The sequence below is a fragment of the Chinchilla lanigera genome, unplaced genomic scaffold, assembly GCF_000276665.1.
Source record: "Chinchilla lanigera isolate Chin_1 unplaced genomic scaffold, ChiLan1.0 scaffold00063, whole genome shotgun sequence".
Classification (NCBI taxonomy): domain Eukaryota; kingdom Metazoa; phylum Chordata; class Mammalia; order Rodentia; family Chinchillidae; genus Chinchilla; species Chinchilla lanigera.
Window position 1 is genome coordinate 6023725 of NW_004955464.1, and position 66456 is coordinate 6090180.

Sequence of the window (66456 nt, forward strand, 5' to 3'; positions counted from 1 at the left end):
TGGTTCATCATACACAAACCAATAAATGCAACTCATCACATAAACAGAAGCATGGACAAAAATCACATGATTATCTCAGTAGAAGCAGAAAAGCTTCTGACAAAATCCATCATTCATTTATGATAAAATGCCGGAGACCATCCAATGCCAGTTCCTTGACAAAGTCAGGACTAGCAGTGGGTACCTACAAAGCAGGGGCTGCATAGGATGGGTGTGCAGTCTCTCTCTACTCTCCGTTAATCATAGCTTTCCAGATATTCATTATGCTATTGATAAAGGATAGTTGAGAACCTGAAGGATTAGAACTGAAAGCAGTTAAAGGATCAGAGCCCAGGATAAAAGGCACCCTTTCAGGGTTGAAAGAGGGAGTAAAAGCCACCGCAGAGATCTGCGTCGGTCGCCTACCCCCTGTGTGGCAATGTTCACCCACCAGAACAGGAGGGGAGTGCTATGCAAACCTCAGTGCGTGGGAAAACATTAGGCAAATGCCCTGTGTGTGCTGGACTGGCTCTAGATGGAGATACTGTAAATGTGGATCCTGTTGTCCAGTAGACTAGTGGACAATTCTGTGAAAAATTATACCTAATCAAGAACACCTAGTGACTGATCTTTTTACTTCCTTTTTTATGTGCTTGAGAAAGGTTGATTCCCTGCTAGGATTGGATCGGAGGGTCAGTCAACCATGTCTGAATCTGTAACCAAAATAGAAACCTCATTGTATCTAAGCAAAAACTGTTTAACCTGCCAAGTTTCATATGTAATTGCAAAAGTATATAATAAAGCAAAAAACATTTCTCTGTGTCAGAGGAGCCTTGCTGCCCTGTCCCACCAGAAGGATCTCTGCTGTCTGTGTTGTTTGTCTCTTCGCCCACATCATTCCCTCCCCTAGGAATCACCTGGACCTGCTGCGGCTGCACCACAGCAATAAAAGTAGATACAGACCTTATTTCAATCTGATAAAGGTCATTTGTGACAAACGTACCGCCATACACTGTAGATCCAGCCACCTCTGAAAAAGCCCCACCTGTAACCACATGAGGCTTTGGGAGGACATCTAGACACAAGCCATAATGCCCAGAATAGCAAAAGCAATCCTGGATAAAAAGAGCAAAGCAGAAGACATCAGAATCCTGGACTTGACGTTACATTACAAAGTTACTGTGATAAAAACAGCACGGTAGTGGCACAAAAACAAACACATAAATCAATGGAACAGAACTGAGGATGCAGAAACAACTCCAAGCACAGTCAACTATTTGATCTTTGACAAAGGAGCCAAAAAATGCACTGGAGGAAAGATTCCCTTTTTAGCAAACAGTGTTGGGAAAACTGGCTATCCACAGGCAGAAGATTAAGTCTAGACCCATATCTCTCACCAAGTACTAAAGTAAAATCAAAATAGATGAAAGATTGAAATGTTAGAATGGAAACGCTTAACTTCTGGGAAGACAAAATAGGTAAAACTCTTGAAATCATACATGTAGGTAAAGACTTTCTGAGCTGAACTCTGTCTGCACAGAAAATAGTACAGAGAATCAATAAATGGGATCATATCAAATTTAAAAGCTTCTGCGGAGCAAAAGAAACAACCAGCAGAGTGAAAAGACAACCTACAAAGTGGGAAAAAAAACTTGCCAGTCCTCAGAGGACTAATATCTAGAATTATAAAGAACTCCAAAGAAAAAAAAATTAGATCACCCCAAAATAAAAGCCCCAATCGAAAAGTGGGCAAGTGAAATGAATAGATATTTCATAGAAGTGTAAATGGCCAATAAATACATAAGAAATGTTCAACATCACTGGTCTTTAGAGAAGTGCAAATTAAAACAACACTGAGATTTCACCTTACCCCAGAAAGAATGGCTGTCATCAAGAAATCAAATAGTAAATGCTGGTGAGGCTACAGGGAGAAACGAATACTTCTATATTGTTGGTGGGAATGTAAGTTAGTACAACCACTATGGAAATCAGTATGGAGTTTCCTCAAAAAACTGAAACTAGAAATTCCACTTGACCTAGCTATTCCCCTTCTAGGTATTTTTCCAAAAGAGTTAAAGATACTGTATTACAGTGATATAGGCATACCCATAGTGATAGTGGCACAATTCATAATAGCTGAATCTTGGAAGCAGCTTAAGGACATTTAAGCAACAAATGAATGGATTTTTAAAATGTGACATTTAGATACAATGGAGTACTACTTTGCCATAAAGAAGGATGAATTTGGGTCATTTGTAGGAAAATGGTTGCCCCTTGAGATCATAATGTTAAGTGGAATAAACTAGACACACAAGCTTAAATATCACATGGTTTCTCTTATATGAGAAACCCAAAGTGTAAAGAACAAAGTAAAAGATAGATAATAGGGAGTAGGGAGATAGAGCTTTCTTAAAGGGGAAAGGGACCAAGAGACAGAGGTAGGCGGCAGGGAGGAAAGGGGCAGAGATGTACAAAGGAATTAAGATGTGCTGTGTACACATACCAACTCCCTGCAAGGAATGTAAACGCTATGTACTACAAAGGCGTTAAAAAAAAAAAAAAAACACGAAAGGGCTCAAGAGCAGATGGAGGGGCTGGGGATTTAGCTCAGCGGCATGGCACCTGCCTGGCAAGCGCAAGGTTGTGAGTTCGATTCCCAGTACCGGGAAAAAAAAATCCAAAAAAAAAAGGGCAGATGGAGAGGAGAGGGAGGCAGTGAAAAGGGTGAAACAGCGAGCTAAGCCGGGTTATGTACAGGTCACAACTCCACACTAGGAATGTAAACCACTAAGCATTACAAACATGTGCTGATAAAATGATTAAAAAAAAAAAAAAAACAAACGAAAAAGCAGCAAAATAAACAAATGCACAAATAGGGGACCATCTACAGTACAGTATTCCCATAAAATAAATAAACAAACAAGAAGATAAATAAAGGACCATCTGCATCACAGTACCGCCACGTCCAGAATATGCCTGGCACACGACAATCACGGTACATAGCGCTTACTATGATCGGGCATCACACATATACTTCGTTTACTTCTCATACCACTCCTATACCATAGGATAGATTGTCCCCACTTTCTATGTTAGCAAACCGAGGCACAGGGTAACTGCCTAAAGAAGCAGGATGCAAAGGAGAGGTGTCTGGCAGCGGAGTCTGTGCTCTTAATCGCTGGTTTCGGCCCTCCTGGTGCGCATGCGTGGTGAAGGCGCGGTGGACCAGGCGTGGAAAGGAGAGCTGCTGAGGGCGGCTGCGCAGCGCTGTGCTCAGATGGGTGTTGCTTGGCTTCATGTTCTGCTGTCACCGCCTCTGATTTTTTCTTTTTTTTTTTTTTTTGGTACCGGAAATCGAACTCAGGACCTTGCACTTGCCAGGCAGGCGCTTATGCTGCTGAGCTATATCCTCGGCCCCTGCCTCTGAATTCTTAAACATCTTTGAGCTCGTGCTTGATAAAGCAAGGTGTGATGGTGGAGGGGGGTGGGGTGGAGGGGGGCAACAAGCAGAGGAGAAGCGTGTTGGTCCCGTCCGCCTCTGTGTGTGGTGCCCGCGGGTACAGAATTGTGGCGAAATGGCCAGGCCTGGGGTTCAGAGAGACTCAAACCAGCTCCTGGTGAGTGTGCTGTGGGTCCACCTTAGTCAGCAGCGGCGCTGCCAGCCGCGAGAGATCCCAGTTCCTCCAATCAGAATTGTTCCAAAGGTGAAAGGGAGAACATGGACCTCCAAGAAACACAAGCCACCGCGGAACCTCACATCTGTCCTAACCCACTGCCCGCAGGAGCCGGCCTGAAAGTGGAGGCAGATGGGGAGGGCTGGGTGGCTTTCGCGTGGTTCCCCCTCTTTCAGGCCTTCCTGACTCATCGGAGGCCGAGGCCAGGCACTAGTGGGATTGTCCAAATGCCAAGAAGAGGGTAGGTACCATGGAGTTAGTTTCCTGCATCTCCACTGTCCCGGTAGGAATAAAATACATAGGCTCATATGAGCTACTAAATACAAATTGTGTCATTTGGGTGATTCTGCAGATGAGTTTAACACTAATATTTGCACTGAAAGCTGTCACTGCACAATATAAAGATGAATGATACAATTCATGCTAATAAATTTTATTTTGGGGGCTGGGCATGGTGATCCAAACCTGAATCCCAGCCCCAAGAAGGCTGAAGCAGGAGGATCACTGCATGTTTGAGGCCAACCTGGGCTACGTAAAGAGTTCAAAGCCAGCCCGAACTACAGAGGGAGACCCTGTTTTAAAAAAGTATTTTTAAATTTTTATTTACTTCAGAATGACATTACGTAGCAAATAAAAAACACCATAAGTTGAGAGACGATGGAAAAAAAGAGTAAAATGGTATATACTTTAATGCCCCTTTTCCTGCTGCGTGAATAGGGTACGTAGCTGTGTCTGCACATGCCCACTGGCTCTGAGCCCTGGAGATGATGTAGTCGGCCCTGCTTATAAATTCCCTTTCTGGCTATACCAGCTTGGTTTAACTTCCTGTGACTGCTAATGAGTCCTAATTTGGAAATTTGAATGGGGTTCATTTGAACTTGCTGGGGGTTTAGCTGCATGCTTCATTGAAACTAACATACTCCAATGTGAGAGGAAGTACGGAGGGACACTGAAAAGAGTGTGGGGTTTTAAGATCAGAGAGGTTCACTCACTTGGAAAGAGTCGCACAGCTTCCTAGAGAAGCTAGGATCTGAATTCTCTGTGGCCATGGAAATGTTCTCTAATGCACTGTCCAGCACGGTAGGGGCTGGTCGCATGTGGCTTTGGAGCGCTTGAAATCTGAGTAGGTTTAAATACATAGTGTGAGTAGTGCTACAGCATTGGACCACACAGGCCTAGAACCCAGGCCCTGAGCCCCGTGACATGACACTGTGGGGGAGCTGACTCACTCCTTGGCTCCCCACACTTGGCACTTTCTGGGGAGTTGGATGAAAGGTTAGGGCACCCACGTGGAGCCTGGGACATAGTAACTGTTCAACACATGGCAGCTGAGTGCTTTTGGGGGTGCTCAGCCCCAACTTCCAAGGTCACCAGCCTAGGGGACAGGGGCTGGCAGCAGGGGTGAACGTCAGAGGCCAGCATGGGGAAGGGCCAGCCCTCAGCAGAGGTCACATCAGCCCTTGGTGACTCAGGCTCTCAGGAATCCACACCCGGCTGCTCAGCTGCCCACAGAAAGCCTTCCCAGAAGGGCCCGGCTGCGCGTGAGCTGGGAGCCGCGTCGGGGAGATCGAGGCGCCTCCGCTGTGTCTCTGGACAGCAGCCAGCACGCTAGAGCTGTCCTTACCATGAACCCAGCTGGGATTCAGACAGCTCAGCCTCAATGCCTTGGGACACATGGTGGAAGGGGCGAGACTCAGCCCCAGGACCAGGAGCCCTCCCTGCCTACTGAAGTCCCGGGAACCTCCCCACACCCACCTCCCACTGGGGCGGCCGCCGCTGGCCCTGGCTGTGGGTAGTCATCCATCACCAGCAGGAAAGCTGCTTGCTGCTCTCTCCTGCACAGCAGGCACGACGCCTGTAGAAGGCAGCGCCTTCCTCGGCTGCGCACCTGTGGTTTGCGCCTGAGGCTCATTTTAAAAACAGCGCGGCTGATCTCTGCCCATAGTAGCTCCTGGCTCCAGCTCCAGTCCCCCAGGGGCTCCCTGGAGCTTTGTGCTACTGTCAGTTCCAGTTGCTCTGCAGGACTACACCCTGCTCCTTATGGTACCCCTCAAACAGCTCAGCTCCCACCCCGCCCTCCTGACTTCTGGGTTCCAAACGACATAGTCACAAACAGACTGAACTCTATGCTCATAGATGAGTATTTTCTCCTCGGAGCCATTTAAAAAGGAACTGGATTAGGGTGGCACAGTGGTGCACACCTATAATTCCAGCGCCCTGGAGGCTGAGGTAGGAGGATCACAAGCTTGAGCCCAGTCTGGGCAACTTAGTGACTTAGTGAGACCCTGGCTCAGAGTAAAAAATTTTAAAAGCTGGGGATGTAGCTCAGTGCAAAGGCCTTGGGATTCAATCCCCAGTACCTCGAAAAAAGAAGGAAAAAGAGGAGCTGGGGTTAATCCCTTGCTGCTGACTGCAGACAGGGCAGGCTTGGTTGGAGGATGCTAGAGGGGTGCATGCCTGCTGTAGTTAGGGGACAGAAAGCTTCAAGGGGGGATCCTGCCACCTGTGAGCCGGTGACAACAAAGGACATCCTAGGCACAGGAAATAGCCTGGGTGGAAGCTGGGACAGGATGTGTGGTTTGGTGTGGAAGGTCGGGATGCTCCGGACAGGAGGGGTGAGGCAGGGAGGAGGGCGAGATGCTGAGGACTTCGCTGAGGACGCCAGACCCAGCCCAGAGTTCTCTGGAAGGATGGATTCGGCACCCTGTACTGCTGCTGTGGACTCTGCTCTCATGACCTGTAACTGCCCGCGGTACTGAGTGCCTTTGCCCAGCACTCCGTGTGCATTGCCCCTCTGACCCACATCACAAGCCTTCCCACGGGTGCTGTTTTCTGATTCCCACTGTCCAGAGAGGGAAAGAAATGCCGAAGATCACACAGCCCAAAAGTGGCAAGGCTAGGGTTTTAACTCCAGCAATCTGACTTTGAGCTGTCTTGGAATAAAGGATCTGTTTAACGTTGTCTTGCCAGCATTTCCTAAATTCATTTTCTAAGTGAAATTACAGGGAAAAATTGCTCCCATAATTGAATAACTTAAGAAAATCGCTTGTGTGGGCAATGATGAACTATTAAAGGATTCTAATCCAAAGACATTTTAATTTAATTCACAAATATCACTTGTCAGCTTGCTATCAGTCATTTACACTTTAGTGAGCATTAGTCTTTTCTCCATTTTCTTATAAGCCCCCGCCCCCCAGGGAAGGGGCTTTGCCTGATTCACTGCTGGCTGCAGTGCACAGCAGAGGTGGCAGGGAATGGAGCTCTCAGGACACTTGCTTGCATGACTTGTGACTCCCAGGTGAGCATACAGTAGTTGGGCAAAGGACAGGAAGGCCTGGCATCGGGCAGGTGGCTGGGGGGGTGGTCAGAGCGTCAGGAAAGTGGTAGGGCCAGCTGGGGGGGTCAGTGCACTGGCGCTGGAGGGGAGAGCAAGCTGTTCCAGGTGCACGACAGAGGGGAAGGACAGGGCTGGCCCTTGACTGAAACCCAAATCCAAACGTCTGCTCTGCACATGTTCTCTTCCAGACAAAACCAGCCACCTGGTTATTGGAAAACCAGGCACTGGCTGGAGTTGAAGGTGAAGTTTTGGTTTTAAGAATCAGAGTCGGAGAAAAACGTCTCAGACTCGTCACCCTTTTCCCCTCCCAAGGCTACTGAGAAGAGCGGGGTCTTTGGGAGGTGACGGTGGGTGCCTCACTCACATCTGTCACTCTAAAAGGGCAGGACAAAGGGCTGGAGCGGGCACAGCTACAGCGGACAAGGCCACGAGCCGACACGGTTGCGACCAGGATCCAGCTGAGCTCTGCCCATGGCTGCCGCCCTGTACCCCCACCGCTGTCCACAGTCCCTTGGCCCTGGCCTCTCTGTCCTTTCTGTCCTCTGTCCCTTGCCCTTTGTCCGGAGGAGGAAACCCTTGTTCAACCCCACACCTGTTTCACCCCCGCCTCTGCTGGCTGCTCCCTGCTGCCTCCTGACTGCCCTAAAGGGATTACCAAGCCCTGGTGAAATCGAAGGGGGTTAATGTGAGCCAGGCCCAGAGAAGCAGCACCAAGGGAACCTCCCTCCAAAACGCTGTGTGGAGGTCCCAACGGCTCTGCCCCCGTGCAGCCCGTAGAGCTCACCAGTGCTTCACAAGGGTTCTCTGAATGGCATTTTTACCAAGGAAGAGATGCAGTTATTATCTGTTTTACGGGCAGGGAAAACTGAGGCACATGGGATGAACTAGCTTATCCAGGGTTGCACAGCTAGTAAGTAGCCAAGCTGGATCTTAAATGAAGAACTCCTGGGCACTGTCAGCTTCAAAAATAAGAGGTCGCCTTAGCCAGGTATGGCAGTGTATGTCTGTAATCCCAGCACCTGGGAGGCTGAGGCCACACATTTGAGGCCAGCCTAGGCTACAAAGCAAGACCCTATTTCATGAGAAAAAAAGGGGAGACCCTGAAAATCCTCTGAGGGTCTTGCCTGGCACAGCCCTGAAGACTGTGTGTCTTTATCTGGGTTTTGAGGTGGGAGATACAGAGCAGGCCAAACACAGTGGGATCCGCCGAGCTCCTGCCTCCACCCGCACGGTACTGAGGGCCCCAGGCCCCATCTCCCTGGGCACGGGCGGAAATTGTCCACCGTCTACACACTGCTGTGTCACTGTGCTGGGGCTCTGGCTGCTGGAGTCTGTCTTCCTTCTGATGCCTGAAGCTGGGGTCTGAGGGTGGTTGGCTGTGTTCCTGTGATCACCGAAGGTAAAGCAACCAGAGCGGGCCTGGCACACTGCGCTCACTCGCTCCTCAGCAGAATAGTAGGTGAACTGTCCTTACTCCTTGGCATGGTGTTGGGGTGACATACACCAACACAAGGCACTCAAGAAGTAAACGCTTATTTTGTGCTGGTCGGTGATCGCTGGGATCTCAGTGTCTGGCCTGCATTTCTTCCTGCAATGAAATGGGGTAAAACTCAAACACCAAATCCATGTTCCTCTTCTTCCTCCCATCAGTGTCTGGTCCAGTTTTCTGTTCAAGGAACGCTTGGCCTGGAGAGCCCAGCTCCCAGGCCACGTGGCCTGCTCTAATTTCCTGGGCCCTAATCTCTCCCAGCTCCTAATGATACAGCTGGTAATAGGATTGTGGCTTCCGTCTGGGGCGGCCTCATAGACCATGGCTGTGGGGCTGGCCACTAGCGCTTAGCGACTCTGACCACCTGTGAGCCGAGGAGCTGGTGCCCCAGCGCAGACCCTGTGCCCCTGGCTGGCGTCTCGTGCATGGAATGGTGCCGTGCCCCATGCCAGCAGGCCCGGCTCACCATGGTGCTGGGTGCCCTTCTGGTGCGAGGCAGGGACGTGTGCCGGCGGAACGGACTGCTCATCCTATCGGTGCTCTCTGTCATCGTGGGCTGCCTCCTCGGCTTCTTCCTGAGGACCCGGCGCCTCTCACCACAGGTCAGCTCCCCCCGGAGCACCTTGGGCCCCCATGAGGAGGAGGGTGTGGGCCAGAGGAATCCTGGGCTCCCCCACGCCGCTACAGTCATTTTCTCCTCGGTCCCTGTGGTCCAGTCTGTAACATGGGTGTGATAAACATCACGGGGCTCAAGCGAGGAACCAATAACATGGGTGAGGAGTGAGGGTGCGCTGGCCTGGCTGGGCAGCAGGGAGGCAGGGAAGCCCTGTTAGAATCACTGTGGGGCTGAGAGCTGCGGAGGATCGGGGAGTGGGGTCTTCAGAGAATAGCCCCTGCCCAGCTCCTGTTACAAGAGGTCCAGGAAGGGCAGTGGGAACAAGAGCAAGCCACAAGTGTGAGGGAGATGTCGGGGGAATGGCTGCTGGAGTGTACAGTGGGAAGCAGGGGCCAGAGCTTGGCGTCCTGCGGGCCCAAAGACATGGACCTGGAGCGTCTATGAACTGCTTTTGTGCAGAAGAGTAATCCGTCAGATCTGAGCTTTGGAGAGGTCCTGGGATCCTGAGGGCAGGCAAGGGTGGAGAAGACAGGGGTGATGCCTGACTTTGGGCTGAAAGGGGCAGGTATGAGAACTGCTCGCAATGAAGGAACCTTCAGGATGAGATGGTGGCTGCAGGTGGAGCTGGGAGACAGGGGCGAGGCAGGCCCCCGGCTTCTGGCCCCGGTAATGGCCGGGGTGAGTGAAGGCGCATTGCGTAGGGAAGGTCCTGTTCTCTCCCAGCCTCTGCTGTGGGGGAGGGGGACACGCCATGAAGAAAGAATTGTCTCAACCTTTGTTCAACTGGGGAAGACTGTTCGGGACAGGTATAGAGAACTCCTATGGGGACAGATGGGCTTCAGCTCCAAATGCAGCCGAGGATTTATAGCCAGTGAGCACAGTGAGGGCTCAGTGGATGGGAACAAAGAGGACACATCCAGGGTGGGGAATCAGAGATGGAGAGTAGTAAGAGTTTTATCAGATACAGAGGGGGGAGTTAGGATGAGGGAGTTCTTACTAAACTGGCTCAGCAGGATTTTTGCTACAATTGCACTATGCAGGCCAAGGAGAGGGTCTCAGAGAAGCCAAATACAGCTTGGTGGAGGACAGAGGCTTTGTCAGTGGGCCCCTGGAGTTCTGGATCCCATGATTCCTCTTCCAGCAGCGCACTGGAGACGCTGAGACTATCTCTACAGAGGTGCTCCAGGCCTCAGGCTTGGTCTTCCATGGAAAACAAAATATCCCCTACCTGGGAACAGAGCTATTATTTCTTTAATAAGCCTGTTAGAGTCTCTCTTTTTTCTGTACCAGGAATCGAACTCAGAACCTTGTGCTTGCCAGGCAGGCGCTTGTGCTACTAAGCTATAACCCTGACCCAAGCCTGTGAGATTCTGTAGTCAGAGGAACCTGAACTTTGTGCTAGTAAGTGGCTGAGCAAAATCCTCTCCCTCTCTCTCTCTCTCTCTCTCTCTTCTCACTTTCTCTATCTGTAAAATGGGGTGGTGGCAGGATGTGTCCTCGAGAATCATAGGGAGGGAATAGCATTGGCCAATGTTACATAGTAAATGCTCACTGAACATGACTTCACCCTCCCTCCTCTGTTTACCCATCAGGGTCCCACCTGCACAAAGAACCATCCCACATTCCACATCTCCTACAGTTTTCAGGCCTACTGACATCTGAAATAACAGTGTGGGTTTTTGTTTGTTTTTGTTGTGGTACTGGGAATTGAACCCAGGACTTTGCAGGCTGTCCCTAGAGTAAGAGTCTTGCCCCATGCTCATGCCCCGTGCCCTCCTCTCTGGTAACCCAGCTGCTGGCTCCCTTGCTTCATAGCTGGCTCCCAGCTATTTATTTAAGGCTCTACTTCTCCCACCAGGCTGGGAACTGCTGAACAACACATGAATTTTCTTGAACCAAATATGAGTCTCATGCAGTGTGAACAACATGCTGAATTAAACTGGCAATGGCACGCACAGCCCACAATCTGCTGCGTTCGATTTTCCTCGGTAACAAATAACATGTTTCCTGCAGGAAGGCCATTTTGTGAAAACAAATTGGAATGCCTATTATTAAAAGCCAAGCTCCTCTGCGGCCCCCTGTGCCAAAGCTGCCTTGCCCATCTGTTTAGACCTGCAAATGTGTTCTGGTCTAGATTAACCTGCCAGATAAACTGAAGGAAGGATGTGGAGTCTTAGAACAATCATTTCACAGAAATTGGCTTTCTTAGTGTCTTACTTTGAAATCCAGGATTTCTCTGTTTGATCTCTTTGCCCGTGACTCAGAAACTAAGACTTTCTAACTTTGCGAGCTTATGCAACAAGCAAAAATCATAAACAATTTGGAAAATGTTCTATTTGTGGAGAAGAGCTTACAAACTCAAAGATTCTATCTTTGGATATAAATATCTCATCAAAAACATACAGACCATTTGAGACTTCCAGTTAAATGGTGGGGAATTACAATTGCATCCCTTTTTCTCTCCCTTCCTGGAAGTCCAGTAAAATACTGATGGAATCATTTAAAGGAATCATCAAATTTTGGAATTGAGATCAAATTTTGGAATCACCAAAACCTATGAGAATATAAAAGACAATAGTTGATGGTGTAGTTTGGGGTTTTACAAGGGGAACAATATAATAGTGGACGCATGTTTTATAAGATTATAATAGTCACCCAAAGAATCATATACAAAAAGAGAGTGCAGGAAATCTGTCCACACACTAAAGACCAAAGAATCCAACTGAGGGTCTGGATCCCACGATAATGTCCTACATGGATCCAGCTGAAGACCTAGAGCCCAAAACAATGCCTCCCATGAGTCAACTGGAGGCCTAGAGCCCATGACAATGTCTTATGCAGGCCTGTTTCACAGATCTGCACTGGGAAGGCCCAAGGGTCAGTGGTGGAAACTAGAAAGTCTGTGCCAGCAGAATGAAGGATCCATGCTAGCAGGCTGAGAGAGCTAAACTGGAGCCAGGAAGCAACGCTCAAAGTAAGAACCAGAGTTCCCCCCGAAAAGTACCACAGCCATCCTTATCATTAGTGAGGTCCCGAGCTCCTTTGATGATGAGTTCCCATCAAGTTCCCATCAGGAAAGCCAATTCGACAAACTTCTCCAGAAGACTGAGCAGGGCACCATCTCCCCTCCTGAGCCAGGAGGCGATGCTCAAGGTGGGGACCAGAGCTCCCCCAAAGCGAACCATAACCATTCTCAGCGACAATGAGATTCTGAGCTCCTCCTCCAACAAGAACAGCTGAGCTCATCAGGAAAGCCAGCATGACAAACTCCTCCAGCAAAACCAGCAGCTCCCTATAGCTTCCCAATAGCTTCCAAACAGCTTCCACCAGCTTCCTAACAGCATCTACCAGTTCCCAACAGCCTCTAAGCTTCTTCCTCTCCAGTTCTGCCTCTTATGCTGCTGGCAACAATCCTCAGGTGGGCCTCCCACACCCAGCACCATGCTGACTCAGTTCAGCTGGGTGTTACAAGTTGAACACCAGTTGTCATCCACCACAGTTGAGAAAGGAAGTTAGACTATACTAAATCAGGCAATATGGGAAGTAGAGCTGTACAACCTCATTCAGCAGAGGGCAGAAAGCTAAAATCTTCCATCTCCGGAAGAAGAAATCCAGACGGGCTCTGGGTGCTATGCTGTAGCAGGTTGAGGTGTGTGTGGAGCTGAAAGCAAAGACATTGGCTGGAATTTGTAGCCAAGGTAATCAGAGTGCAAGGGCCCTATGGTCAAAGGACTCCTCCTCCTCCTCTTCCTCCTCCCCTTCACCTCTCCGTTCTCCTCCTTTTGCCCAAGGAGCTCAAGAAGCCTGACAGAGGGACAGGAGGCCTACCTGTGTGTGCTGGGGTGCGGGGGTGTGGTGAGTCACATGCTTCAGACTCATAAACAGACATCTGCATTTTGGGTGTGAAATCTCCAGCACAGCATCAAGAGAGCTGACAGCTTGGCTTAGGCACAGCCTCATCCCTCAAAGGTCAGATGAGGCCTCTCACTGAAGCGTCAGGGGAAAAGCCTCCAAACTATGCTAGAAAGGACATTCCTCTCCTATGGCATCCACCCCTAGTGAAAACGGAAGCTCATATCCGGCACCTGCCCTGAGGCTGTCAGTGGACAAACCTCGTGCACAGTCACAGAAGCCAGTGCCTCGCACTTGCCTGTGAAGAGGAAGCCAAAGTCACCAGAAACATGAGGGAAACTGCACATGGGAAAGACAGAAACCAGAGAGAAAAGAGGGTCTCCGATAACGCAGAGACAATGGAGAGCAGAAGAAATCTTTTCTTAAGATCTTTGGAGATCTGAGAGAAGGTACAGTTACCATAATGAGGAATGGGACGTAGGGGCTGGGGCGCAGCACATGGTAGGGGATGTGTTCAGCACACGTGATGGATGCCCTGGGTTCCTTCAGTCCCCATCACCACAAAGACAAAAGGCTGAATAGGATGCTACAAGCAAGGAAAAGTCAGAGAAGAGGACCGAGCTGTTGGAAATCAAAAGTAGGAAAACCAAGATAAAAAACGTCCATAGCTGGGATAGAATTGTAGAAATTTCTCAGGAAATAACACAAAAAGATGAAAATAGAAAAAGAAAATATAAGAAAAGGAGCATGTGCAACATGCACAACTACCTAGAACAGTTTTGAAGACAGCCAAAGAGTGAAAAGTATAGTGAAAAAGAAAAAAGGAGAAAGAGGGAGGGAAGGAAGAAAGAATGAAGGGAGAGAGAGGAGGAAAGGCAAGGCAAGGCAAGGCAGGAGAGGTTTATCCTGTACCATGGCACATCATCATGAAATTACAGAAAAGTGGAAATAAACAAATGACCCTTAGGTGGTTCCAAGGGACTAAAACAGGTCTTGTGTGAGGGATTGGAATAAGGATGGTGTGACCTTAGGATGGTAACACCATCCTAAGCAACACTGGAAGCTGAAGACAAAGGAGCAATGCCCTGAAAACTGGGAGGGGAAATTATTTTCGACCAAAAATCTTACATATGAAAGAAGTAATTCCACATCCTCCTGCCTGGAAAAGGGGCCCCTTGGACACTGCCAGAAATAGCAAATTTGCATTAAATTTAAACTTTACAAACAGCACAGTCAGTTAAATTAGACTTGCAGATAAACAATGCAACCGTTTTAAGAACAAGTAAAGAATGAATGATTTGTAAGTAACTACACATGAAAGAAATAATTACTTATTAGAAGTAAGAGTAAACAAAGTCATTTCTACTCATGTAAGGACTCAAAAATTTCCCTCCCATCTGCCTTTCTCAGGGAGGTACCAAAGGAGATGTTCCACCCAAACAAGAACAGAAAACAAGAAACTGGGGTACAGGATAAGGTCCCAGAATAACTGCCACGGTGTTGAGAGAACAGGGTGACAAGCTAGAACAGGAAGCAGAGAACTGTTGGGCTGATAGATAACAGGAAATTAATGTTCAAGCGTAGAAAACGATCAGGCATTTAAGTAGACAGATTAACATGTTTAGAAGAAATTAATGAGTGGTACACAGAAAACAAAGCAAATGTCACATCAATTAATTAACTTTAGAGAAAGAAATGAAGGTCATATGAGCCACGAGGCATGGTTGTAGTACAAGACTTGGCTCAGATGTGAACAATATTTGATGATCAAAATACTGTCAGCTTTGGAGCTTGACTGTAGTTCTGTGGGTTTGGACTTGTCTAGCATGTGTGGAGCCCTGTATTAATCCTCAGTTATCTATCTATCTCTATCTCTATCTCTATCTCTATCTATATCATCTCTATCATTTCTTTTTTTGTTTGTTTTTGTCCCCCCTACCCCCTCAACCCCTGTACCAGGGATCAAACTCACGACCTTGCGCTTGCCGGCAGGCACTGTGCCGCTGAGCTAAATCCCCAGCCCCATCTCTATCATTTTTATCATCTCTATCTCTACCTCTATCTATCATCTATCTATCTTTGGGTACTGATTTACCCAAAAATTAATATAAATATAAGTGAACTAGGAAGTAGAAAAGGGAGTAGGTAATAAGCCCTCCTGGATCTTGGCAGGGAAGTTTAATTGTCCCAATGGTAACGTGGGAAGTAGCATTGAAACTATACTGTTTCAAAGGGGAGACAGAGTTGAAGGTGTCTGTTCTTCAACTTTGGCAATTTTTGGAAATGGAGATCAAGAAAAGAGGAAAGAGTTGCCTTTGTATCATCAGAGCACTATTTAAAGAATATACACATAGATTAAAGTTAACGTAAAATACGTAGATCTGATGAATATAGTTCCTTAAAGAGCAAAATTGCTGGTGCATTTCGACTCCATCGTGTGCAGTCGTTCAGCAGACAGGTCACCTCCTACTCCTGGCTCAGCTTCCTTGTCTACAAAATGAGTGGGCTGGACGAGGAGATCTCTAAAAACCCCTTGGTAGCACCAAAATTCTATAATTCGGGGCTTTCAAAGCCTCAGGTCACTAACAAATCGTTATGTTTGGCACTGGTTTTAAAAACTGCTTCCAAGTACGAAAGGTAACCTGGAGAGTATTTCCAAGTCCAATCGCCAGCCTCACCCACATCCTCCTGTCCGGAAAAGGGACCTCTGTGTGCACTGCCAGAAACAGCAAATTTGCATTACATTTAAACTTCACACACAGCACACCCAGTTAAATTAGACTTGCAGATAAACAATGAAACCGTTTTAAGAACAAGTAAAGAGTGATTTATTATCTGAAAATTGAGCCAGGCTTGGTGGTCTCTTCTGCTTCTTGTCACTTAGGCTCCTGGGACCTGTTTTTGGGTAAAAGCTGATCAGGTCAGCATTTGGGGCCCAGGAAAACTCAAGGCAGGCCAGAGCCGGCCAGCAGCTCACAAGGGAGGAGAAGTAAGAGCTCTTCAAGGGGTTTTTAGAGCTCTCCAGAGTGGTTCTCAGCATCCCATCCACCTCCCTTTCTGCATTCTGAGGGGAAAGGCTAGAGAGGGGAGCAGCCCCATAAGAAACTGGCTCACCGTCCGCTAGGACCCACTCTCCCCATGAACTAGCCTGGGAACTTTCCCAGGGATGGAATTAAGTCTTGTTTTTGTGTCCCCAGTGTGGTGCTTGGCCTTGTGGCTTTAGGGAAAAGAGCCCTGCCCCCCTCCCACTCTCCGTCTGCTGGATGGGGCGGTTTTACACCTTGGAGAGGTGGGTGAGGCGGGCAGATGAGGAAGAGCTGTTATCTTCAAGGAGTACTGAGCATCTTCTCTCCTCCATGTGCTATGTTTGTGTGCATTTTGTCATTCGGGCCTTCTAGGGACACTGTGAGGTGGTTATGATCCTCTTGTTACAGGTGAGAAAAACTCCGAGATGGTGTGTAGTGTGCTTAAGGCCACACTGCTGCTATGTGGAGGGCAGGGGTTGCTAGGACTGGAACACAGCTGTTAGGCTGGAAAGCCACTTCTCTTGCGCTGGGCTCTGTGCCCATGTGCCAGACGAGACAGGCTTTGAGGGGTGAGGAACTGAGTGCTGAGGACTCTGCACCGCCCACCGTAACCCCAGCTCCTGCTGTGTTTCCAGGAGATTAGTTACTTCCAGTTCCCCGGAGAGCTCTTGATGAGGATGCTGAAGATGCTGATCCTGCCACTGGTGGTCTCCAGGTGAGAGGCAGGTGGGAGGGGCATGGGCTTTTTCCTCAGCCCCCTCTGCCCTGTGAGGGGAGGTGCTGCTCCCAAGGCCAGGGACGCCGGTTAGTGGCGCTAGATGCTCTTTGTGGGATGCTCTTGCCGGCAGCATTCAGGACTGAGCCTTCTAAGCTGTGCTGAAACACCACTTCCTTCAGGAAGCCTTCCCTGCCCTCAGGCCCACAGTGGGTATCGGCTCTTCTTTAAACACCCTTAGAGTCACTCACAGAAATGGTGAATCTGTCAAGGCTGCCAGTGACCTGCGTGGTGCTGTGTCCAAAGCTCTCTCCATAGAGCAGACACCGTGAGCCACTCTTCCCCTCCTGGAATACCCCCTCACCCTCACCTGGTCTCTACCCGTCTCTGACCCTCCACCCGTTACTCCCTCTGCTCAGCCCCTGCATGTCGCAGGTCCGGAGGCCTCTCCTCACCTAACCTCATGGCTCTAGTATGATACCCCCCTCTCCTGCAGCTCCACAGCTGAATACCTTGGGAGCTTTTTGGTATCTGCACTTGATGTTTCACAAGCATTTCAGGTTCAACCTCAGAATCTTGACATTTTGCACAGAAAATGATTCCTTCTGTCTCCTGCTGGCAGTAAGAGGCAGCTCTGTCTTCCAGCCCTCTGCCTTTCCTTTCCTCACCCCACCGCTGGGTCACCAGCAACATGAGCTGACTTTGCCTCTTCAGGAGAACGCAGCTCCACTCAGGGGCTGTCATCCGTGCTGCTACAGGACTCTACTGCTCTCCTCTCTGTGGTTGCTGCTCCTTGCCGTCCACTCTCCACCCAGTGGCCACAGTGATCCCATGGGAAACAAAGCTCTGCCATTCATTTACCTTCAGACACTCCCACGGCACCTAAAATAATCTTCCAATTATTCACCTAGTCCAAGGAGGCCCGGCACAGTCTGTCCTACCTTCTCTGTCTCACGTCACACCTGCCCCAGTCCCTTGGGCTTCCATTCCTAAAGCAGACCAGACCTGTTCCCACCTCAGGACACCTACTTGCTGTTCTTTCTGCCTGGAACACACTTCCCCAACATCTCACACCCCTTCCTCTTCCTCTTTCTTGTGATCTCAACTTACCCATCACCTCCTGGGAAAGGGCCTCCTGCTCTGCTCCTTCCTACCCTTGGTACTGTTCTTTCTCACCCACAGCAGCTTCATTCCCTGTTATTCTGTACCTGTAAACTTGCTGCCTTGTCTCCTCACCTCCCACTGGACTGTGAGCTTGGTAAAGTCGGGGAAGGCACCTGTGGACATTCAATCTGGTTGGTGAGCACCTGGCCAAGTGCCTGTGCAGAGTAGGTGCTCCACATAGCTGTCTGATGAGTGGATTGTTGCATCAGCAACGTGCACTGTGCTGTCGCGGCCCGGCCCCTGCGCATGCCCAGGTGAGCAAGGCTTCTCTGCCCCCACAGGCTGGGGGTGACACTGGTGAGGAATCAGTGCAGCCGTGGACTCACAGGACTCCTGCTCTGCAGCTTTGTGCCCCTTTGCCATGGCCTGTCCTCAAGGGACGCTGCAGAGGCGGAGCCCCCCTGTGGACCCAGGTGTCAGGCTGACATGTGGCCCAACCCAGGGTTGCCATGTGTTTGCTGTGTGACTTTGTGCAAGTTGCTTAAGAAAAAGGTCCTGTTCGTACACCTGGGGCCCAGGGCCTAGAGCTGCCCCAGCATGGGATCTGGGCTCTCCGCTCCCATGACTAGGGGCCCAGCACGCACTCTCAGACACCCAAGTCTCTCCCCCAAGACCAGAGCATTTTCTCTTGGCTGGAGCCAGAAGCCATATTAACATGAGAAAAGCCAATGTGTTTATGGGTTCCATTTGTTTATTATACGGTTTGGGCTGGTGCAAAGCAACTGTGCCCATTAAAAAGAAAGTGCTCAAACATTTTCTAACCAAGGAAGAATTAAACCTTTGTTTAATGATGCATTTCTGAGCCCCAGACCTCCTGTCCCTGAACCATCCCTCCTTGGTTCTCAAACAGTTCTACAATCTGTCATCTCCCCTGCATGGCTCCTGAGGGGATATTCGCCATGAACCATGCCTGTACATGGGCCAGGCATCCTTCCCCTCCAGGGGCACCCTTATAGGGCAGAGTGCATTACCACAGCACTGGCAAATTCTCTTGTTAGGCCTCACCCTGGGCTAAGTAGCACAGAACTACCAGGGGCTCTTGCAGGGGTGAGTTATGAAGTGCCATAAGTGTTCTGATGATTTAAGAAAACCTGATCTTCTTGGGCTCTGACCTCCACCTCTGCTCAGCAGGAGGGCCCTGAAGTCAGGCTGGCCACCTCCTCTGTCCCTAGGCATGCCACAGGTTGTGTCCCCATGTCTTCCCTCAAGCTAAGCCACTACCATGAATGCCTCTCTCTTCCTCTTGATTTAATTGTAAGTCTCACCCCGTGTTCACCACCTACCTTTAGTTTTTGTCCAGAAGACCCTCCTTCATTAGTAACTATTAATGATGACCTATATCCACTGCCATCAACACCTGTAACCTGGATGCCTTTGGTGTCATTGGGTAGATGGACCCACGCTCACCCTCCACACATCTCATCATAGAAGACAAGCACCTTTTTAAGTACAGTGGTGACATCTATCCAAGCAAAAAAATCAGCATTCCTGCCTGGAATGACCATCCCGCTTGCTGAACAGAGAGGGGTCCCATCACGGGGTGAGACCCAGCCAGCCTGACACCTCCATGGAAAGGCTGGTATGCCAGATATTGGGAGGCACTGGGTTCATTTCCCCAAGTCCTGCACACGGGCCTCTCCCTGGTGTTCGCCGTCGTGGGTTGATGCAGGAGGCTGAAGACTGACAGACAGCAGAGAGGGGATGAGAAGCAGACATGTGGCAGCAACAGGAAGGGATGAAACCCTAGGGCCTGCCTTGGAGGACCTTGCCAGCTGGTAGGGAGACAGTCGCAGAGAAGCTCTATTCTGAGAAGGGAGATGCGGGAGCGGAAGGCGGGCCAGTGGGGCTGGGCCGGGGCCCAACTCAGTCTCTCCTCCCACCCCAGCATCTTCTAACTCTTGGGCCTCCTCTTCCCAGGATGTACTTCATCCCAGCACCTCACCGGAGCCCCTTTTCTGGCAGGCATGCTGCAGGCCGGCTGAAGCAGTCCCCTCTTGTCCAGCCATGGCCTCACACTCCCGTAACCAAGAAGTCTTCTTAAGAATCCCAGTAGCTCAAAGTCAGCACCTTCCCCAGGGCTGGGAGAGAGCACAGCCGGGGTCCCCTGGGGAAGCCTACAGCCTCGCTGGCTGCTTCTCTCTTTCCTGGCGATCTGTTGCTGGGTGTGATCCCTGCGGACTCGCAGACACCGAACAGCCTGCAGGCACCGTGCAGTTGTCTCTGTGGGTCAGCGGTGGGCCTGGCTGGGTTGCATCCTGCCCTTTGTCTCTCTGTCACTCCCACTTACGCTCTGTGCTTGGAGTGGGGTCAGGTGGGGTGGGGCTGTCCCTCAGCTTCTGACTTCTTCTAAACAAGTGCAGCACCCCTACCACAGAAAGCAACTTTATGCTTCCATCTGACTTCTCATTACCCAGCTTGGCACATAGCAGGTGCCCAATAAATGCTTATTAAATGAATAACAGGCAGTGGGAGGGTAGTTGGAGCAGAGTTCAAGGGAAGGTTCATGGCTAATATCTGCAGCATGACTAGGAGTTATCTTTTAAAGATGCTTGTGTTCTTGCAAGTTATGTAAGCAAACTACAACCATTTTCGATAACAGAGGAAAGTAATCATCCCATCATTCCACAACCCAAATTCTAAAGCAGTTATTATTTCTTCCATGTAAATGCTTGCTCTTAGTCTTAGCAATGATTTCCTAAGGTCTAGGGTGTGGTCCTTGGCTGATTAGCTCCGCAGTGTGACCGTGTTAGGCCCCAGAGCTGGTCAGGCCAGATCTCCGATTCTGATGCTGGCAGGAGGTGACCAAATGAACCAAATGCCAACTTACTTCTTCACAGAGATAAATGCCCTTGCCTAGGGGCACAGGTGCACACAGTGTCTGGCCAGAGCGTCCCCCCCTGCAGGCTAACCATGTGGAGGTCCTCGGTTAAGCCTGTTTGCTGACAAGAGCGTTATTCAATTGCACAGCCAGTGGGGTGAGGTTCGCCACTTTCCATTCAAGCCCCACCCCCGAGGCGTGTGGTGATGGGCAGGACCTGCTACAGCACGACTGTGTCCTCTGTCAGGACCCCTGGGCCACGGGAGGTGCTCGGAGGGGCTCCTTGGTTTACCTTGCAGCCCTCATCTCGGCCGATCCCACGTCAGTTGCCCCTTCTTTATTGGTGTCCAGAGCCTTCCTTTCCCATTCCCTCCACTTGTCCTTTTCACTTTTCATTTATAGACTAGCTCAGAAAATGGTAATAACTTTCTGCTCCTTTAAGTTCTTGGAGGATACCTTACCGTTACTGCACAAAAATAAATCTGCCTCCCTGCTTTCTTTGGTTTCCATTCAACATAATGTCGTGAGAATTTCCATGCTGCCCTCTCGCCTTGGGAATCCTGTTTTACTGCTCCACTTGGGACTGGAGCAGAGTTTGCAAAGCGGCTTTTTCACCACTAGCACCTGGGAGTGTGCTAGAGACACTGGTGGAGCGTTACCGCCCCCAGAGACTCTGGAGTTACCTCGAGCTCTGTTAATTACAACACTCAGCTTCTGCCACAAGATAGATACAGTGTCACCTGCAAACATACAAGGCAGGGCCTAGCAGGTGCTGTGTGTGCGTGTGAGATACGTGCACAACTGCCCTTATGGCCTGCTGCTGGGGTTGGTGCTTGCAGAGAACCTTGGGAAGGCAGCGGAGCCTTGTTTTCACACATCTCCAGACAAGAGCGACACAAAGAACCAGGGGTGGTTAAACCAGCATCTGGATCCAGCTACAGCCTCCAATTCTCCACTTGGTTTTTGCCAAGCCCTCCTCATTCTTCAATTTCTGAAACCAGGCATCACTCAAGGAAAACTGAATCCATGTGTTTGTGATTCACTGAGACTAAGCATGAAAGAGTGTTTTGTAAGCTCCACATCACAGCAAAGAAGCCCGAGTGTGCGTGGGTTTGTGTGGGGATGCGTGGTGTGTGTCTGTACATGTATGTACGGGATGTGTGTGTTCCTACGTATGCATTATTTTCCTTCCTGTTTCTTGTAAGAATTTTAAATGGCTTTTTCTAAGAATCAGGAAATCATGTTTGGCAAAAAAAAAAAAAAAATCTCCCTGTTCCCTTCTCCCCCTTGCTGAGGAACTTGAGTTTGGCAGAAAACTCCCAAACACCCACGTCTGACTCCTCGGAGATGGTCCTGGGCCAAGCAGCCGCTGATGTCTGGTTTGGGAGCCAGTGTGCAGGGCAGCTGCCCGGCTCCCCAGGACAGGCTTGGGTGGGAGGAGGCAGGAGGTGTGGGCAGCCACAGGGCCAAGTCTGTGGCCTGTGCTTCTGCGTTCTGCCCTCCAGTCCCAGGCAGCCAACTGTGCTCCGCAGAGATCTGGGAGCCTCCTGGTAGGAGCCTGGGAACTGTCTTTGGCGCACTTGCCCAGTCAGCTGAGAGCCTTACTCATCAAAAGAGGAAACACGACCCAGCTCTGGGCCATGGGCGGGTCAGACCTTCAGCCTGGTGACTCCCAAAGTCCCTACCCATCCAGACCCCATGTCCTTGCCCTCTTCCAGTTAGAGACGTCCTGCTCATCCTCCAAGGGTCCATTCAGCAGTCGCGTGGGGGAGGCTGGCCCCTTCCTCTCAACCACAGCAGTGCCCCAGGGCTTGGTGTTGTCCAGCTGCAGGCCTCACCACCTCAAACCCATCTCTTAACTTCCAGGACCTCCAGGTCTCTGGAGCAAGAGCTCAGAACGAGTCGGGTGAGAAGGTGTACCTCGGTCTGAGGAGATGGGTGTAATTCTGCAAAAGCTCCTGCTTTACCTCAAGGGAGAATGGCTGCCATGAAGGGACTCTCGTGCTACCTGGGGAGAGAGCTCCTTCCAGAGCCTGTGGGTCAGGCACCAAGAGCCCCGCTGTGCAGGGAGAGGTAGGAAACCTGTTGCCAACCAGGGAACCCTGTCTTCCCTTGGAGTTAGCTTCCTAGCCATGACCTGGTCATGACCAGCTGGGCAGATGTGCCAAGGAAGTCACTACTCACGGGAGACACAGAAGTGTGGTGGGCATCTGTTGAGGTTCTGTCCCTTACACCTGGCATTCTCTGCCCCCTGGGAGAGAGAGGGGTAGGGAGTCAGCTCATGTGGAACTAGGAACTGGACCTGAGCCCTCACGTTGGGAAATAGTTGAGAGTGGCTGGTGATCTGAGGTGAGCTCTCCAAGGGCTGTAGCTGCAGTACTCAGGGTCTGGCTCTTCATTCAATCCAAGTTTGTCTCTATATAAATCCCAGGATAGGGCAGCTGGGAGTGGTGGTGCATGCTTATAATCCCAGCACTTGAGGCTGAAACAGGAGGATTGCTGTAAGTTCCAGACCAGCCTGGGCCACATAGCAAGACCCTGTCTCCAAAAAAAACCAAAAACCAAAAAACAAAACAAAACAAAACAAAAAACCTCCCAGGACAGCATCCTCTGGGCGCCCAGGGGCCTGGGAAGGAGGGAGCTCCAGAGAGCAGCAGGGGATGCCAGGGTGGCAGTGCCCCCTCCTGCATCTGTGTCACTGTCCCATGGTTTTGTGGAGTCTCCAGGGCAGCCAGAGGCTGGGCTTGTGGCTGCGGTAGGTAGCTCCTTTTCCTTGGAGGCAGAGATCATCCTGGCCCAGGAAGGACTTTCTAATAAGCATAATCAGAGCTCGGTGGTGGGGTGACTAGGAAGAGTGGGTTCATTGTCCCCCGCAGTGTGTAAGCACAGCAGTAGAGGAATGCCAGCAGTCTCGGGTAATTTCGTGCTCCCTGTGTGACTTTAGCAAGTTGCTTGCACATCCCCAGGGACTGGGAGTTCCCTTCTTCCCAAAGTGCTTTTGTCCAAGGCAGGATGACTGCTAGAGAGCTACTCCTGGGTTGAGCTGAGGTCCCCTCAAACTTCCTGGTTATTCCCAGGGTTCCCCATCTGCTATGATCCAGGCATAGCTCCAAGTACCTGCACCTGCTGTTCCTCCCCCACCCCCAGGCCTGTGTCTCTGCCACTTGCTCCCCACCCCAGTGGCCTTTGTGGCTTGCAGCCCCCTCCCCTGTCCCTTTCCCAGTAGGTCTCAGCCTCAGGGCAGGACGTGGCATCCTTGATGATTCCTCAGGCTTCTGGCCCCACTCGCCCTTTGGTGATCCCGTGTATCAGACGACTCACAAGACTGGCCCCCAAAAAGCCCCAAAGACCCTTTCACATGTGTCGCTGGGGTGGCTCAGCCTCCCCACAACACCAGGGTTTGTGCCCCCCCGCCATGTTGAAGCCACGTCTACCCTCCTCCTCTGGGTTGTTTTATTGTGTCAGAGCTGGCTTGTGGTCCCAGCCTGCTGGGGTCCCTCATCTGACATATTAGCACTCCTCCCAACTTCCTGTCCCTCCAAATCCAATCCATATGCTGTGAGTAGCCTTGGCCCAGCCATTGATAAAAATGACCGGGAAAAAGAGGACTGAAAACAGAGCCCTGAAGCAGCCCTCCAGAGACCCTGTCTGCTGCCGGCAATGACTATTGGCAGCATCAACTCCCCATCTGTTCCGAAAAGTTCTGGTGCCAACTGCCTCGAGGTCACACTGACTCAGAGTGCCAGGGCTTCCCCTAAACCCAGCAAAGGGCCACACCTGCTCAGGTGACTCTCTTGGGGAACCTACAAAGGGTACCCACAGTCCCCAGAACCCACAAGCCAGTCTCTTAACAGTCGGATGCATCCTTGGTTTAATATCACCCACACACTTGTAAACCTGTGCCCAGGCATAAGCCAGGCCCTGGGTTCTGAACACCTAGAGCTGGGCTAGATTCAGCCCTGCCCTGGGGGAGCACCCAATCTGCAGTGGCTGGCAGTCACAAAACATTGACAACACAAAGGGAACACTCGCAACTGAAGCACGTTGTGTACTTACTATATGTGCAGGATTTGACACCAGGAGTAGCTGTCATGATAAACCACCCTTATCCCACTTATTCTCACTGAAAACTGAGGTACCATCAAGGCTTGGTAACTTGCCTTCAGGCTCCCGGGTAGTGAGGCATCCCCACAGGAACTTCTCGGTCTAGCTGAGGGCTCAGGAGCCGGGAGACAAGACAAGGGGACCAGGGGATCAGGTCCCAGCCGTCAGCCTGCTTCACTCCACACTGCCCCCCTGCCAGCCTGTCTCATGCCACACCAGGCAAACCCTGGGGATTCAGGCAAGCTAGCTGCCACAGGGCCCTGTAACAAACTGGGATGCACACAGTGCCCGTGGTAGGGGCAGGTGGTGGCGGAGAGGTGGCAGTCAGGAAAGGCCTCCCGGAAGAAGGGCTGTCTCCACCGGCCTTGGACAAGGAAGGCAGTGAAGTGCGTTGGTCTGGGGAGATGGGATGGGCAGTAACTACAGGCAGAAGCAGCAACAGGGAACAGGGTTACTGGATGGCTGGAGCAGGGTTGGAGGACAGACCAGTGGCCCTGAGGTGGTCGGGGAGCTTTTTCTCCCTCTACCAGGATCTGGGCAGCCGCTGCCTCCCTTCCCCAACCCCTGCTTGCAAGTGGAACAATTACCAGATTGGAGCAGCCTGGGTGCTGGGAGCGTGGCCAGCTCCCCACTGCCTCTGCGGTTAATGTCTGTAATCACTGCAATCTCCTGATCCCCAATCCCTGGGTGCTGTGTGGTGGCCAGATGGCTTGGGAGGAGTTCCCCGGCCCTGGGCTCCTGGAGCGCTTTCCTGCAGCCCTCAGGGACCTCAGGCCTCCAAGGAGCACCCAGCCATGCTTGGAGTGGGAGAGGCAAGATTGCCTGAGGTCCCCCACCATAAATCACAGAGCCAGAAGGAAATCTGAGGCAAGACCCAGGAGACCTCCTACTCTGTCTGGAAGCTTTAGTCTCCATCCCAACAGGTGGCTATCCAGGCTGCACTTGGATACTTCCTGAAACAGGGAGTTCACCACCACACATCTGACGCCTGCATCTGTGGCAGGTAATGAATTGTCAGAGCGGAGCTCAAAAACATTACATGGACTAGATCAAAATGTAGTCATGGTCGACCCAAACCAGGAGACCCATTTCTCTCCCCAGGAGTTAAGCTAGGTCTACACCTCTCAGAAGGACTGCGGGAGAAAGGGAAAAGCCATTGCTGTGCTGACTGTATAGACACAGCGTTGTCTCCGCCTCCCAGACCTCTGATTCCTTTGCTGTAACTCGGACACAGGCCCCCAAGACCACGGCCACCAGTCAGAAGTGGCTGCTGAGTCCTAGAATTTCGGCTGGTATAGCTGAGGGACTGAAGTTTAAACTTCATTTAATTTTACTTAACATTTACAACCTGAGCAGTATAAAACATTTTTATATTGATACAGTGAAATGGTAATGTTTTGGGTATACTGGGTGAAGGTATTATTAAAATTAATATCACAAAAAATTATTTTGCAAAGTCCCTGCATTCAATCTTCAGCACCACAAAAGCTGAAAAGAAAAGGTAAACGACAAATATAGCTGGCACGGTGGTTCTATACCGTAGCACTGACTTAGAAGGTGAAGGATTGAATGAGGTAGGTGTTCGGGTGTTTGAGAACAGTAAACTCCAGGCAAATCACAGTTTCTGTGGCTGTGAGGTGCTCCTGCACCCATTTTAGAAATTATAGAGGACATGGAGAGAGAGGAAAAACAAAACACAAAAGACCCATCATCCCACCATGCAAAGAAAGCTACTGTTAACCTTTCTGCCTCAAGTTTTGCTCATGTGTGTGCACACGTGTGCGTGTTCACGTGGTCGAACGCTCGCCCAGCCACCACCCTGCCCCAACTCACAGGTTCTCAGAAAATTCACTTTGACAGCTTGGCTCTAAAGTCTGGACCTCAGGAACAGCCCCCACACTCCCGCCCCCACGCCCCCAAGACCTAAGGCAGAACCTTCAACCTCCTTTCCAATTGCTGTGAGTTCCAGGAGGAGCACTGTCTCCTGAGACCTGTGCCCTCCTCATCCTTCTCCCAAGTCTTGGCTGTTGTCATGGCTGGCGGTCACCCTGGCACTGCCCATACCCACACTGCAGCACACCCACCCCGCCTGCCTCCCATCCACTAAACCATTTGGGTAAGGGAGGGAGGGTCGAGAGCAGAAGCAGAAGTTCGTGAGGCCGGTGATGGGACTCCTCCCGTCAGTCCTCTGTTGTCCAGGGCAAAGGTGATGCAGCACTGCCTGAGCCCCTTGTCCCATCTGGAGCCTTCCAGTCTCCCTCCCACGTGTGGGTGTCCCTGAGCCGGCAATCTCCTGTGCTAGGCCTCACCTTCCCCAGGAGTTCTTTGCCCCCTCTTGGAATCTGGTTTTCAACTGTGTCCCCATCCTGTGCAAACCCCAGGCCCATCTCTGTATGTCTGGAGGGCAGGTCGCAGAGGTGTCTCTTTCCCAGGAGGCTCTGAGGCTCCCTGCAGGGCCGCAGCTTAGCTAGTCATTGCTTTTCCACTTCGTGTTCAACAAGGAGCATCTCCCCAGCAATGCCACTCTTATAACCGTCATTGGAACTCTGGCTTATGGACATGTGGTACTTTTTGTCTAAGGTCTTGGGTTTTTGCTCTTATGAAGACTACTTTGTTCACTTTAATATCCTCAAAACTGCAGGATCTTTAGCTCTTCTTTCTCAGATATCTAGCAGTTTCTGCTAGTTGAGTTACGCAGAAGCACTGCCAGGCCCTTGTTCTACCCGCTGTGTGCACCCTGGGGGGCTCCCCTGGTCCTCCTGGCCTGGTATTCCAGGCCACTCCACTCCTGGGCTCAAGCTGTCTTTTCTGTCCTATTACCGTACTTCAAACCTGACCTGAGCTCTGACCACACTTTCCAGCTACCAGCCTCCCTACTGCCTTCTGCTATCCCCCTGCCTCATGTCCAAGTCTACCGCACCTTCCGCGAGTCACCTCACATGCCACCTCCTCCAGGAAGCCTTTCCTGACTGTCCTAGCTGGAGCTAACCCTCACTGCTCGTAGAGATAGCCTTTCCATGGTTTGCTGATGTGTCCACTTGCCCAGCGGTTAGTTGCATCCCTGCATCCCACTGTCCTTGTTTGTCTCCCTCCCTATTCACTACGGGTGTAGGAGGAACTCCTTGAGGTCAGGGACAAGTTCTGACTTCATTCAGGGCGTGGAATGGGCATGGATGAAAGAGGTCGGGGTCTGAATTCTGGCCCCCTGGGGCACTAGTGTCCGGATGACCTTGGGTGGGTCCTTTTCTCCAGGCTCTGGTGCCCTGTGGCCTGAGGCAGTTGGACTTGGACCTGAGAGCACGGCCCTGCTGTGAGGGGAGGACATCTCGGTTTTGGGCTGACTACTGGCCCAGCAACCCTTCCCCCACTGCTGCAGCCCCCATTCCCTCGGGCTCTGGCCGCACAATCTCATTATGAGCCCTTCGGGATTTACATCTGAGACCCATCCTAAGCCCATCACTAACAGATGGCATCCTGGCAGAGGACGATGCAGACTATGAACTGACTCATTCATTTATTCCTTCATTCATTCACTCACTCACTCATTCAGCAACCTGCTATCAAGCCAGGCTCTGGGCTGGGCCCAGGCCAGCTCTATGAACCCATCGTGGAGCTGGGTCTAGCCCAGAAAGTGCTTCCAGGAAACAGGAACTCAGTGAGGTGGGGCAGAGACTGTCGGAGCCCAGAAAAGGGAGGGGGCCCGGGCGCTAAGGGCAGGCCAGCCCTTGGGTGATGGTGGGGTGTGGCAGGGCTGTGCTGGGAGGGGACTGGGGTAGCTGCACCCACCGGGCCTGGCAGGCTGGCACTGGGTGCTGTGGGTGAGGTGAGATGCTAAGAAGAGCGCTGGTGGAGGATTATCTGCTCTTGTTTACATGATTAAAACCAGACAAACACTTTCTTTATCGGAAAGAATGAAAGGGCTTTGGGGAAAAATCCTTTTGGCAGCAAAACAAAGCACAAGCATTTCCTTAATCTCCTACCAGCCCCTTCCCCCACTCCCCCTGAGCACCCCGCAGCAGCCCTAGCACACTAGCCAGGGCGGCCAGGGAGGCCTGAGAGCCAGGGGAGGGAGTCTGGAACCAAGCACTAAGCCAAGATGGCGCTGGGGTGGCTCCTCTCGGGAGCGGCTCCTTGCAGGCCCCCTTTTGGAGAGGGAGGCCACGGGACAGGCTTTCAGACAGTTGGCAGAACCCGGCTGGGATACAGCTAGGCCCCAGGCTATCGATTGCATGAAGAGCCACCGGCTCTGAGTAAGCCCAGGCTGGAGACTGGGGACCCTCGGAAAGGCCAGACCTGCCCCTCCTCTCACCTGCACTCAATCCGGTGACAGAGGACAGGCAGTGATAATAGGGTCATGATGGAAGAGACTTTGCTGGGGGAGCTCCAGAACGGGCTCCTATCTCTGGGGAAGAGGCAGATAGTCCGGAAAGACTCCACTGACAGGAGGCCTATGCCTGGGCTGGTGCATGAGAGTCAGACGAGTGAGGAAGGCTTCTTCACGGAAGGGAGCAGGGAGCGCCTGGGAGGGAACAGCAGAGGCTAGAGCTGTGGCCGGTGACCCTTGCCCTGGGAGTCAAAAGAGAAGCCAGAAGGAGCCCAGAACTGAGAGGGATCCCTGGGGCATGAGTGGACGCTGGGCACGGCTGGGAAGGGGCTGGAGCGGCCCAGCCTGAGTGCCCGGCCAAGGTCTGGTGCCCCCCACAGCCTCTGACCCATCTCAATCTGCCAGCCTGATGTCCGGTCTCGCCTCCCTGGATGCCAAGACCTCCAGCCGCCTGGGCATCCTCACTGTGGCTTACTACTTGTGGACCACTTTCCTGGCCGTCGTTGTGGGCATCGTCATGGTCTCCATCATCCACCCGGGGGGCGCAGCCCAGAAGGAGACGACAGAGCAGAGCGGGAAGCCGGTCATGAGCTCAGCCGACGCCCTTCTGGACCTCATCCGGTAACTTGCCACCCATACCTGGTGGGGAGCACACACCGGGCCAGGCGCCCTGCGTGGCCTCCAGAGGCAGGGCGTGGGTGGGCTGAGGCTCCCCTTGATTGCTTTGGTAAAGGCACAGGCACGGAGCCTGTGCAGAGCCCATGGTCACCTGGTGCCCTGAAGTCAATGACAAATGGGTCTCTGACCCCAGTACCGATGCTCCCTGTGGGATCCCTCTGCATCATCAGGCTGCCAGGACCTGCGGGTGGGGCAGGGTCTGTTCCTCTGCCCAAACAGGCCAGTGAGCAGCTCTGGGCACCCAGCCCATGAGGTGGGAAGGCCAGCAGTTATGAGTCGCCTTCCCTTCTATACTGACCCCCTTTTCACAGATGGGGGAACGAGGCTCAAGAAGGTGATGTGAAGTTTCCAGGGTAACCCAGCATGTAGGCAGTGCAGCTCTGTGCAGATTGCCTAACTTCCAGGACAGCACTCTGGGGTGCCAGCACCTTAGCCATATCAGCTCTGCTAACCGTGTTCCAGAGACCCAAGCCGTCCTCCCCAGGAAAGCACTGTGGACTTCTGTCTAGCCCATGGGAAAGTATACATAGTCTTGCTGACATGGAGGCCTTTCCCAGGGCCTTTGGCCATGAATCAAGCACTAACCTCTACTTCCTCAAATCCTAGGGGACACAAGCTGAGATCTCTAAGTAGTTCTCCTGACTTAGTGTTATGAAGAAGCATTCCTCTCTCTCCCCCATGGGGATAGAGACAAACCACATGTCTTCTCTCTCTCTCTAAAGAAACTGTTCCCCCTGTGGCAGTCAGTTACTGCTGTGTAACAAACCACCCAATGCTTAAAGGCTTGAAATGACCTGCAGGAGTCTGCAGTTAGCTGGAAGTTCTGCTGAGTAGGCCTGTGCATGCTCAAGGTCTGTAGGAGGCTGATGGACCTGCTGAGGAACAGCTGGTCTAGGATGGCCTGGGTGAGAATGTCCAGTCGGGCTCCCTGGGGTCTTTACACTGCAGCAGGCCAGCCTGGTTTTATTTACTGTGGCAACAGGATTCCAGGGGAGCACTTGCCAGGAGAGGAAATGGAAACATATGAATGCTTTTCAAATCTCTGCTTTCAGCAAGTCCACTAAAATCTTGTTGACCAGAGCAGGTTGGCAGGTGCCCTTGGTGTCAGAAGGCAAAAGGAGTCCATTAATTGCAACTATCAATGCAGCCAGCCCACCCCCCCTACTTCCGTTTCCCCCAGGAACATCTCCAGCTCCTGTCCTGTTGTAAGGACCAAAAGAATGCCTGCGACCTTGTGCCTCCTGCACGGTTCTCACTTCAGGGTCTAGAGCCAGAGAGGTCCAGGCAGGGTCTGCTGTGTCTATAGGACTGGCAACACTTGGTCCCAAGGAATGCCTCTGAACACTGGCCTGCCCGGGTCTGGCGTCCAACCAGGGCCTTCTTATCTGAGCCCTGAACGCTATACACAGCTGCCTGAAGGTAACTGAAAGTTAACATGACCAAGCAAAACACTTCATTTTCCCCCATAAATTTGCCTTTTCAGAGTCCTGCCCCCTTGCTCAGCAGCTCTTATAATCCACATCCAGTTCTCAGAATGCTGCTCCACATTGTGGCTTTTCTGTTTCTTCATTGCCACACCCACTGTCACCTGCCCCTTGGGGTCTGCCTGGACTGCCCTGCTTTCCCTCTGCATCCTGCAGTGCCCTTGGCACAGATGCCACCAGGATGCTCACAACCCATCCCCACCCATGGGTATTGTTCTGGCTTACAGCCCCTTCTGAGCCCACCCCTGCCCCCAGTGCGGTCCCTTAGGACCCCCCCCAGGACCCTTAGGTCCCTGACCTCCGACCCACTCCCCCTTCCCTGTCTCCCTCCCACATTGCTGGCCTCACTACGCTGCCCAGGTCCATCAAGCATTGTGCTGCCCTGGTGCCATCGCCAGGCATCAGGTGGCCTTTTCTGGTGGCCTTTCCTGGGGGGGCGGTGGCTCCTCCCCTCACTTCATTTATGTCTCTGCGCAGGGTCACCTTCACTCTGTCACTCTCTATTACCTTCTTTTGCTTTGCTTTTCCAAATAGCTGTCGTTACTACTGACACTAGATCTCTTCCCGTTACCTCTGCTGGAATGCGTAGTTACATGGCCCTGGGGCCCAGGCCTTTCCAAGTCTGTTCCCTGCTCCAGCCCTGGAGCGTGGGACAGCATGTGGTAAAGAGCAGGTGTGGGACACAGGGCCACCCGTGGAGCAGGGGTCAAAACCCCAGGAGGAGCTGGATGCCTGTGTGCAGGGCACAGCAGCTGAGGGTGAGCCTCAGTCCCCAGCCACCCTGGAGGCTGTGTGGTGCTTGCAGTGAGAGGGGGCAGGAGCAGAAGCAGAAGAGCAGGTGTCCTCGAACCCAAGGCACGAGGAACCTCGAGGGGCCTCATGTCTAAGATCTATTATTTCTAGGATTCGGTGCCTATGATTCATCATTTCTTGGATTATAGGATTCAAAACAGTCTTTCCGAGCGGTGGAGGAGCAATAGGTCCTCCGGGAGCCCCGCCTCCCCCACTCCGGGGCCTGCGTGGACGCACGTGTCGCAGTCAGATGTTCCACAGCGCTTCCTGCTCCCAGCTGCTTCTCACGTGGTGAAAACTGATCCTTCTGCTTTGAGGCTTTTGCACAGCGGGTGGTTGGGCACCACTGTCACCATTTCGTGGGCAGAAAGTGGGGCTGCCGGGGGCAGGGACCAGAACCTGGAGACAGCTGCAGCCTCTTCTCAGCTCTGCCAGTTGTCAGCTACTGTGCGGCTCAGGACCGCTCTCCAAGGCTCAGTTTCCCAGTGATGTTCAAGTTCCTTCCAGCTCTGTGGTTCCACACAAAGGCCGCAAGCCAGGGAGGAGGCTGCAGGGCACGGGCAGAACCCTCGGAGACAGGTTCCACGTGACGGTCTGTGACTGCGGTGTGAGGGGGAGCTGTTAGGTGTTAGAAAGGCTGCCCTTGGGAAGGACAGATTGGAGCAGAGGACAGTGGACAGGATGTGGCTGGTGGCCTGGGGACCCCTGGGAGACAGTGTGGTCACTCTGCTCCACTGAGCCCATCTTTTTTTTTTTTTTTTTTTTTTGGTTTTTCTCCTGTACCGGGAACCGAACTCATGACCTTGCACATGCCAGGCAGGCGCTTTTGCCGCTGAGCTAAATCCCCAGCCCCCGAAGCCCATCTTGAGTACCTGTGCTGGTAAAAGCCTTGTGCCAGGAGCTGGACGAACAAATCCAAGTCCACGCATCAGGGCCATGTTAGGATAGACAGACGAGAAGGGCCTGTGGGACAGCTACTCCTGCTGCTTTGCGGAGGTGTGCACAAAATGGGAACATGGGCAATAAGGAGATGTGGGCAGATGTGACAAAGGACAAGCCAGAGAGACAAAGGAAGTAAGGGAAATACGTCCCCCGGCTCATCTCAGGGGTGCAAAGATATGTGTCCAAGTCTCAAAGATGATTCCAGAGGGCACAGCAAGCTGTGTGTCTGGATGACGCACCACAACCCAGGGCTCCATGTGGGGACTTCAGAAAACTTCCCAGCATTCCCAGTGCAGCTCACAGGCAAAACCAACAGATCCCTAAGCAGAGAGGCCCCTTCTTCTTTTTCCAATCTTATTAAAACACTAAAAAGATTAAGTAATGGCTTGGCTCTGTCTCCCCAATTACCATCTCGGGGGGCTGGGGATATAGCTCAGTGGCATAAGCGCCTGCCTGGCAAGCGCAAGGTCCTGAGTTCAATTTCCTGCACCAAAAAAAACAAAAACAAAAAACCAGTTACCATCTTGGGGGCAGGATGGAGCTCTGAAGAGCTGCGTTACACAAGGAACCATCCTCACCTTGGGACTTGGGTTGGTGACATGTGATTGAGGTGAGTTTGGGACCGCAGCAGGAGAACTTATAAATAAATAATAAATCAGGAGGGAAACCTAGTGGTGGCCCTGGCCCTGCTCACAGAAGTGTCCAGCAGGCCCTGGCAGAACATGTGGGTATTTCCTAGGCACGGCTGTTAATGTCTCCAGGTACAGTTCTGTCTGTATTTCACATAGCTGCTGCCAGGAGCACAGGGCCCATGGAACAAACAGGAAGCTTTGCCATGGGTGTTCAAAGCCAAAAAAACAAAACAAAACAAAAAAAGTTGCACTCTGGGCTGCTAATTAAGAGAAACCTAGAACAGCAGAGGCTTAGGAGAGGCAAAAATGTGTTTTCTTCTGCATAAGTGGTTGTGGGGTGGGCAAGTCCTGGTCGCTAGGAGCTCATTCTCTGGCCCCCTTGTGCTCCGCCATGGTTAGCATCGAGAAGATTGTGTGGACTCTAGTTCTTACATCTGCATTTCTAGATAGCAAGAAAAATGTTGGAGGAAAGTACCAAAGGCGCTGGCCGGAACCATCAGCACTCCAGTGGTGGCATCTAATGACTTGTGCTTACATCTCGGTGGCCAGCGCACTGAAGCAAGAGAGGCTGGGAGTCAGGGTTTGTCTGGAGAGCCCCGTTGGTCCCCATAACACAACAGAGCTTCTCTTAATAAGGAAGGAGGAGAGGATGGAGGTCAGGTAGGCAACTAGGCCCTGCCACAGCCCACATTTTAAGTTATCCTAATGTTAAAGGAAGTGGTAAAGAAACTAGGTATAAGTTCTACTTGGTTTCTTATGATCTTTCAAATAATCTTAAGCAGATAGATGTCTCTTTAAGTTTCATTAGAAAACCACTTTGTACATCACTTGAATTCCTGGGGTCATGCCTAGAGATTCTCAAAGTATTTAACAATCAGTCAGCGCTGCCTGGACAGCCTCCAGGTGGTAGGCAATGCCCCAGGCAGGTGGGCCCGGAGCCTCTGGCACGAATGTTGGCTCTGGGCTGCAGGTCTGCTTGGTATCTGAAGTCCCTGCAGACAGTTCTCATTCTGATGGCAGAACTCTGTTTATAATTCACGGGGAAAAAGTCTTATTTAAGCTTCTGCCATCCCAGCTTCTGACTTCTGCTGCTTCTCTGCATGGTGAATGACATTCCTGGTAAAGGGAGATAGGCCTGACCAGCCTTGTGCCTCGGCGGCCCCTCTTAGCCTGCTTCCCCCTGCCATCTGCATACACTGAACCTAACTCTCAGCTGCGGCAAAAAAAAAAAAAAAAAAATTAGTTTCTGCTTCCAGCCAAGGATGCTGGGAAGTCAGTGTAAGAAACAATGCACACTCATGTCCACGTGCGTAACCCCTGGCCCACGGGAGCTGAGTCTTGGAAGAGGCAAGACTTGCCAAGAACAAGAGCGAGGGGAGGGGGAGCCAGTCAGGAGGCAGCATGGGAGTGTGTTGCACAAGGCTTGTTCCAGCAAGTGCAAGCACAAGAACAAGAATCTTGTTCACATCTCTGATTTCAAATCAATTCCTGGAAGGGGATTATAAGGACAAGCATAGAAATGCTTTTTAAGACTCGACATGAAACTGCTTTACAGAAAAGTATCTGCCAGACCCGCCTCTCTCCCCAGACTCCCCCACATCTGTACTCTCTCACAGGTGAAATAGATTGAAAACACCGAACCATTTTAAATGCCCCTTTGGCCCCTCACTTCCCATTTGTGCAGTGGATTGCCTGGGCAGATCTTCTGGTTATTTTCCTATTGGAGACGTACTGTTTCTATTGTCCACCTGTTCATGCAGCAAGCATTTTCTGTGTGCCTGTGTGTGCCAGGGCTAGGGACACAGCGGGGCACAAAACAGAAGTCTCTGCCCTGCAAAGAGCTGATACTCTGGTGAGAGGAGGCATATGGTGGCCATGGAAACCAGGACAAGATGTGTAAAAGCCCTTTATAGATCTAGGACATAACACTTGGCTCTTTAGTCTTCTGGTTTATCATTTGCCTTATAACTTCATTTGTATTATAATCCATCTTAGAGAACTGCTCCTTCTCCTTCTCCTCCTCCTCCTGCTCCTTCTCCTTCTTCTCTTTCTCCTTCTCTTTCTCCTTCTCCTTCTCCTTCTCTTTCTCCTTCTCTTTCTCCTTCTCCCTCTTCTCCTCCTCCTCCTGCTCCTCCTCCTTCTTTTTCACTTTTTATTCTGGCATATTTTTAAGTTTACAGAAAATTGTAAAGAACAGATTCCATACGCCCTTACCTGGCTTTCTCCAGATGTTAATGTTTTATATAACTATAGTACTTTTGTCAAACTAAGAGATTAACTTGGTTACAACCCTGATAAATAATTTATAGACCGGGCTGGGGATATAGCTCAACGGCATTAGAGCTTGCCTGGCAAGCCTGAGGTCATGAGTTCAATTCCTGGTACAAAAATAATAATAATTATAATAATTTATAGACCTCATTTGAATTTCACCAGTTTTTCCACTAATGTCCTTTCTTCTTGTCCCAGGATCCAACTGAGGATGCCATATTGCACTTAGAAATTTCATATTTTATTGTATCATATTTATTATATTAAAATCAATTGATTTTTTGGCCCATTTTGTTCTTAGAGAGTCCTTCCATATTCTGAGAGATGATAAAATGTTGGCCTATATTTCTTCTAACTTTTATGGTTTTAGTTTTTTAAAGTTATTTCTTAAAACTGTCTGGAATTTATTTTGGTCCGAGGTGTTAAATAAGGAGCTAATATTTATTTTCTAAATAGTTGGTCAGCTGTACAAGACCATATGATAAGTTCTTCAGTTCATCACTGATTTGTAATGCAGCTTCTATCAAATATGGAATTCTAGGATGTACAAGGTTCTGTTTCTAAGCCACAGGTTCTGCGATGTTTGTTATTCTATTGAGGTTGTGTTGGTAATTACCTTGTTTTGACAGTCACATTTTTATATGTTTTCAAATCTGGTAGGCAAGACCTCCTCCACCTTTAGCTTTACAATAAAATATTAAGAAAGTACAGTCAGCCCTCTGGATCCATGGGTTCTATATTTGTGAATTCAACTAACTATCGATTGAAAAAGATTTGGAGGGAAAAATTGCATCTATACGGAACGTGTACAGATTTTTTTCCTTGCCCTTTTGTTGTCTCCTAAGCAATAGAACAACTTTTATTTCACATTTACATTGCACTAAGTGTTATAAGGAATGTAAAGATGACATGTGTATGTTATATGCAAATTCTATGCCAGTTTTTATAAGAGACTTGTGCATTTTTGGATTTTGGTATCTGTGGGGTCCTGGGACCAGTCCCCATACCAAGGGATCACTGCAGTGACCCACACACATGGCTCCCACAGACAGGATCTGAATAACCAGTCTCACCTTCAAAGAGGCCACTCACTGTACGGAGGAGGCGGATGCACTGGCCAGCGATGTGCCACATTGTGGAGTGGAGATGCACTCAGAAGGGCCGTGGGTCTGCCTGGTTGATCAGACAGGGCTGAACTCAGAAAGTAGTGCTTGACCCAGGACTGACTAGAGTAAGATGCAGTCATTCTGGGCAGAGGGAGGGTATGGAAGATGACCTGGAGCTGTAAGGGCACACAGGGCATAGCTAGGGAGCTGGAAGATCTGGGTGGGACCAGTAGTATTGGGGGGCAGATGAGCATGCAGAGGGAGGAGCTGGCTCATGGAGGCCCTCAGCTCTCAAGGGAGAGGTTCCGATGACCCCAGGGACCCTGGCCTGACTCTGGAATTCTTCAAGTGCTGAATTCCTTCCTAGGAACATGTTCCCAGCCAACCTGGTGGAAGCCACATTCAAACAGGTGAGCAGGTCTCTGGGCATTGGACAGAGAGGGTACTGGCAGGAGGGCAGGGGAGGCAGAGCCAGCCTAGACCAGGCAGAAAAGTGACAAGTTGGCCCAGCCAGCCTCCTTGTCTCCTAGAGGTGGGATGCCAGAGTAAAAAGGACCTAGATCCTTAGAGCCTTCCATAGCCACAGCTCTGTCCTGGGTTCGTCTTTCATGAGAAAACGTGATGGAGTGGAAAGAAGCCTTTATCAAGGGCCTGCCTGGCTGTGGATGCCATGCTGATGTTCACACACTCACCACCTGTGTGTGAATCCTTATGGTAACAATGTGCCCAGGTAGGATTAACCCCATTTCCTCAGCAAGGAGACAGGCTCAGAAGAATTTGATGATTTGCTCAAGGGTTACAGCACTAGTAAATGACAAACCGGTAGGTAAACCCAGGCCAGGCTGGCTGCAAAGGCTGTCTTATCTCCTTTTTTTAAAAAAAATAATCTTATTTGGAAAATATGAAAATACATAAATTAAAAAATAATCACCTCTAGTTCCAGGACCTAGCAATAGTGGTAGCAGATGTTACACATTTAGTCTCTTTTCTCTTCATAAATGTAAAATAAAGATCATAGTGCATTCGTTTGTATCTTACTTTTTTCACTTGCATCATATTTTGAGTGTTTCCCACAGTTGTTCAACGTTTCTTAGAAGTCCAGCAGTTAGTGATGATGTAGCAGCCTGAGGCGAGGCTGATGCCACACCCTTTCCAGCTGGTCCTTTAGGTTGGATTCTAGCTCATGCCTCTCTGTCTGGCTGCACTCCTAGGCATTTGCAGTCCTCTTTCCTCTTCCAATGTAGCAAGTTTGTTCGTGCATCCCAGAAAGTGTTTCCTGAACCCCTTCTCTGGGCTGGGCCCTGGGCTGGGCCCCAGGCTGGGCTGGGAATACAAAGGAGGTGGCTGAGGTTGGGAAGATCTCTTTGGGTAAAATACTGATCCCTGCCATGCCTACCTCACGAGGTTGCTGCCGATTAAATAGGACAAGAGTGCCACAGATGGTATCGCTGTTGCTGATACTAACACTGAGCTGTGGGTTGTCGCCCACCAGTACCGCACCAAGACCACCCCGGTTATCAAGTCCCCCAAGGTGACCCCAGAGGAGGCCCCGCCGCGACGGATCCTCATCTACGGGGTCCAGGAAGAGAATGGCTCTCGTGTGCAGAACTTCGCCTTGGACCTGACCCCACCACCTGAGATCGTCTACAGGTCGGAGCCCGGCACCAGTGATGGCATGAACGTGCTGGGCATTGTCATATTCTCTGCCACCATGGGTATGTTCTGCCTGTCCCTTGTGGCATCCTCACTCCATTCCCTTCTGGCTCCCACCACCCAGGTATCTGAGTGACCTCCCAGTGGAGGGCCCTCCACTCCTTCAGCCCAGCTGCAATCGCCCCTTCTCCCTTGTCACCTTTCTCAGCCCCCAGGGGCCTCTACAGGCTTCAGTCCTCAGGACAGCATCCTGGTCCCCAGACTGGTCAGTATGTGCTCCACATTCTCTATGTGCATTATACCTCGGTAAACCTTATTGCGATACCCCTGTGCCATAGCCAGCGTGCTGTCTATAGCAGCAGTGTTGGCTCCAGGTGGGTGGAGACATGCCTGGCCCCACTACAACTGGCTGGAGCGGGCAGTGCTCCGTGAAACCTGCTGGGGAGATGGGTGGACAGATGCATGACTGGATGGATGGCCTTGAGTAACAGATCTGATCATCTTTGCTAAAGTACCAGGTCTACAGAGGGGCCCGCTCCTAGAAGCACCTTTCAGCACACCGGACAGCAAGTCCCCAGTCCGGGACATCTTTCCTCTCATCACCCACAGCCTCTCTGAGGGACAGAACATAGAAAAGGACATGTCCTAGCAGAGCAAATGAAACTCTGGAGACTCCAGCCATTCAGGGTTTACAGAGCAGGCATAACTGACCATGTGTCAAGTACGTTTGTAACTATACCACATCAGTGTGCGTCCACACCAATGTGTGCCCGAGCCTGTGTGTGCCCACCTCTTGCCATGCCGTGTCTGTGGGGTGCCAACACCACTATCCACAGCTGCTCTGAACAGGGCTTTCTTTGGTCCCTCAGCCAAGCCTCCCTTGCTGACTCCTCCCTGACGCTAGGCTGTGGCTGGTGCTTTGGTCCGGTTGGCCAGCCTGTGGAGGACCCACTGCCACACCCCAGGCCCTACGCACACTAACTCCCAGCCAGCCTGGAGGCTGAGCAGGGAGGGAATAGCTCGGGCAGCGGGAACCTGGGTCCCCATCAGCCAGGCTGTGACAGGCCAGATGGGCAGAGCAAGGCCCAATGTCACCTTCAACTCTGGCCTCTCCTGCCGGTCCTGACAGGGCCCCTCCTCACCCCGCCTCTGGGGCAAGCTTCTCTGTGAGCTTCAAGGAAAGGCCCCCTCTGGAGTCCTAAGTGTCAGGGTTTCAGCTCACACCTGCCCCTCTCTGGCTAAGACAGTCATCCCCGTTTTGGCCTCATCAGAAGAAAGGAGGCTCTTAGCTGCCCATTTGAGAAGGGCCCAGCAGGGCACACTCTCGCGGAGCTGACCCAAGAGGCAGCTGCACATGTGCACTGCCCAAGTGTGATGTGAGTGCCCTGAGGCCCAGAAAACGTAGGGACACCAGGCTCCAAGGACAGCGCCAGGACGCTTCACTCCGTGGCCTTTGTTGTCCATCTACCATGGGCCATCTCAGGCGCTGTAGCTCTTGGCCCACAGAGCTAAGGTGTCAGGGGAAAGGGAGAAAAGGCAGGAAGAAAACAGGTGCCAATGGTCACAAGTGATGGAAAAGAGGCAGTGAGGGGTGAAGTAGAGGAGCAAATAGACTTGGGGGCAAGAGGGAGAGATCTAACTGTGTAGAGAACTGGTGGCCGGTGGCCAGGACCTTGGGAAGCACATGGGCAAAGGCCCAGGGCAGTGCAGAGCTCGATGGGTCCTGGACCCTGAGGAAGGCCAGTGAGGAAGGGTGGGTAGAGTAGGAGGGTGGGGGGATGGTGGGCTCAGATAGGAGTGGCCAAAGCCATTGGGAGCTTGGTTATGGCCCCAGTGCACGGGGATGTGGTGAGGTGGTCAGCAGTGGCATTTCTCCTCGAGGAGAGGCCATCTACAGGGAGGAGAATGGGCTGGACCGGAGTGACAGGTGACAGCCCTGCCCATCCTGGTCTGAAGAGAGCAGAGAGTGAGGGGAGTGTGGCCCGCTACAGGTTGTGGGTGGTCAGCAAGGGCTGTGGCATGCACGTGGGTGCAGGTCTGTCCTTGCTTTGCCCTTGATGTGCCTACGCCTAGGCAGGGGCCCCTGGAACGTGCTATCTGTCTCCACAGGAATCATGCTAGGCCGCATGGGTGACAGCGGGGCCCCCCTGGTCAGCTTCTGCCAGTGCCTCAACGAGTCTGTCATGAAGATCGTGGCAGTGGCTGTGTGGTAAGCCTCTCTGGAGCGGGTCCTCTTCCACTCTCCCACCCCACTGGTCCCAGGTAGGTGGAGAGATGCTGAGGGCTGTCCCATCCTCTGATGCCCAGAGAGGCTCAGCCAGGACCGGGGCCTCCAGAGCGACCTGTGTTTGCCTGGATCCCCAACCCTGACCAGGCCTGGCTCCTGGCCTGATTCTGATGCTTGTAGCCTGGTATGGAAGATGGCTCAGCCCGGCTTGGCTGTCCTCTTGGCCTCAGTTTCCCCACACCATGGAGTTTACTCAGCTCAGATTTTGAAGAAAGAACACAGTGGAAGGGAAAACCAGCTGCCACTCCTGGTTCCAATCTGAGGAATCCTCTAGACTGAGGAGAGAGGCAGAGGGCTGTCCACCGCCACTCAAGGAGGCGTGGCATTGCTGCGGCTAGAATGGGGCCACTTGAGGGGAGGGACAGGGCAGCAGGGAGGCCAGAGGCTGTCCAGGCAGGGCTGGTAGAGGGTAAGGGCCCCTGCAATGCTACCTGCAGGACACCTTGTTTACACAGTCTTCCTTTGGCCACACGTGATCCCTGGAGGCCCAGGGTTGCGGCGCCGTGGCTGGGGGACACGGGTCTGCCTAGCACTGAGCCGAGGCTGCACGGTGGCCCCAGGTACTTCCCCTTTGGCATTGTGTTTCTCATCGCCGGCAAGATCCTGGAGATGGATGACCCCAAGGCGGTCGGAAAGAAGCTGGGCTTCTACGCCATCACCGTGGTGTGTGGCCTTGTGGTCCACGGCCTCTTCATCCTGCCCCTGCTCTACTTCTTCATCACCAAGAAGAACCCCATTGTCTTCATCCGCGGTGTCCTCCAGGCCCTGCTCATCGCACTGGCCACCTCCTCCAGGTAGCCCACGGCAACGAGCGGGACGGGATGGAGTGGGCGGAATGGAACTCTGTAGTTGTGTCCGGGCATCATTCGTCCAGAGCCACAGAACCACAATCCACTTCACAAAGCCGGGATGGCCATGGTGCTATAGGAACAAGACCTAGCTTAGGGATTCAGTACTTTCCTCTGCCCGCAATTCCAAAAGCTCGCTCGATCTGCACAGGGGTCAGCTTCCCACCACAGGGCCAGAGAGGGCCGCAGAGCCTGCACTGTTGCCTTCTGCAGCCCTCTGGGGCTTCTGCTGGGCCAGGCACAGTACCGCTGTAGAGCTCCACAGGGCTCTGCCACTGGAATGTGCCCCTTGGATAGTGTCAACTTCGGCCGTGTTGCTAGGCAAAGGGCCCCAAGTTCCTGTTCTCCACTCTGACTGTGTGATGGTGAGTAGTCACTCAACCTCCCTGGGCCGTAGCGTCCTCAGACTTGGGCTGGGATAATTTGAGCCTTTACCCCCAGGCATGTGGTGAAGGCTGTGGAGGCTGGAAGAGCGGAGGCCCAGTCTTGAGGCTCCCAAACCTTAGCTAAGTACAGAGCACCTCAGGGAGTTAGAGCTGGGCAAACCAGGCTGCTATCCCAGGAGAGGAAGGCAGTGTTACTTCCTGAGCATGTCACCCTCCGAGGAAAGGGCGATCTTCCTTAGTGAGTGTCCAAGCCCCACGGAACCCCACAAGATGTGGAGGAAGTCAGAAGTCACGGAGACCTGAGCCCACTGTTCTGTCCCCAAGGCCTTGCTCTTCCCTCCAGCCCTCACTGCGCTTTCTCTTCCCCAGGCCTCAGCTATGCAGTCTGTGGAATGCCCGCAGGCCACTTCCCTGGCGGGTGCCCAGACACACCCTGCCTCAGAAGTCCACACAGAACTCAGGCCCAGGCACTGTCTTAGCATGGTGTGGCTTGACCCCCCATCAGCTCTGTGACCTGGGTGTTGGTGGACAAGGGAACTAGGGCACCTGGGTCTCTGCCAGGGTCCTGGGTGCAGGCTGGACTCAAAGTCCAGGTGGCCCAGCAGAGGGGCGTTGGGCAGGCAGCATCCTGGCAGAGGGCCTGGTCATCCTGGAGGAGGGTGGCGGGCAGACACCGGCCCCTCTGCCCATAGCTCAGCCACACTGCCCATCACCTTCAAGTGCCTGCTGGAAAACAACCACATTGACCGGCGCATTGCCCGCTTTGTGCTGCCCGTGGGTGCCACCATCAACATGGATGGCACTGCGCTCTATGAGGCTGTGGCCGCCATCTTCATTGCCCAGGTCAACAACTACGAGCTGGACTTTGGCCAGATCATCACCATCAGGTGTGTCCTGACCTCTGCTTCCTGGAGGGGTCTGTGGGGCCAGTGAGGGTGACGGGCCTATGCCGAGCCACCCTCGGGTCAGCACTGGGGCGGAGGGTGGGATGCTGAGGTGGACCAGAGGCTGAAGGAGGCCTCCAAGGCCAGCCTGGCTCTCAAGTCTGGCACCGGAGGCCAGGCCCCAGAGCAAGGCTGGGCTGAGTTGTGCTGGCCTGTGATCAGAGTTTCTGGGTAGCTCTGGAACCAACAGAGGTATAGTTCTAGACAGGTTTCCACAGCTTCTTTAGGCCTCCAAAGGCTAGGGATGGGGGCCCATGAGAACCCAGGAGTGTATGCAGGGTCACACTCCCCCAGGAACTCCCTGGTGACCTCTCAGCCTGGTTTTCTGGCCTCCTTGGAGCAGGATCCCAACACGTACCCCACCACCTCTTGATCCCCTTTCCACCCTACCCCACGCAGCATCACAGCCACCGCGGCCAGCATTGGGGCAGCTGGCATCCCCCAGGCCGGGCTTGTCACCATGGTCATTGTGCTCACCTCTGTGGGACTGCCCACTGACGACATCAACCTCATCATCGCTGTGGACTGGGCTCTGTGAGTGCACCCCATACCCAGCCCTATCGCTAGGCCACGGCCGGCGTGGCAGGGTAGGGAGCTAAGTCCCTTCCCCTGAGGAGAGGGCCCCAGGGTACCGCCGTGTTTGTGTTGGCACAGCACAGCTGCCTTCCTCCTCTACACAGGCCTGGCACATAATCAGGGGGCCCAGACTAAAAATGAAAACAGAATTGTAAAGAATTCCAGGACAGTGATCACAGAGCATTAGACCAAGCCTGTCCTTCTAAGCACAGGGCCTGTGCGGCTGACCCAGGCCAGCCTTGCATCAGCCGGCTTCAACACCACGCAGGGTGGCCTGTGGCATCCTGCCCTGCCGATGGGCATAGTCCCTACCAGCTCCACTTCTCCCTGTATTCACTGCCCACCTTGGCTCTCCAGGGACCGTTTCCGCACCATGATTAACGTGCTGGGTGATGCATTGGCTGCAGGGATCATGGCCCACATCTGTCGCAAGGACTTTGCACGGGACACTGGCACTGAGGTGAGAACAGGGCTCCTTCCCAGGGGTCACCAGCAGGGCGCAGCCAGGTAGAGTGGACACCAGACTTCCTACCTGCTGCTGAGCAGCCTTCAGCCAATCCCTCCATCCCTCTGGGTCTTGGTGTCCTCGTCCCTGACTAACAGGGGCAAGGAACTCCTCTGGGCCAGCTCTGATCCAGACAGGAGAAATACTGGGAACTCCCGTAAAGTTCCCTGCCCTGGGGGACTCAGACCCTAGTGTAAATGGCACTTCCTGCTATATCACATGTCTGGGGGACTGGATAGGGCAGGGTGATCTTCTCAGGTCCCTTTGTAACCATGTGTAGGCCACCCCCACTTCACGGGGAGGAAGAGGAGGCTCAGGCAGGAGAGCCACCAATCTCCTGGTTTAACCTGTAGATCAGGTCCCTCTTCTACTGAGACAGGTCCAGGACAGCTTGGGAATTGTTGTTAAAGGGACCTGTGACCTGCCAGGCCACCTCGGGTTTCTGTAGGACAATCTCTTTTTTGGTTCCCAACTCCAAGATCACTTGCTCCAACCACCCTGACTTCCTCCTGCTGCTACCAAATCTCATGTCCCTTCTGCAGAAGCTGCCACCCTGTGAGACCAAGCCGGTGAGCCTTCAGGAGATCGTGGCGACCCAGCAGAATGGCTGTGTGAAGAGCGTGGCTGAGGCCTCAGAGCTGACCCTCGGCCCCACCTGCCCCCACCACATCCCTGTGCAGGTGGAGCAGGATGAGGAGCTGGCCACGGCCAGCCTGGACCACTGCACCATAGAGATCAGCGAGCTGGAGACCAACGTGTGAGCCTGTGGGGCAGGAGCAGAACTCGCGGCTCACCTGAGCAGCCAGGCAGCCGGCAGGCACCAGGTTCATGCATTCTGCTCTCCTTGAGAGGCTGGAATTAGCCTGAGAGGTGGGAAATAGAATTTCAGAGGGAGAGGGTGCACGCTGGAGCCTCATCCTGAGCGCGGTGGCCTGCCCAGCCCAAACCTTAACTGTGCTACCTTGAAAGCCTATGTGGGGGTGAGGCAGGGGTTGTCATCCCCATTTTCTGGGTCACAGATTTGAGGTTCTGAGCACTTGCCCATGGTCTTGAGAAAGCAATGTCAGGGCTAGGATACTAACTCAAGTCTCTGAGCCCTGGCTACTCCTTCCTGTAGGACAGAGTGGCCTGTAGGGACAGACGTGGAGGGGTGCCACAGTCACTACTGCTTCTAATTCATGAGGATGTAATAACAACATCCTGGTTTCCACCCCAGCCATGTCCAGGCCCAGGCCAGCCCTCACCCCACCCCATAGAACAGACAAATAGCTGCCCCCAAACCTGGGCCTGTCCTGGGCTGAGACCCGCTTGCTGCCTTCCACGTGCCATGGCCTGCCCTGTCCCTGCCCACCAGCTGAGTCTCCCACAGCTTGTCTGATGTGGACCGGATATCTTTACTAGGACCCTGGAAAGGCCTGGTGGGGACATCCAGGCCAGCTTGCTGTGGGCAGGAGGGCAGGCCCTGGTGGCACCCTGGGGTCAGAACTCCCCCAAGGCCCATGTGACAAAGTGGAGTCACAATTCCTATCCCTTCCTGTGTTAGCAAATTCAGTGATAACTAAATAAAGATCTTTTGTTTTTCAAGTCTCATCTGCTTAGAGCCCACACTCTGGGCAATGGAGGCCGTCAGCATACTGATGAGCCTGTCCTGGTGGCCCCAGGGAGGACTGCCCTGTCTGTGCTGTCACATGCAGAAGACAGAGTGCTGATCAGCCGTCCAGGGCCTCGTTCAGGGACTGCTGTGCGGCCAGACCACTGTGTCCCTGGCCAGGGCTATACTCTGCAGTGGGAACCAGACGAGGAACACATCTCCCAGTCTAGCTCCCCTTGATGAGTGCTCTGCCTTAGCGAGGGTCGCACCATGACATCCAGGGTATCCCTGCTTCCTCTCGCCCCAGGTCCCTGCAGGAGGCCTGGGTATGGGAGGGTCATACACTGTGACACTCATGAAGACATGGCATCCAGGGAGGGACAAGCCTCCCAAGGTCATCCTGAGAGTCAGGAAGGCACCTGCTTCCACCCTAGCTCCCGGTCTGCATCCATCTTCCTCCCAGCATGACAGTGTGAGGAGCCCAGGAAGGGCCTGTACCCCACATCACTCAAATCATGCAGGGCTGGGAGCTTTACGGCCACGAGATTTCTTTCCGTTTGAGAGGCCCCACCACCTAGGAGAGGCCGGATGTCAGGCTGTCAGTCACCCCCACCTTTATATGGATGGGCTTTTGGCCCCTTGGTCACATTTCTAAGGCGCTTTAAGCAACCAAGTTAGCTCTACCACAAGGCAGGAATCTGTTCAGCCTTGAGAGCTGCGTGCTTACACATTGCTGGTAGCAGGAAGGTCGCTACTTCCTGAGCATCGCACTCTACTGCAGGGCCGCTCTGTGCATCAAAGATTTTCTTTGCCTGGAACTGGGTGCCACCTCCTGCAGCTTCCCCCCAACAACCCCCGCCCCGGGCTCTGCCCCAGAGGGAACACACTGGGCATGTCTGTCATCTCTTCCCTGGGAAGGCCCGCAGAGACTCTGTCCCTTGGTCAGCTCTGTGCCAGCGCCTAGGCCTGCCTCCCCCTCCCACTTCCATGGGACAGACCCCACTGGTAACAGCCCCTTAGTGCAAAGGTGACCCTCCATGACTGGCAGGTCCTCTGCTGGGCTTGTAGGCTTGTTGTGGTGATCCCAGTCCTATCTGCTGATTCCTGCCCAGCTTAGGGTCCACACACACTTCTCGGCCTCCTTAGCTGCCACCAAGTTCCATTTCCCCAACCGTCTGCCCATGCAACTCCTTTGGGGACCCCAAGAACTGAACTCTGCCCTGATTCCTGCTAGTCTGGCAGGGTGCGGCAGCGCTTGTATCCTGTCTGCCCAGAGCAGACCCCAGCCCAGCGCCTGGCAGGAAGCACACACAGACACACCAGCTGCAAGGACAGGGGTAATGCTTTTATATTAGTTTTTCTGTAACAAGAAAAGTGAGCTTTGAGATTTTTATCATTTTTCTTTTCTTAAAAAAAAACTAAAAACAAAAAAGGCACCCAGAACTTCCCTGTATAAAGTACAAAAGTATAAAGTATGTCTTGTAGGTATAGGCTGGCCCTTCCTGCCTGGTCCTCCAGCTCCACAGCCTGGGCTCCCCCTGCTCCAGGGACCCAGCAGCAGCCAGGAGGCCTCCCACTCACTTCCACGAGGACTGTCCTTCCAAAGTGCCAGTGCCTGCCAGGGCACAGCAGGGAGGGACGCTCAGCAGAGTGACTGCCCCAGCACCTGGTGAGGCAGAAATCCAGAATGTTCCGGTCCCCAAAAGAGGGAAAGGAACAGAAGCCAGCTTTTGTGAGTTCCAGACAGCAGAAAGCACCTGGCCACAGAGCAGGGAGATAACCGTATATCTTCTCCAGGTAGTGGATGGACAGAGGACCAGGTTGATGGCGAGCAATCCTAGTCACATCTGGCTAGTGGCAAGAGCTGTTGGTGGCACTATTGTGTGTGTGTGTGTGGTGCTTGCAGGTAAGTAAGTGTGTGAGCGTGTGTGTGTGTGCACATGCTAAGTGTGCCAGGGAGGACAGTCCTGCCTGAGTCTGCGTGACTCAGAGGGCAGGCCTGGCCACAGTGGTGGGCCTCAGCTGGAGAGTGTAACATCTGGAGGGTAAGGGCAGCCGGCTGTGTGTGCACCTGAGCTGGGTGTGCAGGGGTGTGACGTGATATCTGCACATGTCTGGCCACGGGACACACTGCAGGACCAGGTGGGGACCCAAGGTGCATTCAGCCTGTGGCAGGCAGGGTGGCCCACAGGTTCGGTGCTGGGTGTGTCCCTGTGAGCATGCAGATGGGGGCTCACAGGACATGGCACGTGCTGCAGAAAGGAGTCCATGATCCATTGTCCTGTGAAACACGTAGGAGAGTCAGGGGCCTGGCCAGGGCGACCACCAGCCATGCCAGCCACATCAGCCTGGGGATGGGGCCACGGGCCCCCACTTGAGGCTCTGGGAAAGCCAGGCTACCGTAAGTGGGGAGGGGAGCTGCCCAGGAGCCTGCACCCAGAAGAGGTGCCTGGCTTCCCTTGGCCCTCACAACCAACCTCACTACAGCCAGTGTCCTCCAGGGGGGCAGATTCTCTTCCACCCCAGGACTCCACAGTCCCCTTAGGAGGGCCATGCAATTTTTGGTGGGGCTGTGTTTTTTTTTCCGTTTTGTTTTATTTTGAGACAGAGTCTCACTATGTAGTGCAGGTTGGCCTGGATCTCTTTGTAACCTAGGCTGGCTTCAAACTCATGGCGATCCTCCTGCCTCAGCCTCCTGAGTGCTGAGATTACAGGTATGTGCCACCATGGCCTATGGAATTCTTAGTGAATAGCAGGTCACCCCATAGGTGACCCCTGGCTCTGTGTGAGGATGATGCCTCCCGAGAAGGGACTCCACCTCATAACCAACTTCCGGAACAGGACAAGAGGGCTCTGGAGGACTCCCTGTGGGCCTGACCCCAACACTCGGATAACCCTGCCATGCATACCGCCGTCAGTGTGGCTGCCTCTCCCACTCTGTCCCCCACCCACAGGCTGCTGTCACACACCAGTCAGCTGCAGGCCCCTCTGCCCCAGTCCCTATTTCACATCAGCTTCCTCTTGGGGCCCTGGTAGTCCCCTCCCACGGCCACATTGGGCCCTGCCACCCCAGCACAGCTCACTGCCACGTCTTAGCTCCCCTCCAATGTCCCTGTGACTAGCTGCCTCTCCTCTCAGCCACTCTCCAACACTGTGCCCGGGCGCCACCATCCCCCTCCGTGCCTCCATCCCCGCGCAGCCCGCCTCAGGACCCGGCCTTCAGCTCTCCTTTTCCTAATGCACTTGACTTCCTTGCTCCTTTTCCTCCTAGTCCTGCGCCCCTCCTGGTCCCACACCCCCACCGCAATGGAGTCATTGGTCCATCTTCTCCCCATTCCATGTCTGCTAAGCACCTCCTACACATGGGGGAGGCAGAAGGCTGACAGGACCTCAGATCCAGCCAGCAAGCCGCTAACCTGTCTGACTGCAGCCACAGTGGAGAGCATGGCATCCCGCAGTTCCGCAGCAGCCCGTACCCACTTTACTTCTTATAGCAGCCTCCCCACCCCAGTCAGTGTCCACCAGGTCTGCCCCTGGAGGAAGCACCAGTTAGAGGAGCCTTTCCCAAGCGCGCACTGCCTTCCTGCTTCTGCCCTCCCTCGCCTCTTCACAGCTGAGCTTCTCCAGAGAGGGATCCACTCCCTTTCTAGCCGCTCTCACCTTGCCCTTCTCCCCATGAGGGCACAGATGACTCCACATGGATAAACGAAGTGGGCCCTGGGCAGTGCTGACACTGCTGAGTACCCACTTCCGGAAAAGCCTGTGCATGTGCACACAACGCACACACATGTGCACCCACCTGTGAGGGCCTGTGTGCACAGCACAGAGGTATGCATGTGTGCACATGCTTACAAAGGCACACGTGTGCACCTACATAGTTGGTGCCTGTGTATCACCATGTGTGTGTCTGTGTGTGTGTGTACAGTATGTGTGTTCTGCAGGTGTGTGCTTTGTGACTGTGTGTGCATGCTCAGGCAAGCGTGTCGGTGCATGTGCTTGTGTGCAGTACCTGTGTTACAGGAAGGTGCAAAGCCCTGTCCCCCAGCCCCACCCCTGCTTTCCCGACTGCCCCAGCTCAGTCTGCTCTGCAAGTCCCGCACTCACTCTGCCTGGGTGATGCCCCCTCCCGCTGGCAGCTTCAGTGCCTGTCTCCAGGCTGACAGTGCCTGGCTCCCCAGTGCCAGCCTAGACTTCCCTCCATATGCCCAACCCCGCCCAGTTGGCTCCCATGGCAGCATATATCACCTGGATGAGAATGCTCTGGCACATGCCAGCCTCCAGGGAAGCTGCTCCATTTCAATCCCTCCCCCAGGGCCGGGTGCCTCCCACATGCAAAACCAACACAGGAGATTGCAAAATGAAGGGACGAAGCAGGGGAGGGTGAAGAATGGACAGAAAGACCCTAGAATGGGTCAGCGGTAAGAAGGTGATAAGGAGCAGTGCACACCATCCCCATATTGACTACCTGCCTAGGTCAGATCTGTCACTATCTTGTTTCCTCTTCCTCTTCCTCATCCTCTTCTTCTTCCTCCTCCTCCTCTTCCTCCAAGCGGCCATGGTTCTTGGAAGTATCACCAAACTCAATGGTGCCTTCGATGTCCAAGACCTGCAGTTGCTTCAGCCTCCGGAAGGCACTTTCCACCACGGAGCCCACGGCCAGCTTGTTAAACCTAGGCAGCCATCCAAACTAGGGTCAGTGCAGGAGTCCAGCCTCGGGGGCCAGCGCCTACCCACCTCAGAAGGCAACAGGAGGAAGCCAGCCCTCTGGGGCGACACAGTGAGATGAAAACGTGGGGTTCAGGAGTGTGGTGCAAGGTGGAAAGTGTAAGCTGTTCAGGGTAGCAGCAGCAGCTCGGGAGCAGGGCAGGGCTCCAGGCTGGTCATCTGTAAGTGAAAGGAAGTCTCCCTCTCTCACTGAGCATTTTAGGCATGGCAGACATGAGAGCCTCCTTTCTGTCTACTCTCAGGCCCTAACTCCAAGGTCTGGGGTGGCACCCAGGCAAGGCCACGGCTAAGCTGGGCAGGGGACATGCTTAGGTGAGGGATGGCAGGGGCCATGGCTCTGATATCAGGCCCCTCCAGAGGCCTGAGCACAGGTCATACCATCCTGTGTTCCCAAGCACTGGCCTTCGGCTGTGCTCTGTTATATCAGCTAACATGGTGGGTACACGGAGCGTTGGAAAGAACCATGCTGGCTCTGACAGAAGTGCCCGTATCCCTGGGAGCTGGGTCCTCTAAATCATTTCAAACCCCCACCCACACCCCCAGACCACGCTCCCTGGGCTTTAGTTCTCCCAGCTGTAAACGGGGAAGATGCTCCCTGAGGTCACTTCCTGCCACGTTGGTATCACTAATTCCCAAATGCATTGCTTCTTAAAGTTGCAGAGGCTCATTTACAAATCCATAAACCACATCAGGCCTGGCCAGGGCTGCCCCCACCTTTGAAGGCTGAGACAGCAGAAGCTGGCATGTTCTGACTGACACATGGTCCACCGCTGGTCAGCAATTATGGATCCAGGCTGCAAGCACTGACCTCCGCCCACAAGCTGTCCCTGTGGCCTTGACTGCCCCACTGGAGCTGGGCAGGCCCCACTGGGGTGCACGGAGGCCCACGAGGGACTTCCTACCTGAGAAAGATCCCCTTGAGGTTGGGTGTGGAGTCAAAGGCACTGGCAGGCACGCTGCTGATCTTGTTGTTCTGCAGGTACAAGTACTCAAGCGACTCGGGGAGCCCTTGGGGGATCTCCGTGAGCTGATTCCCAGCGATATCCAGCAGCTGCAGGGGTAACCAGCGGAGTCAGGGACATCTACCTCTGCAAAGCACTCAACAGCTTACAAAACTCTTGCCAAGAACCCAGCCTATCTAAATCAAAGAATGCTACTGAGGGGAAGAGTCTAAATCATCCTCACTTTCCACATGAAGGAACAGAAGCTCAGAGAGGTTCGGTGATCCACCCAAGGTCACACAGCCTGTAAGAGGCTGGAACCTGGTGTGTCTGAATCCAAACCTTTATTTTGATTGCTGTAGGTCCTCCCCAGCCACTTGTGCCTTCACACATAAGGTTTGGGTGTCACAGTCCTGCCTTAACACACCTGTCACTCTCATCCGACACAGGCGTAATATAGTCACAGACTGGAGATCCTCCAGCTTTTGAATCTTGTCCTATTGAACCCGGGTGGGAGTAGAAGGAGGTGCATGGGGACTGGGGGGACTGCTCATTTATAGACCTCAAGGGCCACATGTGTAGAGGCCAGAAGTGAAGATATGAAGCCTGCAGTGACCCTGGCACAAGGGCCAGGCCCCGAGGTGTTCATGCGCCTGGGACCCAAGAACCAGCAACCGGGGAGTGGGTTGGGCTTTGCAGGAGCAGAACACACCTGCAGTGGGCACAGGACTAGGCAGACACAGCCCAGTGGTCCCTAAGCTCCCTGAGGCTGGGGGTCGGGGTCAGGAGGCTGGGGCACAGAAACTGGATATCTGGGCAAGATGGCCTCAGGACTGAAGGGGAGCACAGCTCCGTGCACTTTAGGGGCCTCTCCGCAACCTCCCCTAACCCAGGCTCCCTGCTGTCCCCTGCACCCCACAGCACATGCCTCCATGCTAGCACTTCCTCCTGCACCCCACACGTCCTTGGATATGGGGGACCTGGGCTCCACCGAGACATCTCCACCTCAGTAAGCCAGACTGACAAGGACAAGCAGGTGGAATCAGCTATGACACAGCACAGAGGCAGCAGGACCAGTTGCTTGTGAACACAGCCACAGTAGGAGAAAGAATCCCCATTCTGCCAGGCATCCCCAGCCGAACTCCCCCAGGCCCAGGGAGGTGACCAACCTGCCCGTTGTTGGTAAAGAGCAAGGTGATGCCTAAGTTGAGTCCTAGGTATCCATCTAGCAGGGCAGTGGCCCTCTATCTAAGTCCCCATGGAGTGTCCACTTCTGAACTGTGTCTGGGACATGGGGCTGGGTCTAGAATAATGGAGTAAATGAATGAGTGGGCGTCTGCAGTGAGCAGGAAAGGGGTGCCTCCAGCAGAAGAACCAGTGCACTTGGAGCCGGCAGAGCAGGCCTTGACAGCCGGGGCATGGGGACAAGGGATCAGGGCGGGAGTGTGAAAGGGCACGCGGTTGTCGAGATTTTCTCGATGGCATACAGACCACCAGAGTGGCAAGCTCCTAGGAAGCTGGGGTGCAGGGAAGAAATGGGTGGCTTGGTCTGGGGTGTGGACAGCAGGCTGGAGAGAAGGAGACAAAGAGGTGTGGAGCCGCACAGTGGGGGCAGGTGCTGGGGAGCCACTGGAGGCAGGTGGCAGTGTGCAGGCAGCTTCCAGGTCCCCCTGGATGCCACCCAGTCCCTTCAGTGAATTAGAAAATGCAGCAGGAGGGGCAGGTGTGGAGGAGAAAACAGGAGGCTCTGGGCTCTCAAGGACTGGTTCCTGAAGAACAGCCCAGGTGACACCGGCAGCTGGCTCCTGGTCTCAGCAAGGCTGTCTGGGTGGACCAGCTGCCACACCCACCCACATCCCATACTCCATGCAGACATCCCAGTCCTGCCAGCACTTCCGGTGGAGTTGGGTGCTCTTCCTGTCATCCCTCTACGTGCAGTGACGTGAGCCTGCCACAGACAGCCACAGACACGGCGGGCTAACATCACTGTCCTCACTGAGGGCAGGCAGCACCAAGCGAGATGACCTCAGCCTGGAGAAATGAGGCTCATGAAGAAAAGACTGCCCAAGGAGACGCTATGGAGCAGACCCTCAGAAAGAGAGAGGAAGCCCTGAGGATGCCTGGGGCAGAGGGGACAGCAATGCAGGGGTGCTGAGCTGTTATTAGGTCTGCTAATAGAGATCTGCTGTGAAAGGTGGCTCTGCTCGGGCAGCAGAAGGGCTGTGGCACCTGTCCCTGTGGGTGGGTAAGCTTGACTCTCTCATGCCCCACCCCCAAAGTGCCCTCCAGTCCTCCTGAACCACGGGCCCCTACTTGCAGCTATGACCTCTGACCTCCACACCCCTTTTCAAGCCTGCATCTGCCTGTGGGGAGCCTGGCCTGGCAGCGCCAGTCAGACACTCCCGAAATCTCCCTCCACTCCTGTGTCTGCAGGAGTCTGGGCTCACACCAGCCATGTGAGCCCAGCCTGGCTGTACCAGAGGAACCTCCTCCAAGCCCAGCCCTCACCTGGTCCCAGCAGACGGGTAGGCTCAGGGCAGCCCATCCAAAGCATCCCAGGCTAGCCAGCCTCCTTTACCTGCAGGTGGGCGAGGTCTGCCCAAGCGCGGGGGCCCAGGGCGCGGCTGCGCAGGTGGTTGCTGGTGAGGTAGAGCTCTCGCAGCTGAGCCATGCCGGCCAGCGCCCCGCGCGCCAGAGCAGCCAGCTCATTGCGCTTGACCTTCAGCACGTGTACGTTGCGGGGCAGTCCTGCGGGCAGCGTGCGCAGGCGGTTGCCGGACAGGTCCAGTGAGCGCAGTAGGCGCAGCTTGCGGAAGGCGTCGCGGTGCACCTGCGGGCTGGTGATGCGGTTGTAGCTGAGGTTGAGCTCCTCTAGGAAGTAGGTGGTGGCAAAGTCCTCGCGGCCGATGCCTGTGATCTGGTTGTGCAGGATCATGAGGGTGCGCACGCGGCGGGGCAGGCCACTGGGCACGCGCTCGAGCGCGTTGTTGTACAGGTGCACCGTGTGCAGCCGCTTGAGGCCCTGGAAGGCCAGCGGGTGGATGCCGTCGGCTCGCAGCTGGTTGCTGTGCAGTAGCAGGTACTCAAGGCTGCGGATGGGGGTCAGCACATCCGCGTCCACCCTCCGGATGGCGTTCTTCTCCAGGTGCAGCAGGACCAGGCTGCGCGGCAGCCCCACGGGGACCCGCGACAGGTTGTTGCTGGACAGATCCAGGTACTCCAGGCTGGAGAGCTTCCTGGGGGCGGGGATTAGATTAGGACGCGGCAGAGCCCACATCTGCTGTCCCCACCATGAGTCCCAAGGGAAACCATAGAGGACCCCCTGAAATCACCAAGCTCTGCCACTCCTCGCCTGGGGGGGCCTTGGTCCTCCCAGGGCCTCCCTCTGGGTTGATTCAATGATATGCAACATGGCCAAAATATATGCAGAATTTTAAATTATAAAAATTTTATTATGGTAAAAAAACACATTGCCATCGACCACCCCCAGCACATTTATCCCATCATTCTTGCCACTTTCTGAAGCAATGTGAAGTCCTTTTTTGTGTCATTAAGAGGTGTGGTCAAAACTACAGGGAACGCTGCTACCGGGTGCCCTCCAGCAGAAAGGCAGTTTCATGAAAACACGACAGTGTGTCCTCGCCCACCTCATTCACTGGGTCTGGCGCTATGTGACTGCTGGTCTTCCCCAAAGTCAAAATGACACGAAAGGCAAATATTTTGAATTGGTCCTGAACACAGGCTGCTGACTGCACAACTAAAGACACTCAGGAAAGAGGACCTCCAGAACTGCTTCAGAAAGTGGCAAGAACGGTGGGATAAGTGGGTTTGAAGTGAGGAGGATATTCTGAAGAGGATTAATGGCAATGTATCTTACACTGTGATAAATTTTTAAAATTTAAACATTAAGCAGTTTTCAATCATACTTTATACATTAGTGTAGGAAGGATTCTGTGTCATTTCTGACTTGTGGGGATTTATTTGAAGACCACCACTGAACAAGCAGCTTTTTGTGGCTATGTTGGGCCCCCAAAATGAAAACGTATTTGCACTCAGCAAGAATGCTTGAGCTTGCATTTTATACCAAGGAGCCAGTCTCCTTCAGCCATATTTGACTCCCTGCCATCTCAGCAGGCACTTGTTCTTGGAAGCAGAAATGTCAACAGAAGCATGAGCCTCAAAGATCTCCCAGGGAAAGTGGCCAGGGAAGGTGGGAGGGATGTGTGACCATGGCTGGCTGGGGAGGCCCTGGGAGGAGCTTGCCAAGCACCACAGTGATGCCGAGGCTGTGGTGAGATGGGGACCCACCCACCAGAAGGTCTCATTGTCCAAGCCCTCGTCGGTTAGGTAGTTGTTCTGCAGGTACAGCTCACGCAGGTTGCTCAGCTCGCTGAAGGCCCCAGGTGGGATCTTCTCGAGCTTATTGTTCTAGGGATGGAAAAGTAGGGAGCAGAGTGTGAGGGAGAGGCAAGGGGCAAGAGCAGGGCCTTTGGGCAAGGCGTGGAGAGGGGCCTGGGGAGACACCAGAAAGGGACTCCGACGTGGAGCCTGGTGCCCGGTCTCCAGCCTGTGCCCCCACAGTGGGCTTGTGATCTGTCACACGCCCACAGCCTCGCAGCCTCACTTGGCCGCACTGTGCCTGTGTGGGCTGACTTCCTCCCCTGCAGGTCCCTGCCCTTGTCCCCCAGCCGTGGGGTCTGCTCTGCTCTGTCCCTCTCCACCTTGAGGTGCAGCTTGTACAGGGCAGGAGGCAGGTGCTTGGGCACGTGGCGCAGGAAGTTGCTGGACAGGATGAGGATCTCGACGTTGCTGGAGCCATTGAACATGCTGTCCGGCAGCCCGGCATCCGCCAGCTTGTTGTTGTGCAGATACACGGACCTGGGGTTGAGGCACAGGTTCTCACCCACCTCGGCTCCCCCCAGCCCCTGGGTCAGCTTCTAGACAGCCCTTAAGCCTTTGCTCAGGCTGAGACTGGGGCCCACGACTCTCTTCTCCCATCTTAACCCAAGGGTACAGTGTTACAGAGCCTCAGACCCCATCTCCGCAGCCCAGGGACCAGTGACCAGAAGGTCAATGCCCCACCAGAAGTCACCCCACAAGCTGGGGCAGAGGTAGGAGTTCCTGACCCCCAGCTCCAGGCTCCATACCAGGCTCCGGAAAGGGCAGTTCTGCCCACTGCCTGCTGGAGGGCACTCTGCAGCCCCAGCCCAGCCCCTGCCCCACAATTCTCACACCTAACACTCTCCGCTCTCACCTCCTGGACTGAGGCCTTCACACCTACGTCTCAGCCCCCGAAGGTCTTGAGCTCATCCCGAGCCTGGATGCCCTCCACTAGACCATGGGCCTTGTCGCCCCACCGCACAGCAAGCCCTGCCTGGTTGGGGCGGGGCTGCTGTACCTCAGCCCTTCTCCTTGCCCGCCAAGCCCAGGACCATCCCTCTGACCTCAAATTTGGCTTCTGGCCAAAGGTGAGCCCATAGATCTTGGTGAGATAATTGGCAGCGAAGTCCACACTGATCAGGGCATTTGGCAGGAATCGGGGTGCCAGTGTCAGCTGGAAAGGAAAGAGTCGGGTGTGAAGACCAAGGAAGGAAAGAGGTCAGCATCGAAGTCCACTGCTGGCTGCTCCTTTGCGCCCCTTTACTTCTCTTTCCGGCAACCAGACCATCTTTCTAAAGTGGAAACCTGCCCCACTCCCTGACCAAGCAAACCCGTCTCCAGTCCCCCCAGCCCTGAGCTCAGCTGGAGAGGCTCTCTGCACCTGCCCCCATCCTGTGGGGCGCGTCCTGGGACACGGCGGGGCAAGGAGTAGAGGGGTACGAGCAGAGCATGACTTAAAGGTCTCTCTGGCTTCCCTGAGGAGAAAGGGGGAGAAAATGAGGCAGAGGGGCACTAGGTGGTGGGTGGTGGGCCTGTGCCTGTCGGCAGCCACGGAGCTGGACATGGTGCAGGAGGCTCCTGATCTGCGGCTCATGCAAGCAGTGCTATGGGTGGTGGCAGTGCCCTTCATAAAGACGGGAAGCTGGGGCTCGGGGACTGCAGGCAGGAAGCAGTAGCATCACTCCACAGATACCTAGGGGAGATGTCAAGAAGGCAGGCAGACCTTTGCATCTCAAGCCTGGGGAGTGGGCAGGGCTAGAGATAGCCTTAGACATGGCCATGGTGCTCATGGGCTCCAAGTCTGGTGGGCACTTTGGGAATGTTCAGAGACAGGGGCTGGGATGGGGCTTTGGGACATGCTAAATATTTGAACCTTAGGAGCTTTGATGCTTCATTCTGCTGTCCCTTCTTCATTTGTTCGTTCGTTCACAAGTTCTTGCTATGTTTCCCAGGTTTGTCTTGAATTCCTGGAGTCAAGTGATCCTCCTACTTCACCTCCCAATTGCTAGGACTACAGAGCATGCTGTTGAGCCTGGCACTTGTCCCTTGTACTGCAGTGCCCTCCGAGGGGCCCCTGCGATGAACTAGAATCTGAGCTCATTGCTTTGCCTAAATGCCATTTCCTCCAAGAAGCCCTCCCCATTCTCCCCAAGCTCTCCCTCTACTATGCTACAGGAGGACTTGGCCTCCACCTCCCTGGATTACAGGGGTGAGGTTTATGACTCCTTCCTCATCTCCCAGGGTCATGTCTGAGCAGCAGCAAGGACCTGACTGACCAGAAACAGCTGGGAAAAGATCACAGAGTTCCGGGGAAGACAGCACCAGGGGGACAGGGCAGCACCCTCCGCCTTCTGCAGCCCTCACCTTGTTATTGGCCAGGTACAGGTAATTGAGGTTGGTCAGGTGCTCAAACGCCTCCTCAGGGAGCCCTTCAAAGGACAGGTCAGAGCCCTGGATGAAGGAGACGCTACAGGGGAGCACGAAAGCCACCCCACGCCCCACCCCCAGCCCACTTGCTGGAGCAGGAGGCAGGGGCAGCTCAGACCCCTTCCCAGTTGGTCCAGACGGCCCTGTCCAGCCCCACGTCCCTTCTTCTTGCTCACGTGGCCCACGTGCAGGCGCAAGCAGCTAAACGTCTGCTGTGGGACTGAGCAACCCCGCCTGACCCTTCAGCCCCGAAGGAGTGCTCTCCTGAGAGCTGCCACAGGGGTCAGAGCTCCTCCTCACCCCAGCCCCATCCGCGGGTGGGGCCGAGCTGGGTCTCCCCACCACCTGGCTTGGCCCCGGCCCTTCTGATAGATGTCACATTACTGGGAGTCCGGCCAGGATGGCCCCTCTCCAGAGATGAGGTGGCCTCTGACACTCAGTTCTGGGCTTCTGGACCCCCAGATGCTGGGACCCACCCAAGTTTCTCAGGAGAGGGAACAGTTATATAAACCATGCAGCATTGCTCCATTGGCTACCCTGCTGCAGGGTGGAAAATGACAGCCAGCGAGAGCTTTCGCAACACAAGGGACCCCAGGAGTGAACTGCTTAGTGAAACCATGCAGGTTATCCATCTGGGGGTAAGTTTAGCTATGAATGTAAAACTACTAAGAAAAAAATGACTGGACTGAATTGTCTTGATGGTGGTTGTATAACTGTATAAACTTACAAGAACTCATCAAACTGTAATATAAGTCACCCCTCAGTAGAGCCGCTTTTTCAAAGAGTGGAAAGAAATATACCAAACGTCAATGATTAATTCAAAGCAGCAGCATTATGAGCTTTTTCTTTCCATCCTATTTTCCTAATTTTCTATCTTAATATACTATTTTTGCCATCAGAAAAAATTTAAGTTTGAGGTCTCCAGCTGTCTGATTCTAAAGCCCCTGTGACCTGAACTATCTATGGTAAGGTCTCGGGACACTCAGGGCCGGCGACATCCAGGGCTGGTCTGGACAGCTTCAGGGAACCCTTGCGACGTGTAGAGCCAGTCCTCATGCAGCCCCATGGCCAGCCAGCCCAGGCCTGCATTCCCACACTCCCGGATCTACAGAGCCAAGACATCCCCTTGGGTGCCTGGCACCATTCAGGCCCCCGAGTCTCTACCTGGTGTCCCCTGGCTCTGGCGACCCCTCACCTCGGGAGGTCAGGCGGTTGTTCTGGAGGTTCAGAGTCTCTAGCCACTGCAGTCGGGAGAGTTCCTCGGGGTAGATCTTCTCCAGCTGGTTGTTCTAGAGCAATGAGGAAGCAGCGTCAGTGGGAGGTGGGAGAGATATATCTGCCCTCAGCGCCAGTCCTAGGGACTTGTTCCTGTCTTGGGTACCTGCCTCAGGAGTCTCCTCCATGACAGTCAGGCCCTGGATACTGGGGGCAAAGCAGTGGCCACAAAGATCTGAGTCCTACCTTCAAGGAGCCAACATGTGGATAGCCACAGACTGGAAGCACCTGATGGGCAGGGTGTGTCCAACTCCTCCCAAAATCCCCAGCACCCCACAAAGGACCAGAGGCATTGGGCAGATGTCCAGGAGACAGTCTGTATATGAATATATGGGCCAGTGAACTTTATCACAGCTGTCCTCACGTTCCTTCCTCCCATGGGCAAGCCTAGCCCAGGCTCCCAGACAGTGCTGCGTGACCTTTGGAGAGTCACTGGACCTGATCTCCTCTGGAAAGGGTATGGCAGGTCCTCTCCCTCCCTGAGGACTCTGAGGACTGCCCAGATGCCCCCTAGTCCACCCAGTCTGGGAGGCCAGACCCACTTCTTGAGGGGAGGGTTTTCTGTGTTTGAAGGCCCCAAGTACTTGAGTCGGTTGGTTAGCTCTGATTTTCCCGGCTCTGTACCCTGTGTTCAGAGAGAGGATCAGCTGCCGACAGGTGCATCCGGGTCGGTCATTAGACTGAGCCCACCCCCGTCTTGGTGAATAAGCAAACTATGCTGTTCCAGTGCTCTGTGGCCAGACTACCAGCAGGGCTCCCCAGATCAGACCTGCTCAGCCCCCAACATGGGGATGAGGGGCCACAAGTCCTGGAGTTCTGGGAAGGGAGCCTGGAGTGCAGAGAGCAGCCCCTGGTGACCGCTGGCGCAACATCAGCCTCACCTGCAGGGACAGGTGATTGGTGTGCTCAGGTAGGTCCCCTGGGAACTCACGCAGGTCGATGCCGCCACAGTCCACGACGCCCTCCTGGGAGCAGGCGCAGTCCCGGGGGCAGTCAATGGTGGCAGGGCCGGGTCTTGGCTCCTCGGGGCTCAGGACCAGCACAGGCTCCTCCTCCACAAACTCGTTCTCCTCAGGGCTTGGGCTGTGGGCCCCACCCTGGCCAAACCCCGGGGGCCTCACAGCGATCACAGGTCCCAGGCGCAGCTGTGGCGGCAGCAGCAAGAGCAGCAGCAGTGCCCTGCTCCGGGCCATGGTGCCTGCAAGAGGCTCCAGTCAGGTCTCCCGGCACCAGGGCCAACTTAACTGGTTAGGTACACTGGACACACAACCAGGGCCCTCAAAAGTCATGACAGGGCCTGCGGGTCACAGGCAGCACACACCCTGGACCCCACCCTCAGTACCCTGCTGCCTGCTGATTTCTGTACCCGCTGGGCCCATATCAGGAGTGCCCTCTGCAGGGTGGGGTGAAACCTCCCTAGGTAGGTCTGCAGAAGCTTCCACAACCCTCTTCAGGCTGGGTCCCATGGAACCTATACCCCCATTTCACAGAAGGAGAAGCTGAGGCAGGACTTGGACTAAGCTCCTGTGCCTCGTACAAGCAGTGCAGGGAGTCCTTGTTCCTCCTGCAGCACACACAGACCAGAGAGGGTCAGCACCAGCAGGTGTGTCCCAGCGCTTCAGCTTGCCACTCTGGGACTGCAGACTGCCCACTGTCCTCTCCCAGCCATCCCATTTTACAGGACAGTGGGTCTTCCCTCCGTGCCTCTGCATAGGCTGCTGCTTCTGCCGTTCTTCCACTCTCATGTGCAGTCTGCAAGTCTTTTCCGGGAACCATCTCCAGGGGTCCGACACAGGGAGGGTTCTGAGAGGGCTCAGAGCTCAGCGTTAGTTGGACTGGGAATGCTCAGGGGTGTCACTCACACCCCGGGCTGTGAGTACTCTTGGTGTTTGGGCATAGGCCAAGCACAGACCTGGCAGAGGAGGTCCCCACGACCTCTCACATCCCATTCCTGGTGTTTACATGCTCAGCTGCCCTCCCTGGCACCTAATGTGCTCACATGCCAGCTGCCACCTGCAGGAGGCCGCTCCCCAGCATGGTCCCCAGCTACAGCGGGAGCAAGGTGCTGCCTGAAGAGGATGCCGGGGAGACCCGGTCCCAGCATCCCCACAGGCCTGGGCTTGGCTCAGGGTTGGGGGTCTGAGTTCTTGTTCCAGGGACTTAGACAATGTTTCTGGGGCATGGGAAGTGGTGACTCTGAGGTCCCACAGCCCAGCTGGAGTCCCACCTCCACCCCGTGGCAGCTCTGACCTCGCCGAGCCTCAGCCTCCCATCTGCATGTGTCTAAACTCACGCTCCGCTGAGAAGTCAGTAAGGTACCAGGCTCAGTCCTAACCTCAGCTTCTTCCCTGTCCTCGGGGTGCTAACGGGGAGATAAGGGCCCAGTGAGATGCACACGCTCACACCGAATGCTCAGTAAACGTTATCTACCACACCACTCCCCAGCCCAGAATCCCTGCTTCTCCTCTGCCCTTGTCCAGACCCCACCTGGGCTTTTCAGCTTGGGCCCACCTGCTCCCAAAGGCGCTGCAGAGATACTGGCTTCTGGGGCTCCTGCAGCTACTTCAGATACTGTGTTGACCTCTTCATGGGTCAGCCCAGTCTCCAAATCGAGGCCCTGTCTGTACCTAGCCCTGTGCTGTGAGGGAGATAAACCTCCATGCACTCTTTCTGGAGGGGACAATACACCTCAGTACCCAGACTGGGGTGGCAGTGTAAAGGGGTCCCTAGGAGGACAAGGTCCCAGAGCAAAAAGGCATGAGGAGAAGAAGAGGGGTAGCAGCCAGGCCTCCTCGACCTGACAGGTCCTCACGGCCTGAGCAGACTTGGGCCCCAGCCCCTGGCACACAGCTCCTGGGCTCCAGAGTTCAGGCAGTGGCAGCAGCAAATGACACCCACAGCAGCCTGGCCTTACACTCACCCTCCCCTCCTCTGCTGTCCCAGTCCCCCAAGTGCCAGTCTACACACCATGATTCCCCCAGCACATTACAGCCCCCACACCTGACTCTCCAGCCTTAACCCCAGGAGCTGCCAGCCTTGGAGCACAGCAAGGCTCTCGCCTCCTTCCCCCACTGCAGACAGAGGTATGAGCACAGGTCCAGGCCCCAAACTCTTTCAGGGCAGGAGGCTAGGAAGAAGGATCTGGAGGAAGGAGCGCAGGTTCCCACATATTCTGTGCACTCAGTAGCCAGGCTGGTCCTCCTCCCTTGTCTTCGGTTTGTATCTGTAAAAATCTGTAAACTGAGCCATATTGAAGATGTGTACCCACTTTACAGATCAGGGGCTGAGGCCAGCTTGGATCAGCCAATGACACAGCACTTAAGCGACCAAGCTGAGCCCCAGCCCAGGTCTTCAGCACCATCTTACGCTGCTCTTGCCTGGGCCAAGCATGGCTGGGGTCTGGGGTCAGAGATGAGCTCTGGCTTTAAGATGCTCACGATTCACTCTGGCAGCCACTTGCCACACATGGCTATAGAGCAATTGAAGCGTGACTAGTTCAAACTGAGATGTGCTGTAAGTACACACCGTAGTGTTTATGGATTTCAATGACATCATCTAAAAAAGAGTATGAAATACCTAATTAATATTAATGATACAATTTTCATTTATTTCTATATTGATCACTGGATAATGCATTGGATACACTAGTTGTTTACCTGTTTCATTTTACTCTTTGAATGTGACTTCCAGAAAAGTTTACATTGCATCTGTAGCTCACATTAGACTTCTGTTAGACGGTCCTTGTCTGTAGCACTAGGTATAAACTAATCTGATAATCTCAGGGTCATCAGAGTTATGACAGAGGGAAGCTGAGGGCCCGAGGCCACCTCATCTCGGCTTCCCCAGGACAGGGGAGGCCTGGTCTAGCCCCCTGAAGGCTGGACCTTGGCAAAAGAAGAAGGGTAATACCAGCAGGGGTGACACAGGAGATTAGGGCGTGGCAAAACTGGCTGGGGAAGTAGGCGTGACTGTTAATTGTAAGATCCTGGAACACAGGCGCCCAGGAGATTCCAACAGTGGGAGGTGGGTGTGGGGTATGTGTGGAGGTAGGGTGTGTGTGTCAGAGTGCGCGGCTTGAAGCAAGAGAGTCCATGCTGTGAACTCTAGGAAGCACACTAGACTGGCTGGTGGCACTGGGGACGGGGAAGGATAAGAACAGACACAGCAGACACAAACCCAGGCCACACAAGGCCAGAGACAGTCAGCTTTGTCTCAGGAAATGAGGAGCGCTGAGGAGCGCGAGTGTAACAGGTAGGCTTGGCAGGGGCGGCCGCAAGGCTGTGCACCGCCCAGGTGAGGAACAATGAGCTTGCTTGGGGCAGAGAGAGGTGCTGGACTGCAGGGATGAAGAAGTGGGACTAGATTCCAGGGAGTAGTGGCGCCAGGGCCTCCTCCCTGTCCCCCCGCTTTCCCAGACATGGTCAGAACCATAGGAGGCAGCTCTCCTATGTGGTGTGCTGTGTGACCTTGGCCACACCACTGCCCCATCTGAGTCTCAATTTTCCCTTTTGCTCTTATACAACCGTTGAGCAAGATAAGCTCCCAGGATCGCTTTTGTGTATCCAGACCCGTGGGAAGTGTGTGGAGGAAACAGCAGGGAGGCGGCCCCTGGTCTCCAGGAGCTTCACGTCTACCGAGGGAGCACGACTCAAACCCTTGGAACAGAGGGGCAGCTGAGTCTGCAGTGAGCTCCCCCTCAGGCGGACAGCTGAGTTCCACTCCTGGCTACTGCATGAGCCTGGAGGAGTGGAGCCGCTCCACTTCCTGAAGCCTCTGTTCACCCGTTAGGAATGGACAGGGGCACGACTCACAGGATTCAATGAAAAGATGGGCCCAGCCCCGTGCTGGCCACATGTAGGTGTGCCATACTCAGGGTTACCGTTACCCCCTGGGGGGTTAAGGCAGGACTGGAAGGAGGAAGGGAAACCCCAATTAGGGGGCAGACCCTCAGCCCCTAGCACCACTTTTCTCCTCCATTCAAGTTCTGGAAAAATTCACTGATGCCCACCCCAAGCTGGGCCTCACACCACTACATACTGTTGACGCCAGTAGAAATCCCAGGATTAAAAGTCTGTCTTCCCAGTTTGTAGGTTCAGAACACAAGTACAACCTCCCGCCCCTGACAGCTGCCTGTCTCCAGGAATCCCCTCAGGTGCCCCAGCTCTGGGAGCCTCTCCTGTTCCTTGCGCTGGAGTATGGTGCTCCTGGGGCGCCCACGGGCTCCACCCCGCTGCACCCTTCAGGCTCCCCGGAGCCTCCCCTCACTCCCAGGCACGGAGTAGGTACTCAGGACATGTGTGCTGAATGAATGAATTTGTGAAAGGGAGAGTTGGAAAAGGTGTGCACTAGTGTCTGGCCTAACTCCTCAGATTTGTCTTCTGCTCAGAGCCTTGAGCTGGTCTTGAAGGCTATGCAGACCTCTAAGTCAAAGGGGAGGAAAGGCATGCCAGGCAGCTGGAAGGCCAAGCGCAGAGGCCCCAGGGCAGACCGGGGAGGCGGGCAGGAGGAGGTGTGTTTAAGGGGGAAGCACAAGGAAGGGAGATTGGAACTGGAGGCACAGCTTGCCAAGGGCATTGGCCACTGTGTAGAAGTGTTGGTGATAAGGAGCCATCAAGGGTTCTAAGGTGTGTATGATCGGACCTAAAGGCCTAGAGGAGCCACCATTAGCAGCACTACCCAGGAGTCAGCCGGCGGGGACGAACCATCCTCTCACAAGAGTGTGTGCAAACAATCATGTGAGTCTGATACCTCTCAATTTGCACTCCAGGCTAGAAACAGACAGGGACCTGAACCCAAAGAATTGACACAGGGGCCAGAACCCCCAGAGCAGTCACTGGCTGGGGTTCTTGCCAGTGGTAAGCCTTCTGCCTGCCGGTGTTGGGGGCCGGGAATCAAGCCCGGCCCTCCCTGACTTCCTGGAGCTGAAGGCTTCCATTGAGGCGGGTGAGGAACTGGGCCACGCAGGGGCTCTCACAGCTCACACCTCCTGGAGTGGGGCAGACCTCAGCTTCACCTTCCTCAGACGCTCAGGTTGTGCGTGCTCCTTCCCTGCCAGCCGCTTCTTTCCAGCGGCCTCCCAGCCCCCGCCCCTGCCCCCACCCGCCCTGCCAGGGGCTCGCCCCCACCCCTCTTCCACCTGACAGCGCGGCAGGTATTCCAAGGCCAGGAGCTCGCCCCCACCCCCACCACAGGCCAGGCTGGTGGTTTGGGAACCCACAACCTGGGGCTTCCATTACTTTAGCAGGAGAGGGCAGAGCTGGCTTCCTGACCTCGCCTCTCCCTCTGTCCGGCTGTCCTGGCTGGGAAGCAGCCACCTAGACAGACACAGGGACTCCAGGCCGCCAGCTAAGCGCGTTGGTTGAGGGAGTGCGTGTCGCTGGGCTGGGCCTGGAGCGGACCGGGAGGCAGAGGCGAGGTCGTCTCACCTGTCCACACGCCCTAGTGGGGAGTCTAAGACCCTCTGGGGGCCTCAGTCTCCCCGCCAGGACATCAGCGTTGGCCCCTCTCGGGTCCCTGATGAACTGACTCGGAAGACGCGGGCATGCTCTGGGCCTGGGCTCTAAGTACAGGAGTCCACACCCCTCCCCAGTCCCACCTGCCCCACCTTCCCTGCCGCCAGCCCGCACCCCACCACTCGCCGCCGCCGCAGTTTGCTCTGATTCTTCCCCGATGTGCGCAGCGGGGCAGGGGATCCCGGAGGCTGGGACCAATCTCCGGCCAGAGAGGAGGAAGGGACCCTGCGCAGGTCCTCCTGGTACCGGGGTGGCACGCCCAGGGGAGCTCTCCCGCCGCGCCCTCAGTGCACTGTCCGACTGCAGGGCGAGACGCGGGGCTCCACCCGGCCAGCCCCAGGCCGTCCGGAGGTGACGGGCAGTGTCGGTGGCCCCGGCCCTCGCCCACCGGCCGCCCGCGCCC

General features: G+C 53.9%; 2 protein-coding genes across 2 annotated transcripts; one reads left to right on the forward strand and one right to left on the reverse strand.

Moving 5' to 3' along the window:
* The first annotated feature begins 8904 nt into the window (after positions 1-8904).
* Positions 8905-45759, forward strand: Slc1a7 (solute carrier family 1 (glutamate transporter), member 7). Its single transcript, XM_005398562.2, has 11 exons — positions 8905-9081; positions 16609-16688; positions 29504-29719; positions 37371-37413; positions 38496-38718; positions 40766-40865; positions 41504-41737; positions 42870-43064; positions 43521-43655; positions 44055-44157; positions 44745-45759. The coding sequence occupies exons 1-11, from the start codon at positions 8905-8907 to the stop codon at positions 44961-44963; spliced, it is 1725 nt and encodes a 574-aa protein (XP_005398619.1). The 3' UTR covers positions 44964-45759.
* Positions 45760-47117: 1358 nt separating this feature from the next.
* Positions 47118-60739, reverse strand: Podn (podocan; the record flags this gene model as incomplete). Its single annotated transcript, XM_013521746.1, is given in 10 exon segments — positions 47118-48074; positions 50263-50463; positions 51421-51569; positions 54038-54695; positions 55772-55887; positions 56181-56337; positions 56904-57013; positions 58204-58268; positions 59462-59555; positions 60423-60739. Coding segments are annotated over 9 exon segments (1845 nt in total). The 3' UTR covers positions 47118-48074; positions 50263-50279.
* Positions 60740-66456: the final 5717 nt, after the last annotated feature.

What these genes read in the sequence shown, in the direction of transcription:
- Slc1a7 (XM_005398562.2), top strand. Translation starts at nt 8,905, where the DNA reads ATGGAATGGTGCCGTGCCCCATGCCAGCAGGCCCGGCTCACCATGGTG. An exon ending in GGCCAGATCATCACCATCAG is followed by an intron (nt 43,065 to 43,520) that starts GTGTGTCCTGAC and finishes TACCCCACGCAG; the next exon opens with CATCACAGCCACCGCGGCCA. An exon ending in ATCGCTGTGGACTGGGCTCT is followed by an intron (nt 43,656 to 44,054) that starts GTGAGTGCACCC and finishes TTGGCTCTCCAG; the next exon opens with GGACCGTTTCCGCACCATGA.